The 71,681-nt window shown below is 36.8% G+C and overlaps 5 protein-coding genes across 7 annotated transcripts; 3 read left to right on the forward strand and 2 right to left on the reverse strand.

Moving 5' to 3' along the window:
• Positions 1-348: 348 nt before the first annotated feature.
• Positions 349-4,516, forward strand: LOC126702562 (uncharacterized). The gene is made up of 4 exons (XM_050401305.1): positions 349-645; positions 736-806; positions 2,445-2,493; positions 2,588-4,516. Exons 1-4 carry the CDS (start codon positions 597-599, stop codon positions 2,851-2,853), a joined length of 435 nt encoding a protein of 144 aa, XP_050257262.1. The 5' UTR covers positions 349-596; the 3' UTR covers positions 2,854-4,516.
• Positions 3,137-3,890, forward strand: LOC126703964 (uncharacterized). The gene is made up of 3 exons (XM_050403013.1): positions 3,137-3,149; positions 3,255-3,397; positions 3,615-3,890. Exons 1-3 carry the CDS (start codon positions 3,137-3,139, stop codon positions 3,888-3,890), a joined length of 432 nt encoding a protein of 143 aa, XP_050258970.1.
• A 20,560-nt stretch (positions 4,517-25,076) lies between the features above and the next one.
• Positions 25,077-43,774, forward strand: LOC126702005 (uncharacterized). 2 transcript variants are annotated; one of them, XM_050400544.1, is made up of 12 exons: positions 25,079-26,366; positions 27,254-27,388; positions 27,574-27,718; positions 28,615-28,917; positions 29,317-29,566; positions 32,693-32,859; positions 32,979-33,089; positions 33,461-33,512; positions 33,599-33,708; positions 33,798-33,926; positions 35,500-35,589; positions 43,008-43,774. In XM_050400544.1, the coding sequence occupies exons 1-12, from the start codon at positions 25,474-25,476 to the stop codon at positions 43,539-43,541; spliced, it is 2,919 nt and encodes a 972-aa protein (XP_050256501.1). In that variant the 5' UTR covers positions 25,079-25,473; the 3' UTR covers positions 43,542-43,774. The 2 variants fall into 2 exon arrangements, with proteins under 2 accessions (XP_050256502.1, XP_050256501.1); XM_050400545.1 differs by lacking the exon at positions 35,500-35,589 and having other exon boundaries at positions 25,077-26,366.
• Positions 43,775-51,226: 7,452 nt separating this feature from the next.
• Positions 51,227-56,238, reverse strand: LOC126702590 (uncharacterized). Of its 2 annotated transcripts, none has more exons than XM_050401331.1 (5): positions 55,883-56,238; positions 55,527-55,716; positions 54,755-55,116; positions 54,016-54,139; positions 51,227-51,348 (listed from the first exon to the last, which is right to left on the reverse strand). In XM_050401331.1, the coding sequence occupies exons 1-4, from the start codon at positions 56,095-56,097 to the stop codon at positions 54,028-54,030; spliced, it is 879 nt and encodes a 292-aa protein (XP_050257288.1). In that variant the 5' UTR covers positions 56,098-56,238; the 3' UTR covers positions 51,227-51,348; positions 54,016-54,027. The 2 variants fall into 2 exon arrangements, with proteins under 2 accessions (XP_050257288.1, XP_050257287.1); XM_050401330.1 differs by lacking the exon at positions 51,227-51,348 and adding an exon at positions 51,370-51,930.
• A 3,902-nt stretch (positions 56,239-60,140) lies between these two features.
• LOC126702843 (sm-like protein LSM8) lies at positions 60,141-65,155 on the reverse strand. Its single transcript, XM_050401698.1, has 6 exons — positions 65,008-65,155; positions 61,615-61,712; positions 61,118-61,158; positions 60,958-61,032; positions 60,576-60,628; positions 60,141-60,412 (listed from the first exon to the last, which is right to left on the reverse strand). Exons 2-6 carry the CDS (start codon positions 61,649-61,651, stop codon positions 60,322-60,324), a joined length of 297 nt encoding a protein of 98 aa, XP_050257655.1. The 5' UTR covers positions 61,652-61,712; positions 65,008-65,155; the 3' UTR covers positions 60,141-60,321.
• Positions 65,156-71,681: the final 6,526 nt, after the last annotated feature.

A 71,681-nucleotide genomic window follows, 5' to 3' on the forward strand; every position in this document is an offset into this window, starting at 1 on the left:
ACAAAACTTAGTTATTTATTGTTGGAAGATGATGGTATTTGTTATCATTTTTAGAATTTTTTAGTAAGTGAATGTTGCTTTTAGCAAATAGGTTCTAAGAAACTATCATAGTAAATATTCTTATATTAAATAGCTTCTCTAAGTTTTTTTTTTTTTTTGAGAAACTACTTCTCCAAGTTTTTGTATAATCAAAATTCGTGTATAAATGAGATTAGCATGGTATGATATACATTTTATGGTACATGGTTTAACAATTTTTTAAATAGAAGTTCTATATTAAATTTCTTACCGGGGGGGAGGGGAGCACGTCCCACGTGCACCCAAACTAGTATAAATACAAAAAGCATAAAATAAAATTAGGGTAGGACAGAAGAGAAGAAGGGTAGCGAAGTAATTGTAAAAAAAATCCCCAAATTCTGATTTACGGAAGAATCCTCAAACACAAACACCAACACAAACTCATAAAACTGAGAAACCACAGGAAACACAATCCGAATTTTCAAACTTATTTGCTTTTTTTGTATAACTAGCTAATCCACAGCCTAAAGGGGGATATAGAGAGTAATTGGAGAGCAAAGGGTATTGAAAAAAGAAAGATGGCAGGAAGAGAGGTCCGCGAATACACCAATCTTACCAACCCTAAAGGTTTCTCTCTTTCTTTCTATCTTCATTGAAAGTCATTTTTTAATATTTAGTATAGTGAAAAAGAAAAAAAAAATGGATTTGATTGAACAGATAAGAAATGGGGGAAAGGAAAGGAGAAGATAGATGATGAAGACACCACTTTCCAACGCATGGTTGCCAAGGTTAGCGCATTGCCTCACTTTCTCTTTCTCTGTGAACAATTTGCTTCCCTTTACACTCTCATTATTCTAGACTTCATCATAGTTGATACTACATGATCTCTTTCATCTTTATTATTTCCATGTATACATTTCTCCCGAAACTAAACTATATGATCCTGGTCCATAATAAAAATATATAAATGGGGCTTAAAAATTTCCAAATATGTATACATTTTATTTCCTTTTCTTTCTTTTGTAAACTCCCAAACACATTACAAAAAGGAATGTCTCTTTTGATTCATTCCATTCTGTTATGTTTTGAACTCCCAAATTTAGTCATTTTAAGGATGAATTTATTCAATCATTTTGTTGGCTTATTGCATGCCAAAATTTCTTGTAATTAAGCATTTAGAAACCTTGTATTTAGGTGGGAATTATATAAGGGTAGTGCGTGAAAAAGTGTAAAGAAAAGCTCAAGACTGTGCACTCAAAAAGAGCTTCACGACTACCAAAGCTGGCACACGTGTGAAGCATGTAGGGGATGAAGGGTCACGACAACTGTTGCATTACAAGACAAAACTTTCAGTCTGGCTAGGCAGTTAGCTCACGACTCATTCCAGTCGCGAGCTCGAGTTACTAGAACATCTTGTTTGGTTTTAACTAACTCTTTGCATTCCATACACACCTTACTATAAATACCCTTATATCCACGAAATATAGAGAGCTTTCCGAGAGAATTTTGAAAGAGAAATCCTAGAGGAAATCAAAATTGACTCATCCACAATCTTCATCATTTGATTCTCCAAATTCCTCTATTCTCACCCTCTCTATTGATACATTCTTGAGAGGTATATTAGCCAAATCTTTATCTCACCATACTCATATCTGTGAGGAGGTTATTTGGTGCTTGGGAAGCAGTTCAGAAGAGACCAATTCATTTTGGTTGATGTAATGGGCTATTGTGAGATCCGGTAAACTAGAGAAGATAAGGTTCAGCGAAACCCTGTTAGAGCAAGAAGCTTGGAGAGATTAGGTGCATTAGGTAGATTAGGCTTGGAGGGTTTTTTGCTATTCATGTATCCCAACTTTATTCTCTAGTGGATTATTGACCGTTTGGAAGGCTGCGGAAAAGTTTTACGCTGAGGACTTCGGTTTCCTTTTCGATAACACATCGCTGTGTTGTCTTTGTGTTTGCATCTCTCTTCCCTTAATCTTTGCCTTTTAATTACTGTTGTGATTGTGATTAATTTTGGTTTAGATTGTTTTACCAATTCTGTTTTAGCTTATTTTCATATTCCGCACATACATTGTTTGATAATAAGTTTCTGTTGGTAATTTGTAAATTTGGGGTCTAAACATTCATAGGTGCTTTACACACTATTTGAACATTCAGTCCTAAACATAATATTATGCTGTCACAGCCAATGAGCTATGCCTCAAATCGTACTTCCTCTCTTAGTAACGGGATGGATATTAAGAGACCCATCACGTGCCATTATGATAATCATAATAATAATAATTAGTAATAACAACATACTATACCGGTGTGATATAGTTTAGGTTCTTTTGCTCTTTTGTGCAAAACCTTGAGGGGAGTTTTCTGATAACACCCCCCGACAGGGATCTTGGCTTCCTCTACCGAGCGGTTGATGCAAGCAGATGCAAGAGGTTGCAGGAGAGCGTGGAGGCTACCTTCATGGGCGAGGCGGTAACAATACTCCTTCCTTGTCTCTATCTGTGTGTTATCCTTTCTCTTTGTTTTACCTTTTGTTTCTTCAACTTCATTTTATTTGAGTATGCAGCCTTGGACAGTGATGATCTACTCTATCTCAAGGAGCAAATGGAAGCTGAGGAGGATGCAGAACACCTCCTACGTCGAACTGAGAAACGGGCATTTGCTGCGTTTAAGATATCCTTTTATGTTATTGAAAGAGGGAGAGTACTGTTGGTCCGTAATGAAACTTTTGTAATGTTCTCATATGCATGGTTTTCCTTTGATTTACTGGTAACCAACATCATACTTAATCTTGCTATAGGCTATCCCTTGACTTGGCTGTTTTTTTTTTGATAAGTATCCCTTGACTTGGCTGTTGTTCCATGATTCTGTTAAAGAGGAAGAAGACTTGCTTATTTCTGTGTAGTGCGATCATTAAAAAATGTTGAACTTCATAATGTAGTTTAATTTTTATGGCAACTAAGGGAGTTGTTTTAAATGGCTTGGACAAATAGTCACCACAGGCTTAATTGCTTCCTTACATGTATGCTTGATTGTTAGATTCTTCTGACCATTGTGACCACTGTATGCTTTATGAGAAGCCGGGTCATTATGTGAACTTACTAATTCTATATAAATGGAAACCTATGGTATGTTTATGCCTCTTTGTTGAATGAACTCTCTAGTGCTTGCTATATTTTACATGGCAAACTTGTGAAATGCTCTTAAGTTGAATTATGAAAACATCTATGGAGAGAACTGCTTGGGGTCTGCTGAAATTTTGTTCTATGTTGATGCTAATGCTGTTTCTAGTTTTTCTTTCTCTTCCTTAACCAATGGACACAAAGCTGCAAGTTTAGCAGATTCTTCACCTGCATCAGTCCCATTGCCACTTCAAGTTGAGCCCAAGCCCAAGGGTGGAATCAGGTCTCTCTCTCTCTCTCTCAACACAGGCACACACAAAATGTGTGCATTTTGAACAATATTTGCGCTTTGTAGTAAAAAAAAAAAAAAAAAACTAGACACTTTTTAGTTTCCTTTCTTTTTTCTTTTTTTTTGGGGGGGGGGGGGGGGGGGTGTTTCTGAAATATGTATTTTATCTGGATTGCGGACAGCAATATTTATTGAAAAAGGTTGTGGAAATCAAACCCAAACGGAAGAGAACTTCTAGTCCATCTGATGGGAATCAGTCAACTCCTGCTTCAAATGATTCTGCTTTAAAAAGCCTTAAGTCTGAGTCTCACCAGGAGAAAGAGCAGCCTGAGACTGACCAGGAGGAGAAAGAGTGGCCTTTGTCAAGATTGAATAAAGCAGAGGGAGATACTAATACAGAAAACCCTGTTAAAAGTTTACTAGGCCTAGCATATGCAAGTTCTGAGGATGATGACTGAAGAATGCATCGATACCTGTGGTGCGATACTAGAACTGTTCATTTTTCTTTTCCTTGTTGATAAGTAGTTCATTAAAAAAAAAGGTCTTTATTGATAAGTAGGGTATGCTTTCTCTGTTCAAATACTACCAGGACTAATTGAGTGAATTCTATGTTGGTCAAAGTGAAGTCAGGATACATATTCAACCTTCAATTTGATGTGCCTGCTATTCTCTTTGATATCCCCTATACTCATTGATTCAGTATCTAGATCCTTCAGTGCATCATAAAGCTCCTGATGACTTTGTTAATGACCTCAAAGCTCTGGATTCTGCAGCCCTAAAAACTTGTTGAGGGTTATTGTGTGGTTTTGCCCCTCTGGCACCTGCTTGTAGCTCCTATTCTTGTAGCTACTCTCCCCATGTGAGGTGCTTCAACCATTTCGTTATGTTCAGTATATCATCTTACATTTTCTCATCCCCTTTGATTTTTCTTTTCCTGGTTTGTAAATCTGTAAGGTATTCTGAATATCATACTGTCCTTGTGTGTGTGTGTGTGTGTGTGTGTGTGTGTGTATAGAGGAAGATATGCATTATTGTTTTTGAAGCTCAAATGATAATGGAAAATTGAAGTTACCTTGTTCTTGAAGACGTAAGTCCTGTGCCAGTTCAACTGGGAACTGGATCGTAACTCCTGCGGTTTAAAACCAGATCGGACGGCCGGTTCAACTGGGAACTGGATCCTAAACCAGTTCGGTAACATGGCCAAACCAGTAAAAAAATGAGGAACCCTTTTTCGTATTTTTGATTGTTCCAGTTTTTAAAACTATGATATTGACGAGTTATGTTTTTCGTATCTTTGATTGCTATGGTTTTTAAAACTATGATATTGATACGTTCATAAGGATTTATGAATATGATAATGGAAAAATTGAAATTAACTTGTTCGCTTGATTTTAGTGCAACAAAGAGGCTGGCTTGATTGCTGACGGGGGTATTCATGCTTCTACCCACAACATGCTGCATCCATGGTGGAGGTTGATTACAAATACATATGCATACCTACGTGATTGACTTTATTTGAAAATCTAAACAGTTTAGAGTAATTGTAATTCCATCTTAAATAATGTAAAATTTCCTTTAAATGCAAAATTTATGGACCCAAAGCAGGACTAATATGGATGAGATATACCAAGTCTTTAAACAGGATTGATTTAATGATATGGATGAGATATTGCAAAATGAAGAAAAATGACTTAAGTCTTAGAAAAACATTATAGGCAATTAATAAGAATTAAATATTTTACTTCTACATGATACGATTTTGATGTAACTTGAGCTCAAGTTCTTTTTAAAAAAAAAAAAACATGCGCACACCCGTTGGAAATTTCTTGTAAATAAAGAAGCAAGAGCAAAGCACTGATGCAAGAACTCCAAAGTTAAAAGTAAAGCGAACAATTTCAGATAATGGATTTTGACATCATAACTAAATTGAATGCATTTTATTTGAAGTTCAAGACAGGGAAAGGGAAACCAAACACTAAGCATTGGTGAGCTTTGAAAATAGACCCACTTCACACGAGTTCTCAAATTGAATTCCTGTATGTATATTAGCTTAATAGCTTTTCACTTTCAGACTTTGCAAATATTTTATTTTCTTTTTAATAATAATGTTTTTGCGTTGGGTGGGAATAACTGAGCCACCTTGTCATTATGGACCCATTTAGAGTCTAGCCTAGCCCAAAACAAAAAACCATTTATGGGCCTCATAACTCATGACTCATCAGCCCTACCCCTACCTGTGTTATATATATATATATATATATATATATATAAACTTCTAAGTTTACAATTGCAAATCAACACAACAAAATGCTTCTCAAGTATCTTCTTTCAACATAACTAGAACATACTCGGTCCGGGCATTATTCATGTCATTCAAGAAATTTTTGAGACTTAGGCTATTCCTAAAGATTGGGGTATCACAAATCTTGTCCTTATCCTGAAATGGATCATCCAAATATAATCACACAATTTCGTCCGATTAGTTTATGCATCACTCTTCATAAATTGGTCTCTAGAATCATCCTGCAGAGGTTAAAACCGTACATTACTAAAATCATCAACCCTTGCCAAGCAGGTTTTGTTCTAGGTTGCAAGACGAGTGACAATATTATACTAGTTCAGGATATTATATGTACGATGGTAAGGAAGACTGGGCCTAAGGGTCACGTGGCACTCAAACTGGATCTTGATAAAGCTTATGATCGACTAGAATGGTCGTTCATACAGGAAACTCTTGAGTTTTTCCAAGTCCCTCCAAATCTAATTAAGCCAATTATGAACATGATCTCCTCAACTCATTTTCACATTTTGTGGAATGGATCTCCTTTACTGGACATTGTCCCAAGTAGGGGGGGTGCATCAAGGAGATCCATTATCTCCTTATCTATTTATTTTGTGTTTGGAGCGATTATCCATTCTTTTGGAAGAGGCGGTAAATCCACCCCGTGACTTTTAGGGGACAAATTAAAATTTCGCATTTATTTTTCGCTAATGATTTCTTTTCTCTAAGGCGAAGATTGCGGAGTGCCAAAATCTTAAAACTATTCTACAAAATTTTTGTTCTTACTCAGGCCAAATCATTAGTACACAAAAATCACGCCTCTGGTTTTCACCAAATACAACCAAGCGTACTAAAGAACCGATTGCTAATATTTTTTTATATTCCTACTACTACTCCAATCAGTACTTATTTAGGGACTCCAAGTTTTACTACCTGTCGAAAGGCTAAAGCCTATCAATACTTAATTGATAAAATCCAAAAGAAAATTGAGGGTTGGCAAGTCAAATAACTTTTTGTTGCGAGTCACGTTACATTAATCAAATCCACCTCAGCCTCCATCCCTATTCATGCCATGCAAACGACCCTTCTCCCGCAAAAACATTAGTCGACACCTAGATAAACTAAATTGTCAGTTTTTATGGGGAGACACCGCCCATCATAGACATTGTCACACGATTAGTTGGGAACTCATAACTACTCCAAAAGATGCTGGTGGTTTGGGCATTAAATCTTCTCTTCATATGAATATGGCTTTGCTCATGAATCAAGCCTGGAGGCTTCAGCAATAGCCAACCACACTATGGGCTCAAGTTTTGAAAACCAAATACTTTCCCCACACGAACCTTTTTGAGAGTGTTGTTAGTCCCAGAGCATCTCATATCTAGAAAGCTATACATTTAGGTATGCAATGGCTTAAGAAAGGAATGAAATGGATAATAGGGGATGGTCAAACCATTCGGGTTTGGGAGGATCATTGGATCCCTAGCGATTCTCTAAGAAGTCGTATTGTAGATCTACTTATGCCAAATGAGGAGCAAAGATTGGTGAGTTCCTTATGGGATAATCATATATGGAGGTTAGAGGGTCTTCAAATTCCCCTACTAATGCAATTTAAACAACTTATTAAAGGTATTCTTGTGGCCCAGCTAACTAAGTTATCTAATTCCTTTATTTAGGCTCAAAATAACGGTGTTTGTTTGGTAAAGTTTTTATACCAACAAGCTAATGTCCCTTTTAATAATTCTATGTGGAATTGGATTTGGAAATTTCATTACCCTAAGAAAATCCAATTTTTCATTTGGAAGTCTATGCTCAATCGACTACCTACTCGTCAATATCTAGCTTTCTCTCACCCGGATGTTGATGATCGTTGTCCAAGGTGTAATACTCTTGAAACCACTATTCATATCTTATGAGATTGCCCTTGGGCTAAGATGATTTAGCTTCTATCTCCAGGTATCTTGCCTTTATCGTTTTTCCACCTACCACTCCAATCTTGCCTTAAAACAAATGCTATATCAGATAGTATTATCCAGGGTCATCAGCTTCCTTGGAAGATTTTCTTTTGCTTCCTTTGTTGGCAATTATGGTTAGTTAGGAATGAGCGTATTTTCCAAAATCAATCTAGCTCCCAATCTTACTTAGTCCACAAAGTTGTTCAATTAGCTATAGAATTTTTTTATTTAGCTTGCCTTGCTAAGACAATTAAAATTGGTATTCCTAGAATTATCAAATAGATTGCTCCACTGGAGCCTTTTATAAAATTAAACATAGATGGTAGCTCTTTAGGTAATCCTGGGCAGGCTAGTGCAAGTGGTTTGTTATGAAATTGTGCAAGTTCTTGGGTTTCAGGATTTTCTTTAAACATGGGTATTGCTTCTAATAATATTGCAAAGTTGGGAGTAGTTCATCGGGGTCTCATACTGGCATGGAATTTGAGTCTTAGATTTATTCATCTTGAAATTGATTCTATGACAATTCTTTCTTGGTTAACTACTAATAAGGATATCTCACCAGATGCTATTCCACTAATCTCTGATTGCAAGAACCTTATGGAGCGCGACTGGACCGTGTAGGCTTATCACACATTCCGCAAAGCTAATGGCTGCGCGGATGCTTTAGAAAAAAGGGGATGCCAACAACAGTGCCTTTTGGAAGTCTATGATACCTATCCATCCTTTGTATATGCACCTTCTTTATAGGATATGGAAAATCTCGAGACTAATAGACTGTGTCCCTTGAAGGTTTTAGTGCCTATTTTTGTATAAACTTTTATATATTTAAATAATACACCCGTTTTTTTTTTTTTTTTTTATCAAAAAATCAAAAAAATTGTTTTCATATTATGGCAAACTAGTTTAGTACGCAGCAAGGACTTGTCACTTTGAGACACAGTATATTATAGTCCCGACAATTTGATAGCAAGGGACTCAATTTTCTAAAGATTGTTGTCATGACAGAACCTACACTATGTAACATGACCTCTTTGAGCTTTTTTTTTTTTTTTTTTTTTTTTTTTTTTTTTTTTTTTTTCCAATGGGGTATAAGCAAGGAAAAACAGATCATATGACTTTGAGAAAAACTTTATGTAAAGGGTGTAGGGAAAAACTCCATAAATAATTCGTATTTATCTTATTTCCTCCTTATATAAATCCAAAAAAAAAACTTTCAGCTTTCAATTAAAATCAGCCAAGCATAATATAAACAAGAAGAACTCAAAAATAACCCATATGACCACTGTGCACCCTTGGCGCGATGGTCACTATATAAGTATAAATGTTTGTAAGGTGTGGGGGGAAAGAGCCGGGGCTCAAGTTTCCAGAAGAGAACTTCAGACACATATATACTTAGATTAGGATAGAGTAGAATTTCTATCTTGTATTAAAAAAAATAAAAATAAAAATAAAAACCCCACATGAACACAATACAGAAATTTACATGAAAACCCTTCAATGTGAGGGAAAAATCATTTGTTCCTAACTTTTGGCTAAAGAGTTAAATGTTTTGAACCCAGGGCCAGCTGAACTATGAAAGCAACTGATGCAGTTGCCTAAAGCCCCCAAATAAAAGAATGCCCCACTTGTATATATGAATATATATATATATATATATATATATATTTCTATATATTTTAATTAAAAAAATTTAAATAATTTATTGGTTAATGAAATGCATTAAAACCCCATTGTATCCTAAAATATTGCGCACTGCTGACTGCATTACACACTACCCATAGCATATTATCACTGTAGCACATCACAGCCACATGGCCCACACACTATCACTAAAGACAATAACCTACGGTACCCACCTAGTGATCAAATGATTTTGAACATTTAAACTTTAAGGGCTTGTGGGTTCCAATTAGCTCAACTGGTAAAGTCTCTGATAGTTGAATAAGAGATTTGGAGTTCAATCCCCGCCTACACCAAAAAATGATTGGTGTCTTGGTCTAATGATAAATAGCTATCATCAAGAGCGGACACCATAGGTTGAAACTCTCTAAAAAAAATTAAAAAAAAAAAAAAAAAAAAAAAAAAAAAACTTTAAAGTATCAAGATTTTTTGAGTTTTCATTTTTATTAACAAAACATTCTTAAACCTAGCCACTGTACACACAGCAAAAAATATTTAGTGATATTAATTTATAGAACTATGTAATAAATTAATTTTTATTTGTATAGGTTTAGACTTTAAAGTATAAAGTGGTCACAACGTTAGAAAAGTTGCAATAACCAGATTATATTATTCTATACTTCAAATTTTATTTTTACTTAATTTATAATTTTTAATTATAAATGTTGTTTTATTTATTTATAAATATTTACTCATTATAAATGTCTACTAGAAAATATTTATCTGGATATGAAAAACTTCAAAAAAAGAAATGTTAGAGGAACTTAAATATAAAAACTTAATTAGTAATTTTGTATCTCAAAAAGCAAGAAAAATAGATTTTAAATAAAAAAAAATTCAATAAATATTATTTAATTAATATTTAAATATAAAAAATGCCCACTTGAAATTTTTGCCTAAGGCCCCAAAGTTTTTGAGCAGACCCTATTTGAACCCTCTTACATTTGCTCCTAACGGCTCTACTCCTATAATAGCATTTTGGTTAGGAAAATGTTGGGTTCAAGGGGTGTTTTACCTAGGATCAAGCTTGCCCTCTTTGTCTCAACCACCTGGAAACACTTAACCATCTTCTCAAAGAATGCCAATTCTCGGTTAGTTTTAGGAATCAACTTGGCCTCCCCTTAAAGGTCATCCAATCCTTTGGTCTCCTCTTCTTGGAATGGCTCCACTTGAATGGTACTTTTGACATCATCTCAAGGCATCATCAAATTCCTTGGAAAACACTCTTTTGTTTTGGGCTCTAGTCTCTTTGGTTAAATAGAAACTCGATTGCTTACCAAGGATAGCAGGCCAGCTCCCCCATTATAAAAGATTGTATTGCTAAAGTTGCTGAATATTTTTTCCTCACTCAAATCTCTAGTACTCGCAATCACAAAACACTTCTCCCTATCTTCTGGGTTAAGCCGAGTCTGGGTTGGCATAAACTCAATACTGATGCATCTGTCCTACCCTCCTCAGATTGTGCAAGTGGGGGAGGCCTCCTCAGAGACTCGAATGGCTCCTGGGTCGAAAGTTTTTCCAGGAAAATCAACACCACAAGCTACCTCCTTGCTAAACTATGGGCCTTACGAGATGACCTTATTACAGCTAAAAATCTAAATGTGGAGAAACTTATTATCAATGTGGATGCTCTTAAAGTTGTTAGCCTTCTCTCTAACCCAAATGCCACTAATCAGCTAACCCAAACCATTGTGGATGATTGCAGGAACATTCTCCAAGCTTTCCAGGAGTTCAACTTGCAACACTGCTACAAGGAAACCAGCAAACCTACTGACTTTCTCACTAAGCTAGGCCATAACCAATCTAATCCTTTTGTATACTATGTAACCCCTACTTTTGATATTACAGAGGTCTTATCCACTGACTCTAATGCTGTAATATGTCCCCGTCTCACTCGGGCCTTAACTACTTCTAATTAATATAATTATCCTTGTATTTAACCCAAAAAAAAAGAAGGAAAAATCATTTGACTAATATCTTCCACTAATTCAAAAATAATTGGCGCACAAATAACAATTAATTCATCACCTAATAGTTGGATTTTAATAAAAACCAACAAATAACAACTTTGCATCTTACCAACGTGGAAACAATGTTTAGCAAATATAGTACTTGAGTTTATCAAAAAAAAAAAAAAAAAAAAAAAAAAACAGAACCTGAGGCAACCAAGGGAGAGAGAGAGAGAGAGCGCATATTGTGTGATGATGCCGAAAAATCACCAATGAGCCACACAGTCCTTGAATGCTCGAGACAATACCTGCATAATAAAAAGAGAAGACCTAACAGAGAGCACCGGTGTGGTGCCGGCCAAATACCCTCCGAAGGTCAAGTTAGAACTTCTCACAACTCTAAAATGCCAAAGCTGGGGTGAATTATGCGTACCTGTTTTTTAAGAGTCTTTGGGTTTTTATAGTGGCATAGAACCGAATTCCCTTGACTTGCGTCACAAGTCTTTTCCTTATAGGGAAGATCTCCATTAATGAGCATATATTCTAGAATCCTCCTTGTGTTAGAATTCCATTCATATTGAGACTCTATGGACTAGGGTTAATCGTGAGGCACAAGCCGTTTCCCTTTAGGGTTTCTTGGGGACCACATAATGATTAATTGAGTGCCCCGTGGCCTTTATGTTCGTCCACCCTTTTGTCCATTCACATAGGATCCGTCCATTATTAGCCCATTTGTCTATCAGTCTGTCCATCTAATTTGATCCATCGCCTCCAGTTTTCTTCCTCTTCAGTTGCCCCCTCCCCCCGTGGGTTCGTGCTCTCTAAGTGGAAGGACCCATGGGGTGACGGTTTAATCCGGACTTTTGACGGATGCCCCTAGCCTTGACAGGCTAGCCTAGGATCATTATTGATGAAGGACAAGTGGCGTTTACTGAATGGTCGATCACTTGGATCGAAGCGCCCCTTCGTCTTCTGTGTCGTTCTCCCTATATAAACTGAGTTATCTTCCTCTTATTTCTTTACTTTCTACTGAAATCCATGATCAGAGCGCACCCGTCATCTTTGTCAGACGATCATACCGTTCAGCTGTTGTGTCCGTCATCTTTGCCAGACGACCATATCGTTCAGCTGTTGCATCCGTCATCAACACCTTTTCACCATTTGACTTCATCCTGGTAAGCACTCTTTTCCTTCTACGTTAAATTTTATGCATTTTTATTTTTCTAGACTTTTACACTTCCGTCAACCATTATAGACCCACCAGTCTTAGGATTTAACGTCACGTGTAGGTCATGTTTAGTGCGTCAAGTAACCAGTCATATGTCCGCGATGGAGCGGGCTACGATGAAGTGTACCTGTCAGGTCACAAAGATCCTGACAATCCCAGTGAAGAGAGGAGTCTGTCAGCTTCCTCTTCAAGGGATGAGGATTCGAAGATGGAAAGGTCAAAGGGTGACTCTAGCGACAGCCTAATCGGTGTCGAACCCCCAATCCAATTCGTCATAGGACCTGATGGGCTCAGGAAGTTCATCCTACTTCCTTTATGGATGGTCAATGATTTTATTTCTAAAATCAAAGAATCATACTTCAAAACACTTAGGGATAAGTATCAAATACCAGTCTGTATACCCATGCGTCTATCTTACAAGTTAGAGAAGTGTTATTACGAGGGTCTTGAGGACGTAGGAATCTATAAGCAAATGCTGAAGGTAAGGCTCAGGTTTCCCTTAAGCACCCTCCACCATCGTCTCCTCCAATACCTTGGATTGTCTGTCAACCAGATCTCCCCAAATGCCTGGAGGATCTTCCTTAGTGTGGAGGTCCTGTACGGTGCCATGTTGGACGGAGCACGGAGGCTGACGGTGGAAGAGCTTTTCCATTGTTACCGTCCTGCTGAGGTCTCCCAATCCAAGGGCATGTACAACTTCACGCCCAAGAGCCTGTTGCTAAGGCTCATTTGTGAGAACCCTAACTCTAACAGGGATTAAAAGTGTCGTTACTTCTTTTTGGAAGGTGACGAGTGGATGTGTCACCCCGGTGACAATGAATTCATGCCCGTTGACAAAACATGGGGCATAATTCCATCATCGGGTATGAGTCCGTCTACTGAGATTTATCTTTGTTTCAACTTTTCTTTAACATCAAATTGTTCGTCTCCTTATGCAACTCGGGACCGTCCTCTAGTTTCACTTGAACAGTTTAGCTTTTTGGAGAGGATTTTTAACAAAACCAAGCTTGAAGAGAGGACGCGGGCTAAATTGGTCAATTTGGATACCCTATACTAGTATTGTGACGGACTAGAGCCGACCACAGCTGCCTGTTGATACGACGCCCAAGTCCGTCAACGTAAGTCCGTCTTCCAAACCTTGGTTTCTTGGCTTTCAATTTTACACTAAACATCCGCCTGTCTGCTTTGTTTTAGAAATGGTTGTTGTGAAGAGTAGGGCCTACATCAAGCAGCAGGCTGCTATGTAAAAATAGCAAGGGGTTCAGACCTCTAAAGGGCCTGATTCAGCCAACACGTCCTCCAAGAGGAAACAACTGAAGAAGGGTGACCGTCACCCCCCTAAGAAGCCTAAAATTGTCCCTGAACCCATCGTGGGGTTGGTGGTTGAGGGTAAGAAGATGGTCACCAAACCCGGCCCCGGGAAGGGTAAAGGATTAATGATGGGTCCTGATCATTCTGCTAAAAAAGCATTCGTCCTCCTTCATGAGGACTCAAAGTATGCGTTGGAGAAGCTTTCGTCCATCATAACTGTTGACGACTATGAAGACCTTAGCAACCACGCAACCAAGGCTATGGGGGAGATGGGTCTTTTTTGCATTGCTCAGGTGATTTCATAACTGTCTACTTTTAACTTTTTCTTCTCGCCAACTTTCCTGTTACTAACTCATCCGTCTTCAGACGATGCTTATGATGAAGGGGTTGATGGGCCGTTGCCTCAACCATGAGACGACATTAGATCGTATACGAGAGAAGGCGAGGTTGACAGAGGACGAGTTGAACGAGCTGAAGGCCTGGAAGGTAGTCCAGGAAAAGAAGCTTACCTTGTCGGAGCAAGCTAGGGATGAGTTTGAGAAGATGACGGAGCAACTAAAGCAGGTCCTGCAAGACAAGGAAAAGGAAATCCGTGATGACAAGGACCGGCTCCGTCAGGTGAAGGAAGAAGCTGTACGAGAGTACCGTGACTCTGACGCCCTTCTGGCAGAGCTTGGAGGCACATTTACTGAAGGTTTTAATGATGCTCTCTGTCAAGTCAATACTTCTTTTCCTGACGTGGACTTGTCCTATGTCAATATCAACACCCAGGACCAAACCTCAGTTCAACCCATCCACTTCGAGAGTACAGACGAACTTTTTGCTAATGATACCCTGGCCAATGATCCTCATGGTGACAGAGGAGATGTTGTTGACGACCAAACCAACCCGGACGTTGATTAGGCCCGTCACCCTAAGGACTTAACGAATTAAGAGAAGAATGAAACTCCTGCCCAAATCGTGTAGCTTTTTTTTTTTTTTGGGTAAAGATATTGGAGAACAGCCTTTTGTTTTATTAAACATTTCTCTTTAAGTAATATTTACTTATTCGTCTACTTTATGGCTTTAGACGTGTAGTTGGTGATTAAATAAGACCACCGTTTTGATGGATCCGTCCTCCAATGAATGAGTAGTGTTACTTTTACGTTGAACCCGTCCACTATAGGGATCATTTGTGGATTAGTGAGGTAAATCAGTTTTATGTTGGGTCCGTCCACTAAATGGACCTTATAGTTTCATCCTTTAGCATGAGTCCATCCCTTTATGGACTAGAATCATTAACCCAACGTTAAGTTGTATCCGTCCATTATATGGACTTTATAGTCACCCTATATGACGAGTCCGTCCACTTGTGGACTGCTAAATATACTCAAACTTTGAATCCATCCAATATATGGACTTTACAGTTACTCAATAAGACGAGTCCATCCATTTGTGGACTGGCAACTTTAATCAAACTTCAAGTTGAACTAGCAATATTGATCCAACCTTAAGTTAGATTTGGAATTTATAGTTATCATTCTTTGGGATGAGTCTGTCCACTTGATGGACATTATATTTTCACCCTCCTAGGATGAACCGTCCATCTTGTGGATTTTAGTTATTCCATCCTTCATGGATTAATCCGTCTTGTTTACGGATGGTTTATTCTGTCCCTTACGGATGAGTTCATCCATTGCATGAACTCAATCCACTTTATGGACTTGAACAATTTTTCCTTTTCAAGGACTTTAGAATATTTCAACCTCATGGGAGGAACCGTCCATTTTATTGGACTTCGTTATAGACCGTTCACTTGTTGGACTTAATATTTTCACCCTTTTGGGATGAACCATCCACAAGTATTTTAGTTAACCTTCATGAATGGATCCATCCACTTTGTGGACTTCAAAACACCTCATCCTCCTGGAATGAACCGTCCATATTACTAGATTTCGTAATAGGTCGTCTACTTGTTGAACTTAATATTTTCACCCTCTTGGAATGAACCGTCTACAAGGATTTTAGTTATTTCATTCTTGACGATTGAATTCGTCCAGTTTGTGGACTCAATAATTTTTCATCTTCTTGGATGATGTCCATTTTATGGACTTCATAAAATTTTGCAAAAACAAGTCATATCTGAATATTCCTCTTATTATAGTCATTCATCCGTAGGATAGTGATTCTTCAAGGAGAAGCTTAAAAAGATACTTAAAAACCATTGTAGCAAAAATAAATTGTCTAAATAGTGAACTAAAAACTAAAAAATGTAGCAAAAATTGATCTAAAGATAAACTGGTGATCTGGTGGATGTTGTTTTCTACGTTGTCATCTCTACTGGTAGTACTTCTATTGGTGTTCAGTGTTCCATGGATGCTGCAATTTTCACTCGTCTAGCGTCTCAAGGTGGTAAGTGCCTTTTCTTTGCCATGATGTAATTCTGTAAGGTCCTTCCCAATTGGGGCCGAGCTTTTCTTGGGTAGGATTTTTAGCGGTGCCCATTATCTTCCTAAAAACAAGATCTCCGACCTGGAAGTCACTGTGTCTGGCCTTAGAGTTGTAGTGCTTCGCCATGAGGTTCTGGTAGCGTGCCAACCTTTGCTCAACTGTTGCCCAGACCTCATCCACCAGGTCAAGTTGCAGACTTATAGCCTCATCATTCTTGCCCTCGTCATAATTCTCCACCTTGTAGCTTGTAAGCCTTACTTTTGTTGGGATGACTGCCTCGCTTCCGTATGCTAGTCGAAATGGTGTCTCCCCCGTAGGTGTCCTTGCAGTTGTTTGGTATGCCCATAAAACACTTGGTAGTTCATCCGGTCATATGCCCTTTGCCCCCTCGAGCTGAGTCTTAATGATCTTGAGTAAGGATCGGTTCGGAACTTTAACTTTTCCATTGGCTTGTGGGTGGGCAGATGACGAGTAGTGGTTCTTGATCCTTAGTTTCGAACAGAAGTCTTTGAATGCGCTGTTATCGAACTGCTTTCCATTGTCCGAGACAAGCACCCTGGGTATCTTGTAAGGCTTTGGTGAAGTAGTCGATGCCAACTAGTAGGAACTTTAGCTACTTGACTGCTATGGGAAAGGGCCCATGATATCTAATCCCCACTAAGCGAACGGCCACGGGGCCCTCATAGGGGTGAGTTCTTTGGATGGTTGTCTAATGACATTGCTGAATCTCTAGCATTTGTCACAATCTTTGATAAAAGTTTGCGCGTCCTTTTGCATAGTAGGCCAATAGTATCCTGCTCGAATCAGCTTGTTCGCCAACGATCGTGCCCTTGAGTGGTTTCTATAGATCCTCTTGTGGATCTCTCTCATGGCGTAGTCTGCCTCCTCGGGGCCTAAACACCTTAGGTACGGGCGAGAGAAACCTTTTTTGTATAGGACGTCTTTTATTAGGACAAATCACGATGCTTGGACCTTCAATTTTCTGGTAGCGTCCTTCCCGTCCGCTAGCATGTCGTTCCTTAGGTAGGAGACTAATGGCGTGGTCCAATTGCTTTTAGCACCTATCTCTTGCACACTCGTAATCTCATCTATGAGTGAAGAGATTTGGACGAAGGATAGTACCTGATCGGGGACGAGCATGTATTCTGCTGAGGTGGCCTTAGTTAGATGATCGGCACACTCGTTCTCCTCCCTTAGGATTTGGATGAATTTGATTTGGAGACTGCCAATTTGATCCTTCACCTCCTCAAGGTACTTATTCAATCTTTCGTTCTTGCATTCGTAGTTACCATTAATCTGATTGGTTACGACTTGGGAGTCGCACTATTCGACCATGTTTTCGGCTCCTGCCGCTCTTGCGAGGTCCAATCCTACCACTAAAGTTTCATATTCTGCTTCATTATTGGTCGTAGGAAAGTCCAGGCGGATCATGCACTCGATCTTATCTCCTTTCGGGCTGTAGAGTACCACATCAGCCCCTCCTGCTTGCTTATTTGAAGATCCATCTGTATGGACGCTCCACTACGGAACCACTTCTGCCCTCTAGCCATCCATGAGAGTGAATTCGGCGATGAAGTCAGCCACCACCTGTCCCTTTATAGCAGTACACGGACGATACCGTATATCGAACTCACTCAGCTCGACTACCCATATTGCCATCCGTCCTGCAGCTTCGGGGCTACTCATGGCTCTCCTCAAAGGCTTATCCATCAAGACAACAATAGTATGTGCTTGGAAATACGGTTTGAGTTTTCATGCTGCGGTCACCAATGCAAATGCCAGCTTCTCCATCTGGGGATACCTTTCTTCTGCTTCTCGAAACCCTCGGCTTGTAAAGTAAACGGGTCTCTACAACCCATCCTCTTCTCTTACCAAAGCCGTGCTGATAGCAGCTTGCGAGACGGCTAAGTACAGATAGAGCTCTTCCCCTGACGTGGATGGGCTGAGTAATGGAGGAGACGAAAGATACAACTTTAGATTTTCGAATGCCTGCTGGCACTTGTCTGTCCACTCAAACGATCTCTTCAATACGCGAAAGAAGGGTAGGCATTTATCCGTCGCCCTGGAGACGAATCCGTTTAGTGCTGCTATCTTGCCATTCAGGCTTTGCACCTCCTTAACCATCTTCGGTGGGGCTAGCTCCATTATAGCCCGTATTTTCTCTAGATTGACCTTAATACCCCTTTGAGATACCATGAATCCCAGGAATTTCCCCGCAGTAACCCCGAACACACACTTATTAGAATTTAATTTCATGTTGTACGCCTGGAGGGTGTCGAAGGTCTCTTGGAGGTTGCTCAAGTGTTCATCTTCTCGTAAGCTTTTCACCAGTATGTCTTCTACATAAACTTGCACATTCCTCCCAATCTGGTGTGCAAACATCTTGTTCATTAATCTCTGGTACGTTGCCCCTGCATTCTTGAGCCCGAATGACATCACTTTGTAGCAGAAGAGTCCTTGGCTGGTAACAAAAGAGGTCTTTTCTTGATCAGCCTCCTCCATTCTGATCTAGTTGTACCCTGAGAACATATCCATGAAGCTCAGAAGTTGATGTCTCGTGGTTGAGTCTACCAAGGTATCTATCCGTGGGAACGGGTAATTGTTCTTAGGGCAGGCTCAATTGAGTTCCGTGAAGTCTACGCACATCCTCCACTTTCCATTGGCCTTTTTGACCATAACTAAATTTGCCAACCAGTCAGGGTAGTACACTTCTCGAATGAAATCTGCTTCCAGCAACTTCCGAACCTCCTCAGCTATGGCTTTGTATCATTCCGGGGCAACTGCTCGCTTTTTCTGTCAGATGGGTGAGGATGAGGGAGACACATTCAATCTGTGAACTATGACCGAGGGGTCTATACCTGGCATGTTCTCGTGACTTTAGGCGAATACGTCCTGATTTTCTTTCAGAAACATCGTGAGTGCTTGACGTACTGGCTGACTAGCCAACATACCCACTTTAGTCGTCCGCTCGGGCCTTGAGTCATCAAGGGTCACTTCCTCTAGTTCTTCCACCGGTTCCGCTATTGTTCGTTGTTCTTCTATACACATGGTTTGCTGGTGATCATCCATCTCTAGCATGACAATGTAGCATTCACACACTGCCACTTGATCCCCTTTTACTTCTCCTACCCCGTATTCAGTGGGAAACTTGATTATCAAATGGTAGGTGGATGTTACAGCCTTCCATGAATTCAAAGTAAGATGTCCTAATATGGTGTTGTACGCAGACGAGCAATCAACAACTTGGAAGGTCACGTCCTTCGTGATTTGCTGAGGGTAATCTTCGACTGTCACTGGTAGGGTGACTGCGCCCAGTGGATACACCCTTGTTCCTCCAAATCCTACGAGTGGGGCGTTGGTTGGGATCAATCGTTCTCTCTCTATTCTCATCTGCTGAAAGGCTGGATAGTACAAGATATCAGCGGAGCTTCCGTTGTCTACCAGCACCCTGTAGGTGTTATAGTCTCCTACTTGTATATTGACTACGAGTGCATCATCATGTGGGTGGTGGAGACGTCAGGCATCTTCCTTTGTGAACGTCGACCCGCGCCATCTTCGGGCATACCCTATTAGTGAATATTCTGAACCATCTAGAGGTATGCCTTACGTGCCTTCTTAGAGGAACTAGAAGTACTGCCCCCTGTGATCATCCTTATGTCTCCCATTGGTGGCCTGGGTCGCTCGTTTTCTCTTCGGGTTGGTGCTCCTTGGTTTTGTTCTATTCCTTCCTTGCCGACGAATTTTTGTAATTTCCCTTGCCTAATGAGGGCCTCTATCTATTGCTTCAAGTCATAGCAATCAAACATGTCGTGACCGTGGTCTCAGTGGAAATGGTAATATTTGTCCCTAGGCCTCTGTTGTTGGGATCACCCTTCAATTTGCCGGGGAATGTCAAGGCACCTTCATCTTTGATTTGCATCAGGACCTGATCAATCGGGGTATTCAAGGGGGTGAAGTTTGTGAACCTCCCTGTCGGGGGCATGGATCGTCGATCATCTCTTTTGTCTCCTGTTCTGGCCATCTTTCTACCCCTATCCTGCCAGGCTTCCTCCTGCCTCTCTCTTTTCTTGGGTTTCTTCTCGTGGGCCAGCAGCGCATCTTCAACATTCATGCGCTTGGTGGCCCTGTAAAGCACATCAACATGGTTTTCAGATCATTCTTGAACAAGGAGAATAAAAACTTACCCTTTCGTAGCCCGTTTGTGAAGGCTACTACAAGGATCTTGTCGTCAGCCTTGTCAATCGAGAGTGCTTCCTTGTTGAAGCGGGCTATATAAGACCTCAACGTCTCGTCCTCCCGTTGCCTAATGCTCATTAAGCATGCGATTGACTTCTTATATCTATGTCCCCCGATAAAGTGTGAAGTGAACTAGGTGCTTAGGTCCTTGAAAGTGCTATGGAGTTGGGTGTCAACCTGCTGAACCAAATTCCTGTGGGACCCCTTAGTATGGTAGGAAAGGCCCTACACATGATCTTATTTGCTACTCCTTGAAGGTGCATTAAGGTCTTGAATGATTCCAAGTGATCGAGAGGGTCCTTGGCTCTATTGTAGCTTTCTATCTGCGGTATGCGAAACTTCTGTGGTATAGGGAAGGAGTTAACGGACATGGTGAATGGTGAATCGGTTCGGTGGACCAAATCGTCGAGGTCACTAGACACTCTTCCCCTAAGCACATTCATCATAAAGTCCATCCGTTCTTTCATCATCTGCATCTCCGTGACAATGTGGGGTGAAGCCGTATCAATGATGGATGGACGGCTCATGTCTTGCCATTCCGGTCTACTCAAGGCGTTACTACCCTCCGGCCCCTTTTGGTTTCTTCGTTCAGCACTGGTACCTACTTGGTCTTCCTCTTGGGTACCCATCATTGTGTTCTTCTGCCAAAGTTGTTCCTCTAGGTCTAGGTTTTGTTTGGTAAGGCATTCCACTGCTGCTGTGAGGGTTTGGACTTGCCTCTCTAGGGTAGTGGGTCTCGGCTCGTCTCCCTGAACGTTGTTGGTAGTCGCCATCGAGCAAGTAAGTATCATGCAACTCTTTGTCTAGTAAGCGTTTGTATGGGTTACAAGTCACAGTCGTTTCCCACAGACAACGCCAATTGATGAAACCGAAAAATCACCAGTGAGCCACACAGTCCTCGCACGCTCGAGACAATACTTGCACAATAAAAAGAGAAGACCTAACAGAAAGCACCAGCGTGGTACTGGCCAAATACCCTCCGAAGGTCAAGTTAGAACTTCTTATAACTCTAGAGTGCCAGAGTTGGGGTGAATTATGTGTACCTATTTTCTGAGAGTCTTTGGGTTTTTATAGTGGCGTATAACCGAATTCCCTTGACTTGCGTCACAAGTCTTTTCCTTATAGGGAAGATCTCCATTAATGAGCGTATATTCTAGAATCCTCCTTGTGTTAGAATTCCATTCATATCAGGACTCTATGGACTAGTGTTAACTATGAGGCTCAAGCCGTTTCCCTTTAACATAATGATTAATTGAGTGCCACGTGGCCTTTATGTCTGTCCACCCTTTTGTCCGTTCACATAGGATCCATCCATTATTAGCCCATTTGTCTATTAGTCCATCCATCTAATCTGATCCATCACCTCCAGTTTTCTTCCTCTTCATTGTGTGTTTACTGAATTTTTTTCCCTTTGGGCAGCTTTTACAAAAAAATTTGTTATGCGACTGGGTTCAGTGGTATCTTGAGTCTTAGAGACTAGAGTTCCAAGAGTAGGCAAATCTGAAATTCATGTGGGACTCAAATTTTTAAGACTCGAGTTCCTTAAAAGGAAACCGACTCTCTAATATTTGAGTTCATTCCTAGAAAACACAGAAATTAACCAAGGATGGAGCTGTATACAAGAATGATGGAAGAGATAATAGTGTACACGGGGCTATGACCGAAAGTCTTCTTCACCATTACAGCTTTGATGGTTGTTGTTTATACAATAGTGTGTGGCATGTTCATTGCTCCTAAGGATTTCAATAAGCCTCCCATAATCACTGCCTCTGCCGCAACATTAGCAACAACTTCAACAACAGTTTTAGCAACTTGCAGTTGAAAAATTCTGCCAATGAAAAACTTGTTCATTTTGGGAGATCTAATTAAGTAACAACTCAAAGCTTATGATGGGTCTGACCCTAATAATAAGCCCATCTTGATGTCCATCAAAGGTCAAATCTATGATGTCTCAAGCTCCAAGCATTTACCGTTTCTTTAATCTCTCTCAATTTTTTTTAATATTAATAGAATCCCAACTTAGTAAATAAACCCAATTTATTGTATTAGGCTTAAAGGAACTAAAAGAACTTAAGACTTGAGTTCCATGTGGATTTTTTAATCCACATTAGCTCTGCCAACTATAGGAACTCGAAACTCTATATACTACTTTCGTGTTTGTGTGTTCTAATAAGTATTACTATTTCCTTAATAAAAAAAACTATTGGAACTCGAGACTTAGAGACTCGAGTTCCTTCAGTGAACTCAAAACTCTAAGACTCAAGATGCTACTTAATTAATACATTTGCTTTTTGAACATATAACGAAATTGTTTGCAAAAATTGCCTAAATGGTGTTAGAATTATAGTTAAGTGATTAAACTCATCATTTCCTAATAGCTTAAGTTTTTTGGACAATCGGTAATTTAATATGGTATCAGAGCATGAGATCCTAAATTTGATTCTTGTCTTCACTCTACCTCCCATTTAAAATGTTAAATTCCCACTTGTTGGGCCCCTACTTATTAAGGGGAAAATCTGTGTATTTACTAAGTTGTTTCTAGGTTTTTTGTTTCAATGGAACTTGACATTAATTAAGAGTGTCAATTTTCACTTAAAATTGTTTTGCACAAACTCGACATTAATTAAGAATGTTGAGTTCCACGTGTCAATTTTTATTTCGAAAAGCCACATTAGTCATTGCCATAGTAGTAAAACACGCATGGAACTCGACACTACTAATATTGAGTTCCACGCAAAACTCAATATCACCAATGTCAAGTTTAAAAAAAAGGGTATTTTGTTAAATAGTTTCAAAATGGCTACATAGTTAAAAATAAATGTTAAATAATAATTTTTCCCTAAAATATGGTACTTCAGAACTGTAGGGGATTCTTATTTTTTATTTATTTTTTATTATTAATAGAGTTTCAACATATGACGTCCACTTTTAATGACTTTGTTATTTATCATTAGTCGATTTTTGATATAGGCAGAGATTGAACCCAGATCTCTTATTCAGGAGGAGTTTGGATTTAATTTTAGGGAAAAAAAAGCAAGCATGATTGGGCTTGCAAAAGGCCTAACCCATTTGACAATGAGATGAAAAAGAAAGGGTTTTGATATCTATTACTACTATTTAAGGGGCTTCCTCTGTTTGGATTCCTCAATTTTGATGCCTAAAATACCCTCATTATACTCACTTACAAGTTTTCAACTAACGGGGATAAATATGTAAATTAAAACTCCTATACCTTAAGACCTACAAACTCACATACACTTTGCCAATTTCTCTCATTCTTCTTCAGATTGAAAACATTCAGTTTAGCTCTACATCCCCTCCTTTCTTCTTCTTCTTCTTCTTCTTCTTCTTCTTCTGCTTTCAGATTTGGTTTCTAAACAATTTAAACAGACTTTATCATAGGCTCCAACAGCTTTTCAGGTTCTATCTTTTGTAAGTTCCTCTTTCTTTTCTTTTCTTTTGTTTATCATTAACTTTCTTTGATTCTTTTCTTTTGTTTATCATTGACTTTTTTGAGTTCTTACCTGCCATGGCAGCCAAGTATTCGTAGTTTGAGAAGTACTTACTTTTGGGTGAATGTGATTATGGATTTAATGGTGTTTAACAGTTACTTATTACCCATGGTTGACTTAAAAATTTCAAAATGGAGTATTTGTACTTGAACCGGCTACTTGAGAAAGGATATTGGTAAAGGTTCTTCATATATATATATATATATATATATATATATATTTTTTTTTTTTTTTTTTTTGGTCCTGAGGGGATTACTTTACCCTACTAGGTTTGGTTTTTATTTTTTTATAGGAATTTATGTTACTTTTTTTAGGGGATTATGTTGCTACTTGGTTTCCCAATCAAACACAAACTCTAATAAAGTGTCTCAAAATCATTGATGGTGGATTTATAGTAAACTCTTTAATTAGTAACACTCACGCTAGCTACTTGGTTTGTTGATTAAAGTTTTTTTATTTTTTATTTATTTTAAAATACTTGGTTTAACCCTAATTCTTTTATTTTCTTAGGTTGATGTACGCACAAGTTTATTGGATTGCATTGAGGAGGCATTGACATGGAATATTAGATAAGTTCGGGTGAAATATTTTAAAAAAATTATTTAAAAAAAATTTCTTTTGTAATGGAAACTATATTTATCATTTGTATAATTCTATGTGAAAATTCAATTTACATTTTTTTTATAAGTATTAATTTACTACTTCATAAAAACTGTTACGTACCTTTTCTCGATTTTAGCTCTTTTAAACTTTTGTTATGGACGTGTAGTAAGTGGCTAACTTTTAGGATTAAAAAACTAAAATTTTGGATTAAACAAAAATTGATAACTGTTATTAAATTTTTTTATAAAAGAACAACAATACAAAAAAAAAAAAAAAGTTAGTTACAAAATTTTAAAATTTTCTTTTATTTACTTATGTTATGAATGTGTAGTAAGTGGCTAAATTTTAAGATTAGAAAACTACCCTGCAAATTATTAACTTTTTTCTTTTTTTCAAAAAAAAAAAAAAAAAAAAGAAGCTACTAAGCACGCATGAGCGAGGCTAATTTATTTTTAGATTTATACGAGGTGAGTGGAGGGAAGGAGTTAATTTTAACTTTTTTTTCCCTACCAAATCCCTTATCATTATCGCATTCGCACAACGCCTGAGAAAATTTTCAACGCTTTGGTTCAGAACAAGCACTACGCTACGGTTTGGTTTCAACTTTAAGAACAGTCAAACTAGGTTTTGGGGTTGTATCCAATGTGTTTACTTCTATTTCTAACATTTTGATCAAAGCCCATGCCATGTGTAAGAAGAATTATGTCTATGGAGGGTGCACTCCAGGTGCTCGATCAAATGCCTGTGCCTAATTTGGTTACTTTTTTCGTAGTGTAAGCCGAACCCATGACTATTCTTTGTCTTTAGTTCACAGATTTGGTTATAGTAGGCGGACGAATCATTCATCATTTATTGGATGGATTCTTCTTCTTGTACAAACAATACTAACACCAATAATAATAATAATAAGAAGAAGAAGAAGAAGAAGAGAGGCAGTTGTTATTGCATGATCTTGCCTCCTCATCCTCCTCCCAGTAAGAAAAACAAATCCGGAAAGGCAGCATTGCTTCATCTCAAACCTCTCATCTCCACATCTGAGTCTTCATCCCACTCTTCCATTTCCATCTCTCTTGAGCCAAATCGACCTTTCACCATTGGTCGCAGCACTCGCCACTGCAATTTAGTCTTTGATGACCGCCGTGTCAGCAACCAACATTGCTTCATTCTCTTCGATGCTTCCCTTCTTAAGCTCTATCTTCTTGACGGGTCTTCTTTGAATGGAGTTTTTGTCAATGGGGTTAGGATTGGAAAACCCGAGGAATTGTCTGCAGGCGATGAGGTTCTCCTTATTTGCGCCAAAAATCAGTGTCTTCGCATTGGTTTTATTATTCTAAGCATTGTTTTTGAGAATAATGTGGAAGAGGATATGCTTGTTGTACAAGCGTGCAGCAATAATCGAAAAATTAACAAAAGGATTGTCGCTTATAATCCCATAGTTGGAAGGGTAGACTCTCTTCTAACTCGCTGTAGAAACATATTACAGAGTCATGACCCCATTTTGCATTTATGTGGTGCTGCTATTTACAATGACAATACGACTGATATTTCATCATTGAATTCTTTGAGCAAAGACAACAATGCTCCTCATTTTGTTCCACCACCCGGGAAGAGTTTTTATTTGAATCGCCTTGAATTTATGCACCATACTCCATTGAGTCATAATCCTGTTGTTTCCTTGCTGGAACTTCTATACCCTGTGGAAAGCCTCTCACGATTGTTTATTGCGACATTTACAAGCGACATCTTATGGTATGATTACCCTTATCTTTCCATACTTTGCCTTTTCTTTTATTATATTATGTTGTCTAGTCAAGGCTCCCACCTCCTGAACTTTTTAATGTTTTGAAGATAGTGGGCTCAGAGTTTATTTCTGTTACAGATTTGGTGTTAGGCTTCTAATTGTGTCAATCAAAGTCCCAAACTTATGAGATTGTCTCAATATATAACTCCTATCCATATTTGTTTATCCATTTCCGTTATGTTGGGTTGTAACAAAGTATAGAAAAACTAGAAATTGATGATAAAATTTTATGTTTCACCTAGCTAATCAGTTTTGATTTTTTTTGGGTAATCACTTTCCCACTCCAAGTGAAGTTTTCTACTTTTCTCGGTTTAAACTTTAAACAGAGCCTTCTCTCTCTACCCTTTCTATTCAATGGCTAACAATTTGATTTCTGAACAAGCCCTAGGTGAAATACACAGCTTAATGAATGGTTTCCTACTTTCAATTGTTTAATTATTACCTAGACATAAATGAATAACGGAGATGGACAAAGACTTCGAATTGAAATGCTTTCTTAAATTTGGGACAAATTAAAAAAATTAAAAACCTAGGATTTAATCTAAAACAAGGTATAAACTCTATGCGTTTTTATGTATACAGTCCCTTTCTATTTCATGAGTGGTAATGAATTTCATTGAAGAAAGCGCAAATAGGGGGCGCAACCCTACTACACGGGATGTATATTGAACCTTTTTTTTTTTGGGTTTAAAATTTTAAATAATGCACCCATTCATTTTGGGTGTATATTGCTGTTAAGCTCCTTTTTTCTTTTGGTTTCCATTTTTATATTATGTGTTAACTCCTGTTGCTTTTCTGTTTATTGTTTTGAAGTCTAAGTAAGGTTTCATGATAGGTTTTTATCATATTGTGAGATTCCTTTCCATCTGCCAGTTACAATTGCATGCCATAACACTGAGAGATGCTGGAGTTCAGGCCCTGATAAAAGATCGTCTATTCCATACCCGGAATTTCCAAACTTAGTTGTAGTGTAAGTGTCATACTCTTGTTCTTCATTCTTTAAAGAGGAAATATGTGTGCTCAAATGCCAATGGGCTCCAGCTCAAGTGGTAAATCCATGGTTGGAGGGTGATTTCATGATTTTGGCAGCATGCCAAAGTGTATCTTTTATATTAATAATTTATACTTTTCTAATGTAGTCCATGGTTGTAATAGGTATCCCCCATTCCCTGAGGCTATAGCTTTTGGTAAAGACTGCAAGAAACAAGGCATTGCTTGCCATCATCCAAAATTGCTTGTTTTACAAAGACAAGATAGTATTCGTGTTATCATTACTTCTGCTAATTTAGTGGCAAACCAGGTGAATACTAAGCCAAGGATCTTTTAATTTATGTTTTATGACGTGTTTGTTGCATATTTTGCTAATAACTTTGTTATGTGAAACGAAAGACCGTACTATATGTCAAGTACTTTGTGGCTGCTTAACAAGTATGATACCGAATTTGAATGTCTCTGTGTATACTGTACACTTATTATTGAAATATTCCGGGTAGTTCAAGAGTTTTAATCTCTTGAATGTTTGCCTGAGTTTTTTATGAAGGATTTGTAAGCCATTATCTAACTCACTGGAAAGTTTAACTGGATTTGGTTGTGCCCTTTTTGTTTGATGCAATTATTTTGTATGTGTTTGCCTGATCTGGCAACCGATAGGACTATGTTAAGTATGTCTTGTAAGATTGTGGCCTTGATGGTCTCTATTTGATTGCTATATCAAATAAATTAAAAAGGGTCAACTGCACAAGCATCACCGTATGTTTTTAATTTTTGTGAGGAGCAAGAAAGGCCAGTGATGTAGAGGATAGGATTATCATATGTTTTAAATCATGCAACATTTTTTTTTGTTGTGTAATGCCCAAGTCTTTCAGGTTAATTCAAATGTTAACATGCAATGCATTAAAAGAAAAATTGGAAGACAAGAAACTGGAAGAAAATAATAATGGCTAAGCTCTAACGTTTTGCAATTGATATTTGCCATTTTTGTTTGCAGCGTGCTAGAAATTTCAATAGAATGTGTGGTTTCTTGCTTTCCAATTTGAAGGAAAGCCTTTGGTAATGGAGACTGATTTATATTTTTGCAGTTCTATTTTCTCATGTTAATTTTAGTTAGAGTTATCTTGGTAAAAACTGTTTTATTATTTATTTCTATATGTTTTATCTTTTGTATAGTGTCACTCATTGGTTGTTACGATTTTTCAGTGGAACAGAGTGACAAATACAGTTTGGTGGCAAGATTTCCCTCGCACAAGTTCACCTGACTATTCATCCCTTTTTAGCCATATTTATCATGGGGATACAAATAAAGATTCAAAACCTGACTTTGCTGCTCAGCTGGCTGGATTTATGGCGTCGCTTTTGACTGACGTACCCAGTCAGGCCCATTGGATTGTTGAGTTGACAAAGTATGACTTTGGAGGGGCTAAGGGACATCTAATTGCTTCAGTACCCGGGATTCATTCTGACAGAGTTCCCTCTATGATTGAAACCATGCAATTCTTACCTGTGAGTGTCGTCATTTGTGTTGTGCTTGTGTTTCTCAATTGTAAAAAGCTGATTTTATAATTGTTAAAATTTCCTTATCAGTTTAACTATACATGTATAATGTATTGATTTATTGGTTTGTTTGATTATAAGATTCTGACTTTTCTTGTATATGAGTGTCTTTTTGGAAGTTGAACATCAACCTCAATCCTGGATACCAATCAAGCTTTTCCAATATTTTTTCATTCTATTGTATTTAAATCATAAGTTTGTCACATTTTATTTCTAAATGTGCTGTGCATAGAAAGGATTTTTTTTTTTTTTTTTTTTTTCTCATAACTGGAAAGACTTGGCCACTGTGTGTGTTTGAAGGATGTCTGGTAAGATGGGTTTAATTGTGTCATTTGGCTCTCATGACAGGCTAATCAAGCATTTAGTGTGAAATTCCTTGGTTTAGTTGAAGCATCTGTTGTTGGTTTAAGTCACCTATTTCGAACTGCAGCAGACTCAAATGGTGCACAGCTTAAGAAACTGGCTGCTTCTCTGAGGAAATCTTGTGAAAAAGCATATGGGGTTTTGGAGATTCTTTTAATAAGAAACAAAAATGTGCCTGCAGATGCAAATGCTGTGAGCGTTTTTGTTCCTAATCCCAATGAGTTCTCAAAGGGAGGTAAGATGTACAATGCTTTATTAGGTACATGTCTACTATATAGTTTTATGCTACCGGATGGTAAATAGGAGAAGATGTGTGTTTTTGGGGTTTGGTTAGTTACGGATTTCATAAGGGAATTGTATTTGGCTGTGTTGAGTGCTTGAAAATTTTATTTTATTGGCTCTCAGTCTACCTAGATTTTGTTTCTTCTTTCTCTTCTTCTTCATGCTTGGTACTGATTTTTTCTGCCTGCAAAATATAGGTGGGAAGAGAGAGAGAGGGGGGGTGGGGGGGAGGAAGTGGTGCCTATGTGTGTTCTGTTTACCATGGCTTTCCCCTGTTGTTCTATGAAACTAATTTATAATGATTAAAAAAGGGTTCTCTGTTGCGTTTCTATCATGATTTTGGGTGTTTTCCCATTGCACAATAACAATAGGTGTATTGGATATAATAACTCAATATAATAGGCATATCACCAGTAGCCGTTGGGGGTCGCTGTAGGGGAGGTACATTAATAACTCGACTGCTAAATGCTTATCATTATCTTTATGGAGTAGGTATTTCTTGTGTATGGACTGCTCTCTGGTGGGGCTTAGTTGCAGTAGGCTTCGATTAGAAGATAATCTGGGATAAAGGTAAAAGGGCCTCTGAGGTGTTATGATTTCCATGCTGCCTAAGATTTAGGTGCTATTGTCCCCTTGAACGAGAATAACATTAGAAAGCACTTGCCTTTATCATGATTGAGGCTCTCACATGGAACTAAAGAGAAGCTGATGCAGGGCAACCAGAACAATTGAACAGTAAAATTAAAAGATAGGAAAATAAAGGAATATGATCTAGGAGTCAGCACCAAGGCCTGGCTTGGAGTCAACACCAAGCAGGAGAACTATTAGTAGTCAGTACCAAATAAACCAGAAGGCCATTTTTTTCATTTATCAAAATATCAACTTACTCCAAAAGGGGTACAATAGATTGGTTATATAGGGAGAACTAAACTCTAGTTCAAATTAGGAAACTCTAATTACCTTATTACAAAAATAACATTGCTTTCAAAAATTAAAATACTAATAGTGTAATAAACTACTAGGATTTCACATAAAAATACAATTGACTGGAAAACTTAGATAATACTCCCTATGTCCCAATTTGTTTGTCCTGTTTCAGAAATTTAATTTTTAAAGGGAACATCATTTATTGTTTTATCTGCTCTGTAAAAATGTATGAGTTTCCAAAACTACTCTTAAATAAATTTATCAAAAAAGGTTTTGGAAATAATGTAGAAGTATAATAGGAACATTAGTAAATTAATGATTTTTAATAACAGGACAATATTTTGGAACATCCCAAAATGGAATAAATGACAAAAATTGAGATGGAGGGAGTACTAAATTTAAATAATGGGAAAATTACAACTTAACCACTTGTGGTTGTTTAAAATTTAAGTTGTCTATCTGTGGTTTAAAATTTGGCACTTTGCCTACCTAAGGTCCATTCTGTTAGGGGTCCGCAACCCACTTTTGGACTTTCTCCGATAAAAGCATAAAAAATATAACAAAACCAAAGAAAACAAGATCAAAGAGTGGCTTTGTAAAAATTTAGAAACTTGCTCAAGAACTTCAATAGAACACAAAAATTATCCAATTGAACTATTCTAGCTGATGCTAACACTCTCTACAACAATTATACATATCCAAAACCTACTAACCTTTCATACAAATTAGAACAACAATACAACAGAACTAGCCAAACACAAAAAATAATCACTAATCAGAGATAATGGATGAAAAATTAGACAAAATCAGTGAAGAACAATGAAACATGAAACCTGAAACTCCAACCCCACCTCTCTATTCCTTCCTCCAACCCTCCATCTTTTCTCTTAACAAAACAACAAACCCACTAAAAAAATCCCAATACCTTTCTCTAAACAAAAACAACAAACCCACTTAAAAAATCCAAACTTTTTACATCATCTAATGATCTAGTCAAACGAAAACAAAAATAAGAAGTGAAAGTACCCAGCAATAGCATTGTGAACTGAACAAATGTGTGTTTTGTGCCCATCAAAATTAGAACACACTCAAATGGAACCCAAAAAATTCCAGGTGGTCCTTGTAGCAGATTATGCTCCAAATTCCTATTGATACTATCGAGGATGAGATGGTGAAGATACCACCTCAACATAACCCGATCTTCACGTTACACGCCTTCAACAACACAAATCTAACCTTCATGTTGTTTCCCCTTCTAATGCCAGATCGGAGAAAGAAAGCAGAGATAGAGAGGGAAAGCTTGAGGAAAGAATAGGAGCAAGGAGGCCCACCACGGGTTTGGGTCGGCATGGGAGAGATTGGGTTTTAACAGATGGGGGGAAGGGAATGCCACTGCTGTTGGTGGCAGTGGCAATAAGCAATGGAGAACAAGCCTTTTAGGCTTTCGGCCAGTCCTGTTTGGCTGTATGTAGGAGAGAAAGAGAGGGAGAGAAATATGGTTACCTTGTGAGAGAGAGATAAATATCTTGTTGGTACAAATTGATATGATAGAGAGATAAAATAAAACATCATCTTTACAAGCCCAAATTGCCAGTTTTTGTGTTCCATCGAAGTTCTTGAACCAATTTTTACAAAGAGCCACTCTTTGATCTTGTTTTCTTTGGTTTTGTTATGGTTTTTTTTTTGGTTCTGTTTTTGTTTTTGTTTTTAACGGAGAAAGTCTAGAAGCGGGTTATAGACCCCTAACGGAGCAGACCCTAGGTGGGCAAAATGCCAAATTTCAAACCACAGATAGACAACTTAAATTTCGGCCAAACCACAGATGTGTAAGTTGTAATTTGCCCTTAAATAAAAGTCTTCTTGTGTCTTCTCATCAGAAGCAGTTGCCTGAATAATTGGGCTCCCCCTTTGATGTGCAATAAAGCATTTTTGTTTTTGTTTTGGTTTTGTGGTAAATGTAATTTTATTTAAAATTTATCTAATTCTAGCGATTATGTGGAAGTGGAGCCATGGACGATCTTATCCTAGCTCAGGATAGTTTTTCTTGTTAGCATATTTGTCAGTACTGTTATCTTTATCTTTCTTCAATGTGTGTTTAAAATTATAATTATTCATGTTGTTAGCTAATCAATTTCTTTGTTTCTTGCACTAGATTGCATGCAGCTTGGCTTTCTGCCTAGAAATGTTGCAAAGTGGGTTTCTCCACTCTGGGATATTGGATTCTTCAGATTTTCTGGATATGTTTGTCCTAAAGAAGCCCTTGCAGCTGCTTTAGGCAGAAACAGTGTGAAAGTACAATTGATACTGCATGTGTCTCAGGCATGCTATTTCTGCTATTTATTGGACATTTTATTTGATATGCAACTTGCAGCTTTATATAAATGGTGGCATTTTCAGTTTTGAAGTATCTACAAAAGACAAGGTGTTGACTTGTGCAGGGGCCTCATTTTCAAGATATATCAAGAATGATGCAACCTGAACATGTGATTTCATTATGCTCTCTCATTGCTTCAGTTCAAAGGTGTTCAGGCTTATGGCGATTGCAGGAGGTAATGGTAAATTCTAGATGAGGTTTTTTTGGAATGAACAATGGGGGGCTTAGAAATCTTAGGAGGGCTGTGGATCTTCTCATTAATAGTTGACACAGAACATGTTTAAATTTTCTAGTGAGGCTTTGAAATAAATTGAAGGGTTGGTTTGAGACTTCAAAATGGTGGCAAGTATCTTTAAATTTGTAAATCCATTGTTTCAGACAATGGAGTTTTTAGATCTGGTGTCCTAAATAATTAAAACAACCCAAAGAATTTGCTTGATTAATAAGTTGGTTGCATCAATCAGTTCGGTTTGGTGAACCTCTATTCTGTTACATTATTTTCAGAAGACTTGATATATATCTTCTAATTTGCTTCATTTCTACTAGGTCTTAGGTCAATATAAATGGCCAGAATCATTAGAGTCTGATTTTATCTATGGTAAGTGTATTTTGCGCAATTTTAATTTTTATGCCAACGTTTTTAAAAATATTTCCTTTCTAACATTTTCTTCTTCTTTTTTTAAGGTGCATCCTCCATTGGGTCATCAATGAGTTCACAATTTCTAGCTGCATTCTCAGCAGCTTCTGGAAAGAGATCATTGCAATCCTTTGAGTCTGAAGAGTCCGATCCAGAGGTGACTTATTAACTTTTTTGATTTTCTATAAACATGCTTGAAAATTTGAAGATACATTGATTTTAGCTGTTCACTTGTACTCTTGATAGTGGGGCTGCTGGAGTGCTAGTCAAGAATCAAAATGTCCATCCATCAGGATCATTTTTCCCACAATTGAACGGGTGAAAAATGCATGTAATGGAATCTTGCCTTCAAAACGCGTTCTTTGCTTCTCAGAGGTATGGCAGCTCTCAATAGATTATTTATCTGATTTTCTTTTCGCTATCCTGTTTATAAGTTGAGTATTAAATGGGTGAGGTTATGGGTTCAAGGCCCACAAGATGCATGTATAACTTACCAAAAAATAAAAAAATAAATGGGCTATGTTGGGGTTGAATCCTGGTTGGTCAATAAGCTGGTCTTATGGCTGCATTTAAAGGCATTGGCAGCTACAAGTTGGATGGGATCCTAGGAAAAGAGAGGGAACGGGATATCATAGTTATCTTTATATTTCAAGCTTAATACTCCCATATACCTGAAAAAGCCTATATTAAAATTGCAAAAGATTCTCCTCCTTTTTGTTTATGCACCTATAAACTAATTTCCATATTGTCTAATCCATGATGATTAGTATAATCAACTGTTCATTTGATTGGAATATCCATAGTTATTAATTATATCTCGCACATGATACATTAGTATGTTACATATAAGTTTGTATGTAGAATTTTCCATATTTCTCATAAGACTGGCCATACAGCTTGTGTTCTAACATATAACTTACATTCATAATTCGATTATCTTTACCAATTTGTAAGAAAGAATACCATAATGTAATATTTTCCTGGCGTTTCTTAAAATCGCAAAAAAGAAGATAAATTTAATTAGGGGTCTCTTTTTATCTTTTACATTTGTTTCTCACTTTTATTGTCACTTAAATTTAATGCGAATTTATATGTTCTCTTATGTGGCTGATCGTGATTAGTCTGTTAAGGATCTAAAGTCTACCCCAAAGTTTTGGGATTAAGGCTTGGTTGTTGTTGTTGAGTAATTATTAGGTAAATTGAAATAGTAGACATGGTATTCCTCACCAATAAATACAAGCCAAATATAAGATTTGACCTTTTCATATTACTTCTTTAGTCCATGTCATATTTTTATATTCAAAATCATGCATTTATTTGAGTGGACTACCATGTTATTTCACTTCTAGAGTATCTAATAATTTTCCGTTGTTATATACATTGAGAGACTTTTGAATTGAGGGATAGATTCAGTTTTCAAAATGTTGAATTTTTAAACTTTTGGAACACAAAAATATGCTTAACACATCTTATATTTTGGAGTCTATTTTTTATTTTTAAATGAAGTATCTAAAAGTGCATATTAAAATACTTCTTCCTTCTCATTTTGTTTGTCCACCTTAAAAAATCCATGCTTTTAAGGGGCATCATTTAATGCATTGTCTTTGAATTAAAAAGTTATTAGTTTCCAAAATTGCCCATTTTATGTTAAACTTAAAGCAATGAAATATTAACTTTTCAAATAAAATAAACAGTATTACGGTAAATTAGGAAAGTGATGAAAACTGTATCTACTGGCTTTTGAAAGTAGACAATATTTTGGGACTTCTCGAAATTTAATAGTGAATGAATAATCTAGGATGGAGGGGGTATGAATACGATAGATGGTTGTGACCACCATTATATTTCAGGTTTGTAAACATATGTGAGCAGTCTATGTCTAGTGTCTTTCCTTTTAATCAGTCATACATTTTATCCTAAGTTTGTTTATTTGTAATTTTCTAAATAGAGAACATGGCAAAGGTTGAGGACTGCAAACATACTTCATGATGCTGTTCCTCATCCCCACGATAGAGTAGGACATCCAATGCATGTCAAGGTAAGAATATTTCCTCATTTTAAATGAATTGAATTTTTGTTTTATTGAAAATGTTATGAATTTGGTATCTGTTTTCCTTTTTCTTTTTTTAATCTTTTGATGTGGCATTATCATGAAAGTTGATGCTTTGAAGAGGTCAAGTTGAACAATAAATAAGTTTATGGTTGAGAGGATGTCTTATTCTCCAACTATTATTTGTATGAACCCTTAAACATTTATCAACATGGCTACTCTTATGAAATTAGATTGGGTAACTCAAAATAAGTCATGAGATGAATTAGGCAGCTGCTGGAAGAATGTGTGGCATAGAATGCTTGTTTTAGGAATGTAATATAGAACCTTTTAGCATTAATGCGTAATTAACTTTGAATATTCTGGAGCATAAAGCTTTGTGCCCTTTTTTCTTCATTGTAGCCATCAGTGGTAGAGCCAGCTAATTTTTTGGCAAGGGTGCCCCCCTGTGAAAATTCTAAAAATAAAAGGTTATATGTATGAAATCCTATATAGGGTGGGGGTTCTTCAAATCGCAAGGGGCCATTGCAACTGATAGCCCCAGAATCCTCTTCTTAAGTCTCATTTTTAGTGACTGTACAAGAGTAAGATGATTTAATCCTGGACCATGAGTTTTATAACTTGCTTCCTTTCTCTCTCCTTTTAAAAGTCCAACTTACCATATTCCTTTATTATTCCATGACAGCTAAGAATTTAAGACTGACTTTGCTTCTGCAAAAAATAAATGATGATGATCCTCTTCTCTAATGATTATCAGTCATCATTTGCTTATTCTTATGCTGAATCTCTCATGTACTTATTGGGATCTAGTTGTGTTCACCTGTCATTTTCTGTTGTAAGCTCTGGTTTCCTTGCAATCTTTATAATCTGATCATCATCATCTTTTATTTTTTTTATTTTATATATATATATATATATATGTACGTATGTATATATTCTTTTTTATATAATATGAAAAAAGTTTCATTAAATTGCAAACCAGATCAGATTCAAGCTGTGATGCAGCCAGCTTGATATGATTAAGAAGGATGTCTTAAGTATTTTTGCAGAATTACTGTTTATCCTGTATTGGGAAGTATTTTTGCAGAGTTACTAGTAAGTCTTAAATCTTAATGTGAGTCAAGAAAGCTTATCTGACCTTTTGGCTTCATGCTTTTGGAATTAGGGATTAGTTATTGTGCAAGCTGTCCTAGAGAATTCAGTGCTATAGAAGTTAGATCTGGCTAATGTAAAGCAATCTGTGCTGATTAATTTATCTCTATTTGAGAGAATTATTCTATAGCCCTACTTTGGATATGTGTCTTTTCATTTACTTCTATTTTCCTATTTCTTGCCCTTTATCAGTTCCAAGTTCCAACAGGTCTTTTGGGTACTGTGGATTGAATTATTTGGTATCAGAACCCGTGGGATTGACTAAGGTGTGATTTCTATGAAAATGGCTGGTTGAGGGCATGGTAGAAATCCTATAGAACAATCGACTGATCCCAATTCTGGTGCCTCTGATGTTGAACAGTTGAACAACCATTTCTGAGATTATCCTCATTTTGGCTGTACACCCTGGTATAAGCCTACTTGAAGCCATCCTCCACATTCTTCAATAAGATACAAAGAACATGCCCACTGAAGCCTCAATTTTGTCCAACACCCTTCTATCCCACATTAGCAGTATGTTCCCTTGCTGTATGCAAAGCTTGTACCGCCACCTAGTCTATAAAAGGGTTACCCAAAGGCTTCTAAGTTCTAAAAATATACTGCTCCATTTTATGAATCTTTTTCTGTTGTAAGCAAACTAAATTACATTTCTACTCCTTAATCACATTCTTCACCACTGCTCTCTTGTTGCGGTTGTTCAACCCTTGAAAGTTCCATATAATAATTCACAGCTTCATAAAGACAATTTTATTATGCATGCCCCCAGTTCTAAAAAACACTATTCACAGCACAATGGGCTGATGTCATCCTTTCATGCTAAATCGTCAAATGCACTCCCCAGAAACCATTCTAATAATTTGATCTCCCCAACTTCGCAACCAGACAATGGTGTGATTATTGAGGGGCTCGGTAATCGTGAGTGAAGCTTTCATCACCAAGCAGTACTCTAGGTTCAATTGCAAACCCAGAACCACCTTGGAGTTAATTGGGGTCTTGGTTGACCCAAGGCCTAGGTCAATTTCATGGTTCGGGGAAGGGATTGATCCACCAAGTGGACTGCCTGCTACTCTTTGGGTCTCCCTCACCACTGAGCTTTATCCCCTTGACTCTCCTTTGTTGAGATTTCGTTAGCCTGCTTGTCAATAGTCGACTCAACCTCATGTGTCATTCCCTCATTTTCCTCTGCCTTCATTGCTATCAACGAGCTTGTTTCCACAGTATCACTATTGGAACAAGCCAATATCCCCAATATATGCTCAAACACCAAGTTACCCAACAAAATGGTTAGTCCTTAAAATTTTGGGTCAGTTTTAGAATCCTTAGTTGCGTGTTTCGTTCCAGCAGGCTCACTTATTTTATTTGGGTTGGTCTGGTAAGCTAGATGCTTGCCTTCATGTTCAACTACTACCCATAATATATTTTTTTTAAAGAATTATATGCATGGATTCACAGTTTTTCTGGGGTTTAGAGGTTTGCAGTTGTACTTGTTTGCAGCAAACAGCCACTCTACTTTGTTTTTGCCCTTATGTTGGTAAAAGCGCAAAGCAATAGGCCTTTAACACCCTTTGCTTCTAAAGCAAAATGTATTTGCATAAGTGCATCTATGATGCACTTTTTGGAGCTTTTTCAACAACCGTGGAGCACACCCTTTTTTTTTTTTTTCTTTTTATATATATATATATATATATATATATATAAATATTTAAATAAAAAATCAGTTATTAGAGATTAGGGCTTGTTGCGATAGCTAGTGCCTTCCACCAAAAGTGACAAGTCGCAGTTTTGATAATAGGAATCAACCTCTCCAAACTAAATTGGGGGTAAAACTGTCTACCACGACCTATCTCAAACCCTGCAAAAGTGGGAGCTCTGTGCATTGGGTACGTCCTTTAAAAAAAAAAAAAACAAATCAGTTATTAAATGCAATCACGGGATCTTACTGGTATTAATATACACTCTTGATTTCTTGTACACTGATCAATTTTGTGTATGATATTATATACATAAAGATCACCCCGAACCTGTCCCACCACCACACAACACCATATGGAAAACTCCCAAGCCAATGACAAGGTTTCCCTTTTCCCGTTACGTCTCTCTCTCTCTCTCTCTCTCTCTCTCTCTCTCTCTCTCAATCCAGTGGTTAGTTTCTTTTTGTTTTTCAAAATTTTTCTTGGTCTTTGTAGTTAACCCCGAAATCCAAACCGCCCCATATTTTTTTCCTTCATCTTCCTAATTTCTCTTGAAACCCACTTTTTTAAATCTCCCTTCTCATCAAATAAGAAAATTACTCATTAAAAAACAAATATTTGTATCTTATCTATCAAATATCATGGTTGTGTATATTTTGTTAATCACAATAGAATTATATAAAATGCTATCTTTCAATTTTGTTGGATTAGTTGATCCTTCCCAATGGGATAAGAGAATTCTTATTATTTTGTTGCTTACTATTCTCTTTGCTTCTCTTAATTGAAGAAATAATTATTTGATTGTCGTATTGTCCAGTAATAATTGCGTCAAATTTACTAAATTATATATATATATATTTTTTTAAATTTGCACATTACTTCAATTAGGTTTGCATTTGCACTTAGCTCCTTGGCTCTAAGATGCATTTGCGCTTAAGTGTGGCCCACGGTTTTACCAACACTGCCATACCCCCCAAAGGAATGCCAACCTTTTTTGAACACTAACTACTTCCTCTGATCCAGCGGTAGGCTAATTCCAATGCCCATTCAAGGATAAAACTTGAAAATTTTGCAGAGGAATTACTTGCTGGGTCATATTTGATTCTATGGCCATAGCTTTCCAGCAATTTTCCATCTAGATGCCAATGGTCATGCCTGTTAAGGTTTTTCTAATGAATTAAGCAGAAAATGATGTGGGTCACTTCAAGGGGACCTGACCTCCATGGAAGAGAAGAGAGAAAGAGAGAGAGATAGAGAAAGTAACTGAATGAGTATCATTCATCAATGCCTATCTGTTACAAGTTTATGCCCCTTATACCCGTGGACCCTTCTAACTAAACCATGGTCCACTAACTACCTCCTTAACCACTCATCCCTTTATTAACCAATGTAACAATTATTAACCCATAGTAACTAACTATTAACCCATAGTAACTAACTATTTGTTACAACCAATACAAGCCCATCACACCCAATGATATAGACTCCTAACATTACCTCTCCCTTTTACAGCACCTTGCCCATAAGGTGAGGGAAAGAAAGTTGCAACTGATGTAGAGACTCCCAAGTTGCATCTTCAAGTGAGGCACCTAACCACTGCACCAACACTTTAGTTATGACTCTGGATCTCAAGGACTTACTCCTGGTCTGCAGAATTGCAACAGGTTCCGTATACAATTGCCCTGAATCATTTGCTGGAGGCAAGGTAGGTAAGGGTGTGACATGTTGGCCTAATTTCAACTTCAAACACGACACATGGAACACAGGGTGGAGCTTTGATTCTGGGGGCAGTTCCAACTTGTAAGACACAGTCCCTATTCTCTTCAGCACCTTAAATGGTCCAAAGTATCTTGGAGACAACTTCCACTTTCCTTTGTAAGCCAATGATTGCTGCCTGTAGGGTTGCAACCTGAGGAAAACCCAATCCCCTACTGCAAAGGACCTCTCTTGCCTATGTTCTGCTTGTGTCTTCATCCTGCCTTGAGCAGCAGCCAAATGATCCCTTAAGATGTTCAGAACATCCTGCCTCTGACTTAGCAAGGAATCTAGAGCAGCCACCCGAGTTGTGCCAGGAACATAACTGTGAAGCTTAGGGGGAGGAAAACCATACAAAGCCTCAAAAGGAGTTAGCTTCAAACTGGTGTGGAAGGAGGAGTTAAACTAGAATTCTGCCAAGGGTAACCAAGAAGCCCACTGATGAGGTCTATCACTGGTAAAAGCCCTCAAGTATTGTTCCAAGCATTTGTTTACTATCTCAGTCTGCCCATCTGTTTGAGGGTGATAGGTAGTGGACATTACTAGAACAGTGCCTTGTAGTTTAAATAGCTCTGACCAAAACAAAGAAGTAAAAGTTGCATCTCTGTCACTGACAATGGAAGAAGGCATTCCATGTAGTTTGAAGAGATGTTGCATGTAGAGAGAAGCAATTTTGGCTGCACTATAGGGATGTGAGACAGGAACGAAATGCACATACTTAGTTAATCTGTCCACCACCACCAAGATAACTTCAAACCCCATAGATTTAGTAAGGCCCTCCACAAAATCTAGGCTCACATCAGTCCAAGGGGTATTAGGAATAGACAATGGTTGAAGCAGGCCAGCTGGAGAAGAGGTATCAGATTTGATCGTCTGACAAGTATCACAATCTCTGATAAATTTCTTAAGGTCAGTCTTCATCCCTTTCCAATAAAAATCACTCTTTGCCCTTTGATAAGACTTTAAGAACCCCGAATGACCTGCTAAGGGACTGCTATGGACATGATGCAGAAATTGAACCTTAAGGGGGCAAGATGGACCAATGTAAAACCTTCCTTTGTAAAATAACAATCCATTCTGAAAAGTGAAACCCTTAGGTGGAGTCCCTGCCTGGACAGCAGCAATAAGTTGTTGGACAGATTCATCCAAAGAATAACTATCTTGCAGCACCTTCAACCAAGTAGGATCAGGGACTGTCAAAAGCATTAGGGAACTTGCTTTGGAATCAAAAATAGAAGCAGAAATAGAAGTAGACAGATCAAGAGCAGGTCCAAAAGTTCGTGATAAGGCATCTGCCACCCTATTATCACACCCTTTTTTATATTCCACCACAAAGGCATATCCCAAGAGTTTGGCAAGCCACTTTTGTTGAGATGGTGTAGCAATCCTCTGTTCCGACAAGAACTTAAGGCTTTGATGATCAGTCTTCACCACAAAAGGCCTACCCAACAAGTAAGACCTCCATTTTTTAACTGCAGAAGCTAAAGCCCTTAACTCAGTTTCATAAGTAGATAAATGAAGGTATTTATCTTTCAAAGCTTGACTGTGGAAAGCTATTGGTCTCTGATCCTGGATTAACACAGCTCCCAAACCCTTCCCTGAAGCGTCACACTCAATGATGAATGACCTAGAAAAATCTGGGAGAGCCAGCACAGGGGGCTGAGTCACAGCCTCCTTTAGCTTTGTAAAAGCTTCCAAGGCCTTATCATTCCAATGGAAGGAATCCTTTTTTAGGAGATCAGTCAAAGGTTTGGCAATTGCCCCATACCCCTTAATGAATTTCCTATAGTATCCAGTCAGCCCTAAAAGCCCTCTCAAAGCCTTGACAGAATCAGGTATAGGCCACTAAACCATAGCTGAAATCTTCTTGGAATCTGCCCTAACACCCTCCCCAGAGATGACATGACCCAAATATTCAACTTCAGTACATTATATTTTTTGAAATATAATGTAGTAAATTTAATAATTGATTTCAAATTTACTACATTATATTTCAAAAAATGCATGCTTTATTTCAATTAGGTGTGCGCTTGCAATTTGCCCCTAGGCTCCAGGATGCATTTGCACTTAGGTATGGCCTACACTTTTACCAACACTACGTCACTGCCATACTTGAATACTAATTAATTCATCTGATCTTGCATTACGCCAATTCTAGTGCCCATTAGAGATAAAACTTGACAATTTTGTGGAGGAATTACTTATCGAGTCATATATGTCAATAACTATAGTTTTCTAGCAATGCCATTTGGATGCAAATGGTCATGCCACTTGAAAATATGTTCACCATCCCCTACTTGAAGCTTCAAAAGCAGCCTTCTTTCCTCAAATGGAGTTTTTTTCCTCCAACCCCATGAGCTGTCATCTTTTTTTTTTTTTTGGTTGGTAAAATAATATTTCTTTATATACTTCATTCTGAAGTAATCCCTAATTCTGCTTCTGTGGCCGTGATTTCTTCATTCTCAATTTCCATCCTCATCATGTTGTCCTTTCTTTTTTATTTTATCTACATTTTAAATTTACAACATCAAATCAGGTGCAGAAAGGATTCAGTTTCTACTTACTGTTTTAATCAGTGTGTAAAGGAAGAATAACAAAGCATATGCATATCATACACTGTTGTCAGTGCAATTACATGAAGTACAGTAAGAATGCACCTCTTTGAGTTGCATCTTTAACTTGAAGTTTGCATTTGATCTTATGTTCAAGTATTGGTTCGATCCTCAAAATTGTGGTCACCTTTGTTGATATCATCTAATGCTTGTAGACATTGGTGTATATAAAAAGTAAATGCTAATGTGTAAGCAGGTGGCACGGAGACGCTTCCAGTCTAAGATGGATGCACCTTCATCTGGCTGGGTTTACTGTGGGTCACATAATTTCAGTGCAGCTGCTTGGGGACGACCAATTTCCAATTCAGGTAGTCAAGCCAATAGACTTGAGAAGGGCAACTCTTCTTTGGGTTTGAGGCTTCACATATGCAACTATGAACTTGGGATCATATTCATCTTTCCCCCAACAAAGACAAAGGGCGACACTGGCGAAAACTGTTCAAACTTGGATGATGTTGTTTTGCCTTATGTTGTGCCTGCTCCAAAATATGGTTTCAAAGATAGGCCAGCAACAATGCAGGCTATGAGGGAGGCATTAGCTGAACTTACTAAGCAAGAGAGAGAAAAATTTGCAGAAATAATTGCTACAGAAGAAATGGTGGAAGAGATCTTGGATGAAGAGGAGGCGGAAGCAATTGAGGAAACTAGTTATGTTGTAGAGGAGAAGGAAGATGAGAAGGTTTATGCGGAGCAGTTGTGGAGCCAAGTTGACTCATCACAGAGTTGCTGATGCTGAATAATTATTATTATTATTATTATTATTATTTATTTTTTATTTTATATAAGATAGAATTTCTATTCTAGCCTAATCTAAGTGTATATATGTATAAATCTCCTTCTTGGAAACTTGAATCCCGGCTCTTGTCCCCCACACTCCATAAGTATTTATATTTGTAGAGTGATCACCGCACCAAAGGTGCGCGGTGGCACCGAATAATTATTAAGGGAAAGAGTTTTGAGTCACTGTTGGGAGCATAATTCACTACTAATACTTAAGTTGCCAGTGATGTACGCATTATAGCTGTTTTTTTCCCGTATATATCCATCCATCTACATGTATTGTGACCTGTGAGAGTGGTATATATAATTTTTTTTTTTTTTTTTTTTAATGGTGGTACATACAAATATTAAAAATGTAACTCTTGCCCAATATGAAGTTCCACATACCTTCTTGTCTTTTCATATTCATTATTGTATACCCTGGTTATTGATGCACCTAGGGCTGTCCAACCCACCTAGCCACCCGCCTAACCCACCCGTACTCTACTGGCGTTCACCTGATCTGATTGCTTCGGTGGTCGACCGTGGGTCTCAAGCTCCAAAACCTTACGCCGGCAGGTTGGTTTCGAGTCTCCTCGTTCAAAACCCGTGAAACCTGACCCGTCCAAAGACATCAAATTTTGACGAATTCTCCAGCGATTTCGACGAGTTTTCAACTTGATTAGGCAAATTTCGGAGACCAAAACAATTAGATCTGGTGTAGATACACCAGATCCGGCGATTCTCGACACGATTTGGGGGACAAATCATCGGATTTGACGAAATCTTCACTGGATCTTGGCTGGATTGGGTGAGATCTCGCCGATTTTGGCCATTTTTCTGTGTTTTTCGTAGGGTTTCAGCCTCACCCAAAATAGATGCCATTCGTTGGCAAACCGACCAGCGAAACTCGACCCTCTTAACGGGTCGGTTGCGGGTTGAGAATCTACCCACCCGATCTCTTACGGGTTGGTTGCGGGTTAGGCGAAGGTGACGGCCCTAACGAACTCGTCAGCTTCGTTCACATGTCCATAAGCCCGAGCAACGGTAAGATAAGGTCGACAGCCCCATCTTAAAGCTGACAACATCACCTTTGGGGAGTCAAACACCTAAAGGTGATGACTGGAATGTGTAGACGAAGGTAAGAAGCTGACGGAAGGAAGCTGAAGGGAATAACAGAACCCTTGATGAATCTGACATGGCCTTACTTGGCTTACACACATAAGCATATAAGGAAATATCTTGCGCACCATGCTCAACCCTAATCAAGAGAGTCCTATAAGGAAAGAACTCTGCAAAATACGCAAATTAAAAAGAATCTCTTCTACAAGGAAACACCTTCTTAACCAAGGCGCGGATGTCAACCCTACACTACTATAAAAACCCCGAGACCCTCACAAACCAAGGTATGTATAATTTACCCTAACTCTAGCACTCTAAAGTTGTGAAAAATGTTAACTTGACCTTCGGAGGGTATTTGGCCGGCATCATACCGGTGCTCTCTGTTAGGTCTTCTCTTTTTGTTGTGCAGGTATTGTTTTGAGTGCGCAAGGACTGTGTGGCTCACTGGTGATGATGCAAAGTTGGAAAACCTTAAGTGGTGGGACATAAACCATGGCAGTCAAAAAGGCTGTAAGTGCATGGCTCAGTGTCTGGCAATGAATGCTAGTTCATTCACATTTAGTATACATTTATATATGTTTGGATGTAATTATATAAATGAATGAACGACTTATTTCATCATGGCAAGGTGAGAAACTTTTTTATTTATTTATTTTTAAATCTGATATATAAATTACGCTCCAACCTAATCTAAGTGTATATGTGTGTAATCCTCTCTTTTGTAAACTTGAACCCCACCTCTTTCCCCCAATCCCACAAGAATTTATACTTATTAGAGTACGCTAAGGATACGTTGTGACATGACAAATTTTAAATGAAAAGAAGATTAGGTCTTACAATTATTTACAAGACAAATTAGGACAAATTTTTTATCCAATCTAATTTGGAGGAAAGTTACCATAATCTACAATTTGATAACTTAATAGATTATCCTAGTATACTTGTAGTCATATAACCTTTAATTTTTTTTTTTTAATCACGTTTAGCCTATTTAATACTCACTTAGTACAATTTTTTTGGTCTTATTAGAAAATTTAACTTTTTAAAAGAACACCATTTAATACATTGTCTTTTACATAAAAGGTACAAATTTTCAAAATTATTCTCATTAATTTAAACTTTAGTGAAAGAGGGTATTGAATTTAACATAAAGTAAAGGGTATGTTAGGAAGTTTATATGTTTACTTTTCCAAGAGGATTTCATTTTGGGGCATCTCAAAATAGGATAAAGGTCTAACAATTTTTTTTTTTTTTTTTTTGATCCAAAAGGTCTAACAATTTAGAATAAGAGTAATTATATAACATGCTAAATAATTTAATGAATCATGTGATTTAGAGCCCATTTGGATAGGCTCTTCATAAAGCCTTGACATGCGTTTTAACCAAAACCTTGCTTCACGAAAGCAGCAAGGTTGTGTTTTTTAAATGGTAGTGTACACATAATTTTCGTAAAAGATAAATCACACGATCACAAAATAGTGTAACAAATTATCAACTTGTATTGATTTGTCTATATGTGAGTATAATCCTCTGTATAAATCTTTACAATGAAAGAGTACAATAAATTCCTCTAATTCAATCTCCAAGAAACTTTACGGTCCGAAGGGGCTATAAAGCTTGATCTTAAATCGTGCTTTGATGTCTCCAAGTTGAATGAATTTGATCGTGCTTGATTTGATGCGAGGGCTGTTGGCTTAATCTCGGATTGGATTAAAGGAGAATCTCCACTTTGATTTGAAGAAGTAGGAATAAACCTTGATGAACAATGAAATTCTTATGAACTTAGAGATGACACTCTATTTTTTGGCAAAGTGTTAGTAGGATTTTCTCTCTAAGTGTCTCCTTTTTCTTATATGAGAAGCCCTATTTATAGGCAACTTAATAGTATTTAATTTGGAATTTTCTCTCAGCATTTATTGAAAATTAATTATGAATTTAATTTGGTCTTTCATTTAATAAAAACTTTTTGTTCTTTTCTCCTGACATTGTCATATGGCTTTCTTCATTTGATGTCGTCACGTGGCTTGATTTCATTTGTTGATCATCCACATCATCAATTAGAGATTAATTTGATCATAAATATTTTATCATGAATAATCAGACAATTGTGAATACATCATAAACTTTTTGATGTCTACAAGTAGATTTTCACGTTTTAGGAAACTCAGCTTTAATAAGCCAGGATGGTTACCACTACTTAATGAATTGAAATAAATTCCTCCAATATGATTTAGAGTAAAACTTTGTACTTTTTTTTTTTTTTTTTTTGAGGAAACCACGTAAAATACTTTTATTCAGATAAACCTAATAAATCGGCTTGAAGTACATCATGAAAATGTGAAGGAATATCCTCCATCCAAACTAACAAATCTGGAATGCCAGCGGCATGTCTAGCCAGATTATGAGCTAAAACGTTACAATCCCTCTTAACATGAGAGTAATGTAATTCTTCAAAATGTTGAGATAACTGTTTGGCCTCCTCAATGAGCAATCCCATTGGTATTAGCAGGCTTTCTTCCTCCATTAACCCTTTGATAACAGACAAAGAGTCACCCTCTAGTACTGCCCTTTTCACCCCCACTTCCAAAGCAAATAACAGAGCCTATGCCGCTGCTGTTGCCTCAATATCCTCACTGCATAACTCCTGGTGTACCGGTTTTGAGCATGAAGCAATCACAGATCCTTGGTGATCTCTTATAACGACTCCAATGCCAGACTTTTTATCATGTGGGAAGACGGCTCCATCGAAATTAATTTTGAAAAGCTCCGATGGTGGTAGCTTCCAATGAATTCTGGTACTACGATTCTGCTGCACTGGAGTAGCCATAGGCAGTTGCCGAGCATGGTATTCGGCTAACCAAGACTTCGAGATGTGAGGAATTTGGTGAAGTGAGTCCGCTGGTTGGTTGAGACGAACCCAATTCCGCTGGTTCCAGATTGTCCAAGTCGTTACAGGAAAGACCTCTGTTTGATGGTTGTTTGTAATTAACCACGACAACAGCTCTTTGAAAGTCACGAACTGAACAGAAAACCGGAAATTCCATAGCTCCATATCCGACCACACCGAATCTAGTTCTGGGCAGGACCACAGGGCATGCAGTGAGTCTTCAGTATGGGCATGGCATTTGACACATAGAGAATCCGTTGAGATGGTTAGACGGAATAGTGCATTCTTCGTCGGCATAGCTTCACGGCATGCACACCAGAGCAGTGTTTTCACCTTGGGAGGAACTCGCAGTGACCAAACTCCATTCCACAGCTGCTTCTCGTCATTTGTGGATACTTGTGGTTCAGCAGACAGCTCGTCTTCCATTTTTAAGAATTTGTATCCGGTCTTGCAACTATATTGGCCATTGCTTGAGTGAGGCCAGAATAGAATATCCTCTGAAGCTTCACTGCTTAAAGGAATGGTCTTGATTAGCTCTGCTTCCTCTGTATTTAACAATCCGTATAGCATCTCATCATTCCACATCCTCCTACTTGGGTCGATAAGGATATCCACTTTAGAATTCTCAAAATCTGTCAAGGGAAAGGATAGTACTTGTGGAGGGTGTTTTCTTGGCAGCCAATGATCTTGCCAAATTCTGATTTTTTTTCCATCACCAACTCTCCATCTAGCCCCCCCTTTGAATAACATCCCTCCCTACAAGTATACTCCTCCAAGCATAAGATCCCATCCTTGACTCCTTGGCCTCCATAATGGTTGAATTCGGAAAAAACCGCGCCTTGAACACTTTGTAGAAAAGGGAGTTATGATTATGCAAAAGCCTCCAAGCTTGCTTTGCTAGTAAGGAGTCATTGAATTTTGCTAAGTCTCTAAAGCCCATGCCACCCACTCCTTTGGCTTTATTCAACTCATCCCACTTGACCCAATGTATCTTCCTACGATCTCCTCGTTGTCCCCGCCAAAATTTTTTAATCATGGTCTCAATCTCATTGCATAGACCTATTGGAATTTTGAAGCATCCCATGGTGTATGTGGGGATGGCTTGGATGACTGATTTTATCAATACCTCCCTACCGGCCTGTGAAAGTAACTTCCCTTCCCATCCTTGAAGTTTTCTCCACACTCGCTCCTTTATGTAATTGAAACTTGCTTTTTTCCTTTTCCCCACAAAAGATGGTAGACCCAAGTATTTCTCATATTGCATAATTTCTGGTACACCCCACGCCTCTTTAATTTGCTCCTTTAAAGCCCCGTTAGTTGCTTTGCTGAAGAACAGTGCTATCTTGCTTCTATTTATTTTTTGGCCGGAAGCAACTTCATAGGCATTTAACATCTCCAATACTTTGCCACATTCCTCCATTTTTGCCTTGCAAAAAAGGAGACTATCATCTGCAAAAAGCAAATGTGTTAGTTTTGGGCCTCTTCTACAAAGGGAGAAACTATGAATATCTCCATTCCCTTCTACTTTTTTGAGCAACCCGTTCAACCCTTTAGTGCATAGCAAAAAAAGGAAAGGGGAAATAGGGTCGTCTTGCCTAATACCCTTTGTAAGGTGAATCATTCCACAAGGTTCTCAATTCACCAACACTGAGTATGTAACAGTTTTAACATATAACATCATCAGATTTATCCATCCTTCATTGAACCCCATCCTCCTCATTATGTCTTCCAAAAAAGGTCATTCCACCCTATTATAGGCCTTACTCATGTCAAGTTTAACTACCATATAACCACGCGAGCCAGAATTATATCGTTGCAAACAATGTAATGTCTCAAATGCCACCATTATATTATCAGAGATAAGTCTATCTTTGGTAAAGGCAGGGGCGGCCCAACATAATTTGGGGCCTAAGGCGAAAAATTTATGCGGGGCCTTAAATATGTAAATATTAATTAAACAAAATTATTTAATACGAATCAAATTAAGGTTAATTTGATACATTAAATACATAAATAATACCAACTAGACTAATGTTAATTTCATATAGAGAATTGAATATCATAGTTGAATTATAAATATTAGTAAAAATAAATAAAAATATATTGCGATTGAAAAAGATATTTTATTTTTGGATATAAGACGATGCATAGTTAAATAAAATTGTAATCTAATTTTTAATTTTATATTTTGATTTTAAGAGAGAGAGAGAGAGATTGATATTATTTGGTGTATGGTTTTGTAGGATATTAGTTTACAAAAATCAAAGTCTCAAACTATTAGGGGAGATTAATCTATAATTGATGATTTAACACATTTGCAACACCTTTTTGAAATATTTTAGGGTTTCAATTGAGTTAAGATTCTATTGGTTTTGTACTTTGAGAGTCTTAATAGAAATGAAAAAGAAAAATGCGCTAATTAAAAGTATTATAAAATGTTCAAAATATAATGTGATATTGTCTCTCATTGATGAACTTCATCAATTTAACTAATGAATGTTTATATCACGTTTTTTGTGATTAATAACATGGCAATTTGTAAGTCAATAGTAAAATTTGTACATCACTAATAAAAAAAATGTACAACCTTTAGAAAATATATATAATTTTATAAAAATTTGGGACTTTAATTATGAAAAGTGGGGCCTTTTTTCCCAAGCAAAATTTTGTTTTTTGGTGGGGCCTTAGGCCTAGGCCTTGAGCCGGCACTGGGTAAAGGCAGATTGGTGTTCTGTGATAATTGAAGGTAAAACTTTTTTTAAACGGTTAGCTAAAACTTTAGAAAAATTTTTATACAACACGCTACACAAGCTAATAGGGCGAAACTGGTGGGCATATTCAGGGGAGTGTGTTTTGGGTATCAGTGTGATAAAAGTATGGTTGATAGATTGGGGCAAAGTACCTGAGTTTAGCCACATGAGAATGGAGGAGGTAGCATCATGATTAACTGTTCCCCAAAAGTGTTGGTAGAAAAGAGGTGGCATTCCGTCTGGACCAGGGGCTTTGAGGAGAGCCATTTGTTGCAAAGCCACTTCTACTTCATGTACTTCAAATTTTTTGCACAATAAGGCATTCATCTCATCAGTAATCACTAATTTTTTGCACAATGATTCACTATTATGTGGCGTTTAGTATAGGATAATATTTTAGGATTTCTAGCAATGTTGAAGGATTTCCACATTTGGTTATAAATCACATAAGAGAATTAGATGCTAGAGTATCTGGATTCTCGCTCAATGCTTTTTTTGTATAAAAAATAAAAAATAAAAGTAGATTTTAGAAGGTGGGAATCCACATTCTCATGCTTGATAAAGTTCTAACAATTTTACCCCTCGTCCCTATCCTTTAACTAATAGAAATAATATATAAAAAAATTATTATTATAAATTGACAATTTAAATAATTATTTTTGTATTATACATGTCATTTAAAAAATGTTATACTATATTTCTATTGAATTATTCATGATTTATAGTTTATATTTTGTTTCTCGTAATTTATTTGTAAGAGGAATTTAAAAAAATGATATTGTATTTACAAATCAAATGATATTTTGAGAAAAATATATAATTCTTATAAGATTCTTTAAAATAATCAAATAAGCATTTCATATTCTCATGATTTTTATTAGATTCTAAAGCAAATCAAACATAAAAATAATTACATTCCAAAACATCCAGATTGTCAAGCATTACATTCTCAAGAACCTAGACATCAAGATAATGCAGATTTTCCCATACCAAACACCACCTTACGTGCTTACTAGTGCCTGTTGTAAGCTAGAAAATAATACAATGTAAGTAACTACCAAAATCAATTGAATAGTAGGAATAATTCAAATACAACAAAAAAAGATAAAATAAAATAAGGAATCCATATTCAGTTTATGCTTTCGTGTATGATCAATTCATCTTTTCTTCAAAATCACACATCGTTAGATTTGACTAGTCAACATTTCCCAACCCTCCACCTGCCCGCTGATATATATAATATAAAAGTTCTAACCCACTGTACACTGCGCAAATTCCATTTCCTCTATGAAACAATATACAGTCCAAATTTTCCTAAAAGAAAGTTTGCCACGTTTTGATCTATTCTGCTTCCAATTCAATTGTAGCACACTAGAACATATCTTAAGTCATCGTTGTTGTGAAGTCGGGACCTACACCAGATCATCAAGATGGCACAAACTCTACTACCTGCACCAAATTATCAGATTCTCTCTCTCTCTCTCTCTCTCTCTCTCCAAGTCCACGATGTCAATGGGAATGGAAAAAAAAAATCATGTTTTGATTGGTTCAAAACAATCGAGCTACCAGCTGCAGCCTTCAAAGTTCGCAGCTGCAAAGCACTATAAACAACCAAATGGAGGGAGATATGATTATGTCAAATATAAATTTCAAGATGATATCTATTTTCTCAAATCATATATATAAGAGAAAGCTGAGTGCCTCATATTAAGCCAAGAGACATAACTAACTTTGCACAATATTTGTATTACAGTAATCATACAACTAAAAGATTTCTATAGACCTAACTTTGCACAAATAATAGCCCAAACTCTCTTCTGCCATGTAAACTTCGCATCTATAGTTTGAAGTTTCAACAAATTTCCCATAGATGATGGGATTGTCCAGAGTTATGTCCAACTTAAGCCAAGATACCTCAGCTCAATCATGTTTCCTATGGTACGGGGCAATTGCAGGTGGAACACACATTCAAGATCGTGAACATGAAACCCTTAGAAGCATCCTAGGAACAAACCTACAAGGCCACTTTGTGATATATCCACTTCTCTCTCTCTCTCTCTCATACACCTTTTTTATTTGCATGGCAATCTCCAATTAACATCCATGTTGTAGCCGATTCTAATGACAAAAATTTACTACTTCCACATTTTCAATACTTCTCATGTTTCATTGGCCAAGAATGGATGAACCATGTACTGAAAACTAATATTTGAAAGCAAGCATAAGAAGAAGAACATGTGAGAAATTAAGCATGGATGAAGAGAAAAGTGGTTTTTTTTTTTTTTTTTTTAACACATATTTCTGATAAAAACTTTTTTTTCCTCTGTAGATTATAAAGCAAGGCTTGATAAAAGGAAGTACAACTACCACATTAACCAAACATCTAAACAGTGGTAATTGTGTGAGTGCTCTTCTTAATCTTTTCAGTCAATTTAATGTTTCTTGGAAACCTATCTTGGTACAAGTTACATTATTATTATTATTTTTCTCTCTATTATGATTAAAGACATATCAGAAAAGGACTTAGGTTGTAAGTTGTATTAGTTGGCAACTTGGATGTTCATTTATTTGCTACTTTTCTGCTATGCTATCTTTTGTAAAAGCATACTTTTTTTCCCTCTATATCTTATAAAGCAACACTTGCCCAAAGGAAGTACAATGGCCGCTTAACCAAACATCTAAACAATGGTAATTTTCTGGGTGCTCTTCTTGATCTTTTGGGCCAATTTAATATTTCTTGGAATCCTTTCTTGGTACAATCTCTATCAAGATTAAAAATATATAACAAGACTACAAGAGTAGCTAGGTTGTGAGCTGTATTAGTTGGCAACTTGGCTATTCTTTTCTTTGTTGCATTTCCATTATGCTATCTTTTCTAAATGTGTGTTCAGAGTTCAGGACTGGTACATTTGGTTGTTAATGGTGACCATCTCAAATGGTTAAGGTGAGTAACCTCTTTGAAAAGTGTTTGATGGCCAATTGACATTCGGTATTTGTTATCTTCAGATTTCATTTTCGGTCCTCTAACTTTGCTTTCATTCATTTTAGTCCTCTAACTTTCAAGTTTATTCAATTAAGGCTTTTTCATCAACTTTTGTTATATGTTGTTATTTTTTTCAATTTTTCTTCAAATTTTTTAAATTAAAAAAATTCAATTAATGATTGAAAAATATTTTCTAGATTTTTTTTTCAGTCCTCTAACTTTCAAGTTTATTCAATTAAGGCTTTTTCATCAACTTTTGTTATATGTTGTTGTTATTTTTTTCAATTTTTCTTCAAATTTTTTAAATTAAAAAAATTCAATTAATGATTGCAAAATATTTTCTAGATTTTTTTTTTTCAAAAAATTTTAACAAAAGTTGACGAAAAGGCCTTAATTGAATAAATCTGAAACTTAGAGGACTGAAATCAATGAAAGTAAAGTTAAAGGATTGAAATGAAATCTGAAGAAACTTAGAGGGTCAGTTTTACATTTTAGCCAAAAAATTATGATGAAAGCCAAATAAATATAGCTAAATTGTTGCCAATAATAGAAAATAAAAAGAAGATATCCACACATAGGGTGGATTATAGGCTAGTAATAATAACAGCTGAAAGAGAGCTATCACATCTCATATTTTTAACTAGATATACAATATCATCACCTCCCTGACAATGGATTAAAATTCTAAAAGTCCAACCATTACCTGGACAAAAATTTACATTTTTCTCCAAATGTTGATGATACCATCTGCTAATGACTTCAGATTTCCCCACAGAGATGATTTCCTAGGAACTTCTGCATCATTTTTCTGCCTAGTAGAAACATCTCTGAACATGGAAAATGACACCTTGCCTTAAGATCCAACTCATAAGTGGTAAAAGGATAAAGAATTCATGAAAAAGAAAAATACAGGAACAGAAAAACAATCTGGCTTGTGTAAGATTCAAGGGCAAATAACATCTAAGATAGGAGACAGGTTCACAATAAAAAGAAGCTAGACCATTTTAGGTAGAAATAACCCATTAGGGCTTCAACGGTGTGCTTACACAACTGCTCTGAAAAGAGTATAAAAGGGACATGTACACAGCAGCAAATTCTTTTTTGGATAAGAAAATAACTTCATTGAAAAAGAAATGAGAAAATACAATGAAAACTAGGCACACAGGCAGTGTGCTATGGAAACATGAGAATATCTAAACTAACTAGCAGTGAAAGTACAAAAATCAAGTAAATCATGCAAAGATTAAGGTAGAAACCCTTACTTCACATTTTTGTGAAGGCAGCACCTTAACTAGGGATACAGCTATACTAATATGGTCATCAATAATTTACTGATGAGAGTACTGCAGACTTTATAATTGGAACTACATAAGTAACAGTATGAATTTCTAATGATGATGACAATTCAGAGAGAGAGAGAGAGAGAAGGAAAAAACCCTTACTTCACATTTTTGTCTAGTTCAATGGATCCTTGATCTTGCTCCGCTATAGACCCTAGACCATCAACATTTGGCAAGTTGTGATCAACAGCTTGCTCTTGTTTACCATCCTCTGCTTTTTCAAAATCATTGTGCTGAGCATCCTCCTTTTTGTCATCTGCAGGTTTCTCAAAACATAAGGGAGAAACTTCTTCAGCATTAACATTCTCAGATGGTTGTAGACACGAAAGAGAAGCATCCTCAGTTTCTTCTTTTAGCAGATGATTTTCCTGAGCTTCCTCCTCTGGTTTCTCTAAGCAAGGAGAAACTTCAGCATCCACTTTAAGGACATCGCTTTGTTTTGCATCGATATCAGAGTGACTACCCTGCAAGCAAATAAGAGATGCTATAAGCCATATAGAAGAGCTTTAGGAAGCACAGAAAGTGATATATACATATATGAAATTTATGGGGAAAAAATCACAGAAAATGCACACATGGCAGCTTGATTTTCAAATCTAGCACTTTGCTCTGAAAACATTTCATTTCATTTCATAATTGTGACTGTGATGATCTTGGGCATCTAGAAACAAATGGTAAGACGAGCATTGTTGGTCAACTTATTTCCAGGAAATGATACTACAAGCATTGTCTATAACACATTTAGCATCTTAAAAAAGCCAAAATTAATCATAAAATGGCATCAGGAATATCGCCTTGATAACTAGCGTAAAACGTGAGTGACTTTGAAGATGTACTAGTACATATAATTTGTAATTAAAACTAATTAACTCACCGGCATTGCAGGCTTTAGTTGAGACGACAGAAAGGATATAGTTGGAGTTCCTTTCCTGGTATCCGAGGAAGACAGTTTAGACTTGTATTGTAGCTCCTGAATGATTTTTCTAACAGTATAATAAGACCCACCCACTTGTTTAACTGCAAAAGAAGCAGTTGGGAATTTTCCACCATTCATTTCTCTATACCTGCAATTAAAAATACAATATATAAATGAAATCACACAACCGATATTAGGTTTAATTAATTAATTATAATAGTATAAATAAACCTAGGTCATAATTCGTATATAAACTCAAACAAATATTACAGAGAAAAAATGGAAAGAAAGAAAAGAGAAGAGAGAGTAGTTACTTGCTAACAAAGGATTCGACTATAGCTTGACGTTCAAGTTTGGAGAGCCTGGTACGAACTACTCTGTCAGAGTCAGGAACAGAGGCAGCATTGGAATTGGAATTGAAATTTCTACGCCACTGATCAATATTTTTTACTTTGTTACGGGATTGGTTGTTGAATTTCAAGGACTGGGTTCCAGCTGCTGCTATTCTTGCCATCAGATTCTTTCCCATGTTTGAAATCCACTTCCACACCAACTACATTTAAACTCTTTCTATTTCACTTTTCACTCTACAGACAGAGGAACTGAGGGTTTTAGATTTTAGGGTTTTACAATTTTTTTCTTTTTTTTCTCTCTTTTTTCGGGTTTTTATTTTTGATAAACTTTCGGGTTTTTATTTTAAGAAAGCAAATTGGCCGTACCGGTCGACGGGATATAAATGTAATAATTAAATTAAATTAAATATTCATCTTCCTTCTGCATTTTTTTTTTTTTTTTTGGCTAATAGGGATCTGGGTCTGGGTCTGGGTCAGACCTCACTTGGTCCAAGCCAGTCTCACCCGGCCCAAAAGTTTTTTTTTCCCTTTTTTTTTTTTATTTTTTTAATTTTCTTTTATTTTAAAACCCTTTTTTTTTTTTTTTTTTTATCAAAAAGCACATTTTTTAAAACAAATTTTTTTAATAAATATTTTTTTTCCTTTGAGACATAGATTTTCCTTTTTTTAAAAAAACTTGTTTCTTTTTGACAAAAATATTGTAATACTTACATGAAGTTTATCCATTCGTTATTATGTTTATTTTAATAATGTCTACCCGTAGTTTGGAAAGTTTCAATTAACCTATCTGTGGTGGCCTTTGTTAGACCATCGTAACGTTTCACCATTAAAAAACAAGAATAAAAATGTCTTTTCAATAATCTTTTATATCTCTTTCCTCCATCTCCTTTGAATCCGGAACTCTTAAAGAGACTCAATTATCCTAAAATCCTAAGATCAAAATTTCACAAACCCCATTGCCCATCTTCATCTTCTTCTACAAGTTCAATGCAAGTTCTTCTCCTTTTTCCTAGGGTTAGGGCTATGATTACAAAGAGAGAGGGCTTGAGTGGGATTCCATTTCTACTAAAAAAAGAAAAACAAAAAATCCAATTCGATTTGGAGTAGAAAAGGTTGAAAGAGCCAAAGAAATCAAAGGTTTTGCTAACCTCAAAGGAATATGCTTTGGCATCTAACTTTTTGTCTCTATTCTCTCTTTTCTTTTTCTCGATATGGGTTTTTTTATTCCCACAATCACAAACCAATTCTTTTATACTTGATATGAGCCCCAAACCCCATCAATTAATTTCTAGGTTTAATGGAATTGTGGGTTCAAGTTTTTTGGATTTGTGGATTTGAATTTTATGGGTTTAATGGATGATGGGTTTAAATTTTCTAGGTTTTATGGATTGGTGGGTTTGAATTTTTTGGGTATAATGGATTTATGGCTTCAAATTTTTTTAGGGTTGTGGTTTGAATTTCCTTTTGGTTTGATGTTTTTAGAAGTGCTTTAACGAGGTTGAAATCTTGTCATTGATGAGGCAAGGACTTGCTTCGATGAGGTCGAAATCATGCAATTGATGGAGCACTTGCAAAAGTCCGCTGCTCAACTAGAAATAGGACAACAAGCTTAACCCAAAAAAATTTGAATCAACCCAGAAAATTGGATTTTTTTTGCTCTCTTTCTATTGTTGGGTTCTTCAAACACAAACATACCTGTTAGATACAAGATTGGCCACCCAAAGTTTATCTCCTTGCTTGCAATTAGTAGAGTGGACTGATTCTTGAGTTGATCGAATGAGATTCGAATCATGATATGAGATTTGGGTTTGAAGATTTGTTGCTTAGATAAGGTTTCTATTGTATCTTATGTACTAAAGATGTTTATCTAATGACAATGGAAGATATGGATTACAAATATCTAATGAAGGCCACCTTAAGTGGCACTTTTCAAATCATAGGTAGACATTATTAAAATGGGCTTAAAACTCTTCATTTTTGTCCATTGACTTTTGAGTCTATGTGTCTAACAAAATACTTAGGGGGCATTACTTAACTTGATATGGAGTACTAAATAAGAAAAAAAAAAAAAAAAACATTCTTTATAACAGCATGAATGAAAACATTTAAAATATATATATATTTTTTAAATACTTCTTTCAAATACTGTTTTTTTGTTTTGTTTTGTTTTTGTTTTTAATGTTTTTAACTATAAAAGTGATGAGGTGGGTAACCACTACATAGCAAAAGAATCTCAAGTGGGTAAAATAACATTTTTCAAACCATTAATAAATAACATGAAATTGAGTCTAACCACAAATGAGTCACAAATGAGTAAACTGTAATTAATCCTTACTACTATTATTATTAGTGATAAACTATAAATTTTAAATTTTAAGGAGGTCAATTCTAAAATTTGAAAGGTGACCGTTATCCCAATATCCACTGGAATTTTCAAAAATTCCCGTGGGAATTTGTGGGCGTCTAGTTTTGGTCAATACAATTTGGTGATGATTTCTATCATGTTTCTTGTTTTTAGTTCTTCATCATAGAACTTGGGCTAAAGAGTTCATTTCTTTCTTTACATGAATTCATCGCCTCTATTCATGTAGAACTATTTAATCATAACAACAAGAACAACGACAATAATGATTATGTAAGTATGTAATGGAAAGTAGTTCTTAGATTCAAAATTTAAAGCATAATTTGTAACTTAGGTTTTTGGTTTAGGAAAAATCAACACTCAAAACTCAATTTCCATCACCCAATTCTCAAAATTTGTAGGCCCATCTCAAGAAAATTTGTTTGAGCTTTGGTTCTTAATTTTAGGGTGTGTTTGGATAGAACTTATTTTGCTGAAACTGAAAACTGAAAACTGAAAACACTGTAGCAAAATAATTTTTAAATGTGTGAATAGTGCTGTGAAACCCATTTTTAATGAAAAAATTGATAAAAAATAAAATTTATGGGTCCATGAACAGTGCACGGGCCCACTGATTGACAGAAATGTCAAAAAAACACGGCCAAACAGTACTGAACAGTACTCCACTGTTGCACTTGTCCCCTGAAACGCCTGTAGAAAAAATAGAAAAAAAAAATAGAAAAAAAAAAAAGCAAAACTCAAACGTGGATCCAAACCCACCCTTAATAACTCATTATTCAAAAAATTGAGCTAGAGTTACAAAAATTGAAAACAACTTATTGGAGTTTTTGAGAGATAGAAATTGAGTTTCAATGGGATATTTGTAAATCTAAGCAAATGTGCCCGCAGTTATAAATTGTTTCTATCAAGTTAGACCATATTTAATTTTGTTTGTTTCAAGATAAAATAATTTTCGAAAATGTTTTTCATATATATATATATATATATATATATTTTTTTTTTTTGGCTTACTTTCAGTAGTACTCTTTTAACTAAAGGTGTTCTTTCATTTTAAATATATAATAGAAAGTGGTAATAAATTTTAATCTCCAAATTCTATTTAATTAGTATGTGATATGACAATTTCTAATTAAAACAAAAAGATATTCCAATAAAAAAAATGACAAAAGGTAAGCCAATTTTTTTTTTGGGATGGGGCTTAAATATTGCCTTGGCGGCTTGGCATCCCCTCCTTGTGGTTAAGGAAAGGCTGTAAGGCATGGCCCACTCTCATAATGTGACTGGCAGTGTACAAGGTTTGGGAACGTATTCACCGCTGTATTTAGTGAACATATATAATTTTATCTCCTGATCAATTTCTTCTTCTTTTAATTCAATTTCATGATTAATTTCTAATTACACCAAAATGACACTAATTTTAAAAGCGTAAACCATTTTTGAAGAAAAAACAAACAAATGGATTTCATCCCCACTACGCTCACCCCCACCTTCTACCTTATGCCATCGTTACCACCTCTACACCACCTACAACATCCACTACCACTTGTTTGTCATTTTCAACCCGACCTGGTGCTACTGCTCGCCACCCACCACTGGCCACCATCTTTGCCACTTGCTGTCTACCACCACTTTCCTCCCCCTAACCACCACTGGAAAAATTTTAGGTAAACACTTGAAAAATATTTTTTGAATGACAACCAAACAAAAACCAAGTCATTTTCTTCAAAATGCACTTTTCACTAAAAATATTTTTCACAATCATTTTCCCCCAAAACAAATAGGGCCTTACCAATAAAACAAAAGCATTCCAAAGCATCCACAACATGGGCTTATCGCTAGATCATGTTAGAGAACTGATTGGGGCTTGGAAAATGATTCATTTGATTAGGAGAAATTGACATAAAGCTCTTTTTTATCAATATTACAAATATGCGCATATAGAATATTCAGAACGACCGAAAACTACCCTGCATGTTCTTTGTAGGTAATAATCACTCACATGGTCATGGTCATAACAACTTGCACCTTTCTTAGTCTTTTAATGGATAACAGGCTTGAGAGGTTGAGCCCTCAGTTTTGACAAATCAAGATGAGCATCAAGCTCCTCATCGAGCTCCCCAACTACGCTTCTACAAGATTCAAGGAATTTAGATTATAATATAGCATGTAGTTTTTTTTTTTTTTTTTTGGGAGGGGGGTAGGGGGGGGGGGGGGGGGGGGGGAAGGGAGGGGGTGTGGAATTCTTACTGAGGGAAAAAGAAAATGGATAAAAACAAAGTTCAAAGGTATTACATGTTGTCACCCCTGATTATGTACAAACCCAACACAAGCTGTTGAACACCTTCCTGCAAGTCAGAAGTGCGAAGTCAGGTTATGTTGAGAAAGAGAGAGAGAGAGGGGGGAGGGGGGGGGCAGTAAATGTGTAATTTGTTCCATTCAGTGAACTATATATAGAAATTCCAAATTCAGCAGAATACACTTAAAAAAAAAAGTCTACTGGAAAGAAGCTAATAAAGTTCTCCATCTGGTTGGCCAAATGTTGAGAAATCCAGTGGAAAAAAAAAATACTATATAAAATTTTTTAAATTCTGAAATTAACCTTCTCCAATTGACTCACGCACCATAGGAATAAAACAAACTGTAACTGAAGGCTTATCATAGTAAGGATACAAACCTTTGTGGAGTAGACACGCTCATGAGATTCATCAAGGATAATATTTGTAGCCTGGTCAAAGCCTTTTAAGACTCCCTAAATGAAAAACCAACTTTGTAAATACAATTAATACATCATTCATAAGATTTAGCAAGCATTGGACTAATATCATGTAACATACCACTATGTTCCGTCCATCATTTGTGATAACTGATATTGTTTCTGCACACAGGAAATAATTTTAAAATATAGTAAAGAAAATGAATAATAAATAAATGAAGCCCCAAACCATCTGGGCGAAAAGTGCAGGACAAAAAAACACTGAGAACTACCCAGGTCTACATCACTCTTTTCCAGTCTTACACAGGCACAGGCACGCGCGCACACACAAAGTTTACTAACCAGTTTTGAAAAGATTTTACCTCTTGCTTTTAAACACAACTAAAGGAGTAAAGTGGGATCCTATGAAGCTCCAAAATTAGAAGTTTAAGCAACATTTCTATTAGGCATACACTTCAAAAGCCAAGGTGCACCAAGTTACAAGTATGAAAAGCTTACAACTCAATACACTACACCTAGACTCATACCTTGACTAAAATTTGGTAAAACACCTTGTAGATTGTTATATATACATGAAACACAGAAGCAATAAAAAGGGTTTATCAGAAATTTGCTTACGATCTACAAGAGATTCAAGTCCAGGGCCACCTGACATTTTGAGGCTCCCAAAATCTATACGAGAGACTCCTCTACAAGATAGGTTATGAACCAATTTTCTGGAAAAAAGAGAGAAAAGATCGTAAGTTCCTCAATAGACAGTTTACATAAATTAATTAGAGCATATTATAAGCGCTATAAATGTCATGACCCAAACTATAATCCAAATTTGCAAGCATGAACAGCATGTTACTACTAAAGTTTTACTCGATATCAACACGAACTAAACTAAATTTGTACACAAAATACTATGCTCTTTATTTAATATCCAGAACATTAAAATTTCCCCAAAAGGTTTGATAACCATCAAATATAAAAAGGTTGTAGTCCGTGCACATGGCTCCCACTTCCTAACAAATACATACCAACTTTAGAGTTGAGCAAAACCATACCCCAAAAAAAAAAAAGGGTAAGAATGTCTAAACCAAACAAGCTCCTCAAGAACTCAACTAATGTTCCCACCGATTTCAATCAAATATAATTGGGAAGATATCATCCAGGTTCACACAAACTCAGAAATTTTAAAGGGAAAAGAAGACGAAGAAGAAGAAGATGAAGAAATGTATTTATGAAATAGATTCAATTAATTAGACACCAACAATAAAAAAGGAAAAAAAAATATAGTAATCCAAAGCCTTCTTCACACTGTCCATCAATGACTCAGCCTCAAATGATAACATCAATAATCCAGCCTTCCTCAGGCCGTCAATCATTCATAACTTCTTTGCTGGCAAGAGATGGGAAAAGAAAAATTCAAAGAAAACTTAATATGCCTTGATTTGAAATATATATATAAAATGATATTTGTAACATACCCAAGGTGGGGTAGGGGAGAATAAAACATGTCTCCACCCCATACCTGCCTCAAGTTTTAATATTAAGCCTTACCCTCTGCCCTGTCATCTGGCCAGGACGGGCAGAAATTACCATCACTAGCTAAAAAGCTCCATAAGGATTAAGTGACATGGGAATTTAATATGAACAAATGTATAATGAAGCATTTCATAGTTTGTGGATGTGCATACTAGAAAAATTTTTGGGATCTCAAACTCAGTAAACCTTGTTCATTTTTTTTTTTTTTTTGGTTAACGACACTACATTATATATATATAATCCATTCATCTAAATTTTCACAATATATCTCTCATGATTAAGATAACACAACCATTCATCAAATAATATTTCGGATAAGTTTGTAAAGATTTGTAATGCATCCAACTCTCCTCACAATGCCATCTACTCCTGGGTATCTCATAAAAAGATATCATCAACCCTTAAAGTTGGAATCTTCATCAATCATAGGGTGGTTGGCATCCACCACTGGTTGGATGTCACCAAACAAGGGATGTGGCAGCATCTCGCTACTTGGCGGCCAAAACAAAAATTTCCATGACAAGCTAATACTCTTTCCCCTACTAATTGAGGTTAGAGCATGCCATAAGACTCAACCATAAAACCTTCATCATACTTTGTCTCAAATTCATACTTTTCCCAAAAATTTGAATTTAACATACAAATCACAATATCCACTAAACTCTTTAAATATTATTTTCAGGAATTATGTAAGAATTCTTACATAACTAAAATAATATTCATCTATCAAAAGCGCATGAAAATGAATCAATTGAGACCTAGATCTCATTTCAATGAATAATAAGTTTTTAATAAATTCCTATAGCCTATTAAAAGCTCATATTACAAGCCCCTTAGCTGTAACTAAAAGAATTGAGAGCCCAAAATTGGAAGGGCTCAAACTTGGGCATTTACAATGCCTATCATATAAATCCCAGGTTATTACTAATAACTTTGTAACCAATAAAAACTCAAAACTTGAATATCAGAAGATAAAAATCTCTCTTAATTTAAGAAACTACTAATCCATCTAAAAAGTTTCCAACACATTTACATGCATCAAACAGTCACTGCTTGCTCCAAAGATTCACAAAACATTAAAAAAATTACATCATTCAAGGTTTATCAGACAATTACACAAATGGGGCAGCAACAGTAACAACCCTCTGCCTGCCAGATACCAAACAATAGGAACACGCCATAACCAAATTCATGCATGAAATTCAAATACCACATGGCACTCATGTAAAATTCTAGGTCAATCCAATTTACCAAAACCTGGAATTAATTCCACAAAGTTTTTCAGCCTTTTCAAGCTACTGCCAGGTTAAATTTCCTGCAGGTCAGGCTTCTTGAAGAATTCCTTTGACGACCTTAGAAGTCTCAAAATAAGTTGTAATTATATAGGGATGAATTCCCATAAATATACTAGTGGATAAAGTTTTCCTCCAAACTGGTTTGGAGGAATCTCCTCCAACCCATTACGTGGTGACTTATAAAACTACCCACATGTATTTTTACCAAGTCACATGACTCATTAAATAGTTCATGTGAGTAAAAGTATACACAGATAGCTTTACCAATAGCCATGTAGTGGGTTGATGGAAATTTCCTCCAAACCGGTTTGGAGGTAAACTTTTTCCTATACTATTTACAACTAAATAATTCAGCTCAAAGATCAGTTCTCAAGGATTTATTAAAAAACTCTAAAGCTAAAAAACTCAAATCTGCTCCCTGACAGATTTAGTTTTTGAGAGTTTAATAAATAATATACTCACAGACAGAAGTGTATTTTAACATGAAACTTGGTTCAAATTACAACTACACTTCCAAATGAATCTATACTTTTTACTATAATTTAAAATATATATGTATATATATTACAACACGTGTAGAAACTACCTGATGGACTGCGTTGTACACTAATATCCTAAATTATAGCCTATAGGAATAGGACAGAATTATCCTACTATAATTGTGAGTTCTATAGCACCTTAGCTAAACCAAAGCAAAATTGCTTACCATCTATTAGTAAAATCAACCTGAGTCCAATAATTTATATAGGAAACCAAGGCAATAACAGCTTGAACAAATAGCATGGAGTTGAAATATCAAAGCTTAATTTGTATAAGAAAATCGTGTAGTTGTTGTTTTTATTTGAATTGCAGAAATAGAAAATGTCGATTTATATAAAAATAATTATGGGTATGGGTAATGGGTAATGGGTAATGCGTTGAACTTGAAAGTTGAAAGTGTTAGGGAAAGGCTGATATTTTGTTCCACAAAGAACAAAAATGAAATACCTCTCTGTCTGTCACATTATATAAACCCTAGATATTCTCTCTCACACGCACAAATCATATTCATCTATATGAATGAATAAAATAAAAAGGTAAGCTTGAAATTGAAGAACCTAAATTTCAGAATCCAGAAAAATAAGGAAGAACAACACACAAAATGAAAAGACAGTGTGTCAATAAAGAAGAAGAAGAAGAAGCTCACTTCTGCTTTTGCGTGCGAGCAAAAAGCTACAGTAAATGCCCAGCGCCGAGTTTCCCCTCAGTCTCAACACTCTCTCTCTCTCTCCCTTTCGATTTTTGTTACAGCTAAAGCCTAAAGCTAACGGGCGAGAAGAAACCAATTCTGAATAATCTATATATATTAGCGGGCCAGGCCCAGGATAGAACGCATCATTGGGCTGGGTTCGGGTTTGTTTAGTTCAGCTACTCTTTCTTTTTCCTTTTTTTTCGATGGTTTCCTCCGATAAGTCAAAACTTAGAGTTAGTCATAAGGCAGCCAAAATTGGGAATTAAGCCTATTTTTCTAACTATATAGTTAGTAGGCATAGTTTCAAAAGTATATATTTTACTAACATTTTGAGTCTCAAAAACTCGATTTTGGGCTATAAATCGAGTCTCAAAGACTCGGTTTTCATGGTTTGATCATATCTGATGTGGCATTTTTTTCACGTGACGTCCACCTAGAAATCGAGTTTCTAAGACTCGATTTCTAAGCCAAAAAAAATTGAAGTCTAAGTCATGTAGAAACCATTCCCAGAAATACCAAAAAAAAAAAAAACAAATTTAAGAAATCCTAAAAACACAACAATCCCAACACAATGAAACGCATTCGCTATTTATTCAACAATAAAACAATTTTTCTGGATTTTTTTTTTTTATTTTGACTAAAAACTGAACTTGAAAACCCAAATCAGATCAAAGAGAGAAAGAATCCAAGGAGACCCAAATTAGATTGAAGAGAAAGAACCTAGAGACCCAAATCAGATAGGAGAAAGAGCTCACCTCAGAGAGAGATACTGATTCTACTCAGCTTTTTCAACCCACGACGATCTGAACCCGACCAACGGCTAGCCACGAGCACTGACGGCCATCCACGCTCGACCACACACGGCCCACGTCGAGCTGAAGCCACCCATGCCGACTTGAAACCCACCCACCCATGGTCCCACGCCGATCTAAGTCCACCCATTTTGATCTCGTTCTTCGACTGACTACAACCCATGTTTTTTTTTTTTTTTTTTTCTCTGATGAGAAGGTGTGTGCTTAAAACATTATACTTGTTTTGTAAAGGGTCTCTTATAAATCGAGTCTTAGAGATCGATTTCTAGGTGGACGCTATGTGGAAAAAATGCCATATCAGACGTGATTAGATCAAGAAAATCCAGTTTTTGAGACTCGATTTATAGCCCAAAATCGAGTCTTTGAGACTTGAGATGTTAGTAAAATATATACTTTTGAAACCATACCTACTAACTATATAGTTAGGAAAATGGGCTTAATTCCCAATTTTGGTTGTCATAAAGCACGTTTGTGGAGAGAGACGATGAGAGCAAATTTTGTTTGACGAAAGCCAAATTAAGACAAAGAATAAATGAGAGAGCAAATTTGATTCTATAACAGACAAATTAGGAGAGAGAAAAAATGACAATTGACACTCTTTTTCTTCTTCTTTTTTTCTTTTTTTTTTTTGGTAAAGACGATAGAAAGTGTATTATATCATAAAAAGTATACAACCCCATGCAAAATACCATGGGTGAGAGGGGCACCAACAACACTTTAATGCTGGGCCCATGAGCAACAAAAGAAACATTAAAAATAAGAGACAGACACAGCCATGTGAAAGGAAAAAAACAGGACATTCACGCTACTCTTTGTGCTTCCATAAAGCTTTGGTATTCCTCCAGTAAGCCTCTTGCTCCTTCCCAAATTATCTGTGGCTGAGGTTGGAACTGTTCAAAGTATACTTTATTCCTTGCATTCCATATAGCCCAAGCTATGACCGCCCATGTCTCTAGTTCTTGTTTGCTCAGTTTAGTTTGCATTTGCTTGAAGAGAAGAAAAAAGTCATTATCTCCATTACTGCATTTTTGGATTTTTCCCTTGATCAATGCCCAGACATTTCTTGCAAAGGGGCATGTCCATAATATATGAGTGGTAGTCTCGAGTTCTTGTTTGCACAGCTCACAAGTTTGTTCCACTCGCACTCGCCTACGATGTAGGTTGTCTCGGGTAGGCAAGCAATTAGAGCACGCTCGCCATATAAACGTTCATATCTTTGGTGGCACATTGAGGGACCAAATCACTTTCCATGTCCACGCATGAAGCCGAGCTGCTGAATGTTCTGCCTTGGGCTAGTTTTTCAAGCGAACCGCTACCTTGTAAGTTAACTGTACGAAGAATTTTTGTGCTCTATTTTCCATCCAACAAACAGAGTCATGAGAGTTAAGATTTTTTAATGGCAGTGACAGGATCTCATTTCGTGTTTGAGGGCTAAACATGGCATCTATTTTTCCTCGGTCCCATTGTCTTGAGTCTTGGTCGATTAGCTCACACACCTTTATATCTGGTGGTGCATCATTTAGTGGTACAGGGGTGTGAGACAACCAAGGATGCGTGAACACTCCAATACTGCGGTCATCCCCCACCTACCATCGTGAGCCCTCTCTGATGAGATCCCTTGCTGCTAGGAGACTACGCCAAACAAAGGAAGGATTATTCCCCAACTCAGCAAACATGAAGGAGAAATTTGGGAAATAATGAGCTTTGTAAACTCGGTAGAACAGAGAGTGGTTTTCATGTATTAACCTCTAGGCTTGCTTGGCCAGCATCGCTAGATTGAAAGCATGGAGGTCACGAAACCCCATCCCTCCTTCCTTCTTTGCCATGCACAATTTCCTCCAATTTACCCAATGTAGTTTCCTCTCTGCCTATGTTTATAAGATTTTGTTGAAAATGAAATTCTTATTCACGTAATGATTGATTACACAGCTATGCTTTTTATATACAAAAACAGAGCATCAGTTACAAACTTAACTGATTAACAAACTCTTAACTGATTAACTAACTCTCTTAACACAAACTAAAATTCACGTGCTCTCTCACGTGCAACACTAAAAGCCATATACAATAGAGCTAAACTACCTTCAGTTTATACACAGTGAATTATGCAAAACTACAAGTCGTTGCCTTCTTGTTCTAAGTCTGAATTCTGCTCTGAGTCTAACTGTTGTTGCTGCTGCATATTCCACTGCTGCTGCTGCTTCAATCTTTGACACTCCCCCTTAAGATGGACACCACTAGAATGAATATTTAGGATTCCCATCTTGCCAATTAAGATAGTAAACTGACTTAGATTCAAGGCTTTTGTCAATAAATCTGCCAATTGAGAATGACTCCTAATATTCATCAACCTTATAACTCCATCATGTACTTTGTTTTGCACAATATGACAGTCTATTTCAATATGTTTGGTGCGCTCATGAAACATAGGGTTAGACCTTATGTGGATTGCTGCCTCACTGTCACTGAATAACAAAGCAGCTTTGTCATGTTCTATATTTAGATCCTTCAACAAGTATAAAATCCAAGTCACTTCACACACAGCCACAGCCATTGATCTGTATTCAACCTTTGCAGTAGATCTAGAGACTGTATTTTGTTTCTTAGACTTCCAAGAGACCAATGAGTCACCTAGAAAAACACAGAAACCTGTAATGGACCTTCTAGAATCTGGGCAAGCTGCCCAATCTGCATCTGCAAAAGCTTTTATGTGCAGTGAAGTGTTTGATGGAAATAACAACCCTTGACCTGTCGTGCCTTTAATGTACTGAATGACTCTATATGCTGCCTTCAAATGAGGCTTTCTAGGCTTAGACATGTATTGACTTAACCTATGCACAGAGTAAGTAATGTCTGGCCTAGTGATTGTTAAGAACAGCAGTCTACCTATCAGCCTTCTATACATTCCAGCATCATGTAGTAACTCACCATCATCTTTGCTCAACTTCAAACTAGCTTCCATGGGAGTTCTAGCTGGTTTACAACCAAGCATTCCAACCTCATGAACAATTTCAAGAGCATATTTTCTTTGATACAAAGAAATGCCCTTTTGTGATCTTGCAACCTCCAAACCCAAAAAATACTTCAAACTACCCAAATCCTTTAGTTTGAAATGCTTGTCTAGATACACCTTAAGATCTTCCATAGCTTTAGGATCATTGCTATCATCAACATAAACTAGAAGAGCAATTAACAATCTACCATCCTTCTTAATGAATAAAGAGTAATTTGTTTTGGATTGAACAAAACCATGCTGCAATAAGGTGTTTGAAAACTTTGAAAACCATTGTCTTGAAGCTTGCTTAAGGCCATACAATGATTTATGCAACTTGCAAACCAATTCCCCTTTTGACTCCTTGGACTCCCCCTTGCTGTGCAAACCAGGAGGAAGAGACATGTAGACTTCTTCATGAAGATCACCATTTAGAAAAGCATTATTAACATCTAATTGGTGAAGACCCCATCCTTGCACAGTAGCCAATGCCAAAAACAGTTTGATAGTAACCATTTTAGCCACATGGGAGAAAGTCTCAGTGTAGTCCAAGCCCTTTTGTTGGGTATAACCCTTGGCAACCAGCGGTGCCTTGTACCTCTCTATGCTACCATCAGCCTTGTATTTAATTTTAAATACCCACTTACAGCCAACAACCCTCTTATTTGGTGGCAAAGGAACCACAGACCATGTATGATTTTGTTCCAATGCATCAAGTTCAGCTACCATAGCAGCTTCCCAATGAGGATCACCAACAGCTTGATGATAGAATTGAGGTTCCTTAAAGGCAGAAATGCTATTGCAGAAGTGAGAATAGCTAGGTGACAAATGTTGAGAAGAAACAAAATTAGAAATGGGATACCTAGTAGAAACTGCATTGCACTTGTAGGATTGGAGATATGGAGGAGGTTTAGACACTTTAGTAGACCTTCTAAGAGAGGGAATAGAAGCAGTAGGTAAGGCTGAAGGAATATGATCAGGTTGTAAAATAGCATCATCAACAATATTATTAGGTAAGTATATGGACAAATCCTCTGGAAGATCAAAAAAATGATCTTCAAGAATTTGAGAATCTGGACTAATAGTATGAGAATGGACCTTAGGATCATCAATAGGTAAAGGGGGGGCATCAGAAGTACAAATTTGAGATAAAGGATCAGAGGGAGAAGACAAAGTTGAAGATGGAATAGAGTGAAAAGGAAAAATTGACTCATGGAAAGTAACATCCCTCGAAACAAAAATCCTTTTAGAATGTAAATCAAGTAATTTGTAACCTTTAACAGCAAAAGGATAACCCAAGAAAACACATTTGATGGCTCTAGGATCAAATTTAGACCTGTTATGAGCCAATGTGGATGCAAAACAGAGACAACCAAACACCCTAAGAGAATGATAATCAAGGATTTTACCATAAAGCAACTTAAAAGGGGTTTTATGATAAAGAAGAGGGGATGGAAGCCTATTAATGAGATGCATTGCTGTGAGAATGCAGTCACCCCAATAGGCAATAGGAACATTAGACTGAATTCTCAAAGCCCTTGCAACACACAAAATATGTTGATGTTTCCTCTCTACAACAAAATTTTGTTGTGGAGTGGCAACACAACTATGTTGGTGTATGATACTATGACTCTTGAAAAAATCAGTCATTTGAAACTCAAGACCATTATCTGTTCTAAAAACCTTAATAGATTTATTGAACTGAGTTTTGATCATGAAATAAAAGGATTGTAAAAGAGGCCTAGTATCAGACTTGGACTTCATGAGATAAACCCAAGTTGACCTAGTACAATCATCAACAATAGTAAGGAAGTATTTGTGGCCATCAACAGTAGGAACTGAATATGGACCCCAAATATCACAGTGCACAATATCAAAAGGTAATTTTGAAATGTGATTAAGAAAAGGAAAAGGCAGTCTTTTGTGTTTTGCAAGTGGACAAATCTCACAATCTTTATTAAAAGTACAAACAACATCAGAAAGTACATTCTTTAAGGAAGAAAATTTAGCATCAAAGGGATGTCCTAATTTGAGATGCCATAAAGAAGAAGGTACAAAAATATTATTGATTACAGGAGATTGTGATTTATTTAAAAAAGACTTGAAAACAGAATTGAAGAGAGATTGAAAGGATGAACCGGAGTTGATTGGAGAGGTACAAGCATCTAAAGGGTTTTGCTGCAGCAAATACAACCCATCATGAACTTCACCCACACCAATCGTCCTCTAGCAAATAAGGTCCTGTATGAAACAAAGATTTGCTAAGAAAATAAGACAATAGGAAGAAGATTTTGTAATTTGACTGACTGACAAAAGGTTAAAGGAGAAAGAAGGGACACAAAGAACATTATGAAGAACTAAAGTAGCTGAAAGGGAAATAGAACCTATATGGGTTACCACAGCTGTTTCACAATTTGGAAGCTCAACATTAGTGCTAATGGTAGTAAAATTGGTAAACAAATGAACAGAATGCACAATGTGATCAGTTGCCCCAATATCAATAACCCAAGTATCTCCATTAAAAACTCTCCTATTCACTACTTGGGTAGAAAAAACAGAATGCCTCAAATTAATGCTTTCAAAAAGGGTCATACCTGACATATTGAGGACATTGTTAGACTGGGGAACACTTGCTTGGTGTGCTGCTTGAGATTCTGGATGAGTCTTGATCACATTACCAGCCATATGGACCTCCTTATTTCCCATGTTAAATTGAGCAGCTTGCATCTGATTGCCTAGGATAGCCAAGAACTGCTGACATTGCTCCTTAGTAAAAGGAAATTGATTAGCATCAATGACTGACTGATTGTTTTCTGCAAGATCTT

The sequence above is a fragment of the Quercus robur genome, chromosome 10, assembly GCF_932294415.1.
Source record: "Quercus robur chromosome 10, dhQueRobu3.1, whole genome shotgun sequence".
Lineage (NCBI taxonomy): Eukaryota > Viridiplantae > Streptophyta > Magnoliopsida > Fagales > Fagaceae > Quercus > Quercus robur.

Bases quoted from the DNA above. Each gene is read 5' to 3' on its own strand.
- LOC126702562 (XM_050401305.1), top strand. From the start codon at position 597: ATGGCAGGAAGAGAGGTCCGCGAATACACCAATCTTACCAACCCTAAA. The intron at 646-735 runs GTTTCTCTCTTT...TTGATTGAACAG, and splicing joins CAATCTTACCAACCCTAAAG to ATAAGAAATGGGGGAAAGGA. The intron at 2,494-2,587 runs GTAACAATACTC...TTGAGTATGCAG, and splicing joins CTACCTTCATGGGCGAGGCG to CCTTGGACAGTGATGATCTA.
- LOC126703964 (XM_050403013.1), top strand. The intron at 3,398-3,614 runs GTTGAGCCCAAG...GATTGCGGACAG, and splicing joins CAGTCCCATTGCCACTTCAA to CAATATTTATTGAAAAAGGT.
- LOC126702005 (XM_050400544.1), top strand. From the start codon at position 25,474: ATGGATTCTTCTTCTTGTACAAACAATACTAACACCAATAATAATAAT. The intron at 27,389-27,573 runs GTAAGTGTCATA...TGGTTGTAATAG, and splicing joins TTTCCAAACTTAGTTGTAGT to GTATCCCCCATTCCCTGAGG. The intron at 33,709-33,797 runs GTGACTTATTAA...TACTCTTGATAG, and splicing joins CTGAAGAGTCCGATCCAGAG to TGGGGCTGCTGGAGTGCTAG.
- LOC126702590 (XM_050401331.1), bottom strand. From the start codon at position 56,097: ATGGGAAAGAATCTGATGGCAAGAATAGCAGCAGCTGGAACCCAGTCC. The intron at 55,117-55,526 runs GTGAGTTAATTA...ATTTGCTTGCAG, and splicing joins AACTAAAGCCTGCAATGCCG to GGTAGTCACTCTGATATCGA. The intron at 54,140-54,754 runs GTAAGGGTTTTT...TTCCATGTTCAG, and splicing joins GAACTAGACAAAAATGTGAA to AGATGTTTCTACTAGGCAGA.
- LOC126702843 (XM_050401698.1), bottom strand. From the start codon at position 61,651: ATGTCAGGTGGCCCTGGACTTGAATCTCTTGTAGATC. The intron at 61,033-61,117 runs GTATGTTACATG...TTTTTCATTTAG, and splicing joins ATGATGGACGGAACATAGTG to GGAGTCTTAAAAGGCTTTGA. The intron at 60,413-60,575 runs GTAATACCTTTG...TGAATCTTGTAG, and splicing joins ATAATCAGGGGTGACAACAT to AAGCGTAGTTGGGGAGCTCG.